The sequence below is a fragment of the Nothobranchius furzeri genome, chromosome 7 (genome assembly GCF_043380555.1).
Source record: "Nothobranchius furzeri strain GRZ-AD chromosome 7, NfurGRZ-RIMD1, whole genome shotgun sequence".
NCBI lineage: Eukaryota > Metazoa > Chordata > Actinopteri > Cyprinodontiformes > Nothobranchiidae > Nothobranchius > Nothobranchius furzeri.
Window position 1 is genome coordinate 5,007,323 of NC_091747.1, and position 71,395 is coordinate 5,078,717.

The following is a 71,395-nucleotide window of genomic DNA, read 5'->3' on the forward strand; positions in this document are numbered from 1 at the left end:
CCAAGCAAGACGCGCCCCGAGGAGCGTCTTGGCACATGTCAACACTGGGTCTTTCTGAGCGCCTCCAGGAGAGAAGCCCAAACAAGACGCGCCCCGAGGAGCGTCTTTCCACATGTCAGCACTTGGTCTGACTGAGCGCCTCCAGGAGAGAGGCCCAAGCAAGACGCGCCCCGAGGAGCGTCTTGCCACATGTCAACAATGGGTCTGACTGAGGGCCTCCAGGAGAGAAGCCCAAGCAACACGCGGCCCGAGGAGCGTCTTGCCACATGTCAGCACTCGGTCTGACTGAGCGCCTCCAGGAGAGAGGCCAAAGCAAGAAGCGCCCGGAGGAGCGTCTTGCCACATGTCAACAATGGGTCTGACTGAGGGCCTCCAGGAGAGAAGCCCAAGCAAGACGCGCCCCGAGGAGCGTCTTGACACATGTCAACACTGGGTCTGACAGAGGGCCTCCAGGAGAGAGGCCCAAGCAAGACTGCGCCCCGAGGAGTGTCTTGCCACATGTCACCACTTGGTCTGACTGAGCGCCTCCAGGAGAGAGGCCCAAGCAACACGCGCCCCGAGGAGCGTCAGGCCACATGTCACTACTCAGTCTGACTGAGCGCCTCCAGGAGAGAGGCCCAAGCAAGACGCACCCCGAGGACCGTCTTGCCACGTGTCAACACTGGGTCTGATTGAGGGCCTTCTGGAGAGAGGCCCAAGCAAGAAGCGCCCCGAGGAGCATCTTGCCACATGTCAACAATGGGTCTTACTGAGGGCCTCCAGGAGAGAAGCCCAAGCAAGACGCGCCCCGAGGAGCTTCTTTCCACATGTCAGCACTCGGTCTGACTGAGCGCCTCCAGAGAGAGGCCAAAGCAAGACGCGCCCCGAGGAGCGTCTTGACACATGTCAACACTGGGTCTGACAGAGGGCCTCCATGAGAGAGGCCCAAGCAAGACGCGCCCCGAGGAGTGTCTTGCCACATGTCAACACTGGGTCTGACAGAGGGCCTCCATGAGAGAGGCCCAAGCAAGACGCGCCCCGAGGAGTGTCTTGCCACATGTCACCACTTGGTCTGACTGAGCGCCTCTAGGAGAGAGGCCCAAGCAACACGCGCCCCGAGGAGCGTCAGGCCACATGTCACTACTCAGTCTGACTGAGCGCCTCCAGGAGAGAGGCCCAAGTAAGACGCGCCCCGAGGAGCGTCTTGCCACGTGTCAACACTGGGTCTTATTGAGGGCCTTCTGGAGAGAGGCCCAAGCAAGACGCGCCCCGAGGAGCGTCTTGCCACATGTCAACAATGGTTCTTACTGAGAGCCTCCAGGAGAGAAGCCCAAGCAAGACGCGCCCCGAGGAGCTTCTTGCCACATGTCAGCAATCGGTCTGACAGAGGGCCTCCATGAGAGAGGCCCAAGCAAGACGCGCCCCGAGGAGTGTCTTGCCAAATGTCAACACTGGGTCTGACTGAGCGCCTCAGGGAGAGAGGTCCAAGCAAGACGTGCCCCGAGGAGCGTCTTGCCACATGTCAACAATGGGTCTGACTGAGGGCCTCCAGGAGAGAAGCCCAAGCAAGACGCGCCCTGAGGAGCGTCTTGACACATGTCACCACTGGGTCTGACTGAGCGCCTCCAGGAGAGAGGCCCAAGCAAGATGCGCCCCGAGGAGCGTCTTGTCACATGTCAACACTGGGTCTTTCTGAGCGCCTCCAGGAGAGAAGCCCAAGCAAGACGCGCCCCGAGGAGCGTCTTTCCACATGTCAGCACTCGGTCTGACTGAGCGCCTCCAGGAGAGAGGCCCAAGCAAGACGCGCCCTGAGGAGCGTCTTGCCACATGTCAACAATGGGTCTGACTGAGGGCCTCCAGGAGAGAAGCCCAAGCAACACGCGGCCGGAGAAGCGTCTTGCCACATGTCAGCAATCGGTCTGACAGAGGGCCTCCATGAGAGAGGCCCAAGCAAGACGCGCCCCGAGGAGTTTCTTGCAAAATATCAACACTGGGTCTGACTGAGCGCCTCAGGGAGAGAGGTCCAAGCAAGACGCGCCCCGAGGAGCGTCTTGCCACATGTCACTACTCGGTCTGACTGAGCGCCTCAGTGAGAGAGTTCCAAGCAAGACGCGCCCCGAGGAGCGTCTTGCCACATGTCAACAATGGGTCTGACTGAGGGCCTCCAGGAGAGAAGCCCAAGCAAGACGAGCCCCGAGGAGCGTCTTGCCACATGTCAACACTGGGTCAGACTGAGCGCCTCCAGGAGAGAGGCCCAAGCAAGACACGCCCCGAGGAGACTCTTGACACATGTCAAAACTGGGTCTGACTGAGGGCCTCCATGAGAGAAGCCCAAGCAAGACGCGCCCCGAGGAGAGTCTTGCCACATGTCAACACTCGGTCTGACAGAGGGCCTCCAGGAGAGAGGCCCAAGCAAGACGCGCCCCGAGGAGTGTCTTGCCACATGTCACCACTGGGTCTGACTGAGCGCCTCCAGGAGAGAGGTCCAAGCAAGACGCGCCCCGAGGAGCGTCTTGGCACATGTCAACACTGGGTCTTTCTGAGCGCATCCAGGAGAGATGCCCAAACAAGACGCGCCCCGAGGAGCGTCTTTCCACATGTCAGCACTCGGTCTGACTGAGCGCCTCCAGGAGAGAGGCCCAAGCAAGACGCGCCCCGAGGAGCGTCTTGCCACATGTCAACAATGGGTCTGACTGAGGGCCTCCAGGAGAGAAGCCCAAGCAACACGCGGCCCGAGGAGCATCTTGCCACATGTCAGCACTCGGTCTGACTGAGCTTCTCCAGGAGAGAGGCCAAAGCAAGAAGCGCCCGAAGGAGCGTCTTGCCACATGTCAACAATGGGTCTGACTGAGGGCCTCCAGGAGAGAAGCCCAAGCAAGATGCGCCCCGAGGAGCGTCTTGACACATGTCAACACTGGGTCTGACAGAGGGCCTCCAGGAGAGAGGCCCAAGCAAGACGCGCCCCGAGGAGTGTCTTGCCACATGTCACCACTTGGTCTGACTGAGCGCCTCCAGGAGAGAGGCCCAAGCAACACGCGCCCCGAGGAGCGTCAGGCCACATGTCACTACTCAGTCTGACTGAGCGCCTCCAGGAGAGAGGCCCAAGCAAGACGCACCCCGAGGACCGTCTTGCCACGTGTCAACACTGGGTCTGATTGAGGGCCTTCTGGAGAGAGGCCCAAGCAAGACGCGCCCCGAGGAGCGTCTTGCCACATGTCAACAATGGGTCTTACTGAGGGCCTCCAGGAGAGAAGCCCAAGCAAGACGCGCCCCGAGGAGCTTCTTGCCACATGTCAGCACTGGGTCTGACTGAGCGCCTCCAGGAGAGAGGCCCAAGCAAGACGCGCCCCGAGGAGCGTCTTGCCACATGTCACTACTCGGTCGGACTGAACGCCTCAAGGAGAGAGGTCCAAGCAACACGCGCCCCGAGGAGCGTCTTTCCACATGTCAACACTGGGTCTGACTGAGTGCCTCCATGAGAGAAGCCCCAGCAAGACGCGCCCCGAGGAGCGTCTTGCCACATGTCACTACTCGGTCTGACTGAGCGCCTCCAGGAGAGAGGCCCAAGCAAGACGTGCCCCGAGGAGCGTCTTGCCACATGTCAACAATGGGTCTGACTGAGGGCCTCCAGGAGAGAAGCCCAAGCAAGAAGCGCCTAGAGGAGCGTCTTGCCACATGTCAACACTGGGTCTGACTGAGCGCCTCCAGGAGAGAGGCCCAAGCAAGACACGCCCCGAGGAGCGTCTTGGCACATGTCAACACTGGGTCTGACTGAGGGCCTCCATGAGAGAAGCCCAAGCAAGACGGGCCCCGAGGAGAGTCTTGCCACATGTCAACACTGGGTCTGACAGAGGGCATCCAGGAGAGAGGCCCAAGCAATACGCGCCCCGAGGAGCGTCTTGCCACATGTCAACAATGGGTCTGACTGAGGGCCTCCAGGAGAGAGGCCCAAGCAAGATGCGCCCCGAGGAGCGTCTTGCGACGTGTCAACACTGGGTCTGACTTAGCGCCTCCAGGAGAGAGGCCCAAGCAAGATGCGCCCCGAGGAGCGTCTTGCCACGTGTCACCACTGGGTCTGACTGAGGTCCTCCAGGAGAGAGGCCCAAGCACGACGCGCCCCGAGGAGCGTCTTGCCACGTGTCACCACTGGGTCTGAGTGAGGGCCTCCAGGAGAGAGGCCCCAGCAAGACGCGCCCCGAGGAGTGTCTTGCCACATGTCAACACTCGGTCTGACAGAGGGCATTCAGGAGAGAGGCCCAAGCAATACTCGCCCCGAGTAGCGTCTTGCCACATGTCACCACTGGGTCTGAATGAGCGCCTCCAGGAGAGAGGCCCAACCAAGACGCGCCCCGAGGAGTGTCTTGCCACATGCCAACACTGGGTCTGACTGAGCGCCTCCAGGAGAGAGGCCCAAGCAAGACGCGCCCCGAGGAGCGTCTTGCCACGTGTCAACACTGGGTCTGACTGAGCGCCTCCAGGAGAGAGGCCCAAGCAAGACGCGCCCCGAGGAGCGTCTTTCCACTTGTCACCACTGGGTCTGACTGAGCGCCTCCAGGAGAGAGGCCCAAGAAAGACGCGCCCCGAGGAGCGTCTTGCCACATGTCAACACTGGGTCTGACTGAGGGCCTCCATGAGAGAAGCCCAAGCAAGACGGGCCCCGAGGAGAGTCTTGCCACATGTCAACACTGGGTCTGACAGAGGGCATCCAGGAGAGAGGCCCAAGCAATACGCGCCCCGAGGAGCGTCTTGCCACATGTCAACAATGGGTCTGACTGAGGGCCTCCAGGAGAGAGGCCCAAGCAAGATGCGCCCCGAGGAGCGTCTTGCGACGTGTCAACACTGGGTCTGACTTAGCGCCTCCAGGAGAGAGGCCCAAGCAAGATGCGCCCCGAGGAGCGTCTTGCCACGTGTCACCACTGGGTCTGACTGAGGTCCTCCAGGAGAGAGGCCCAAGCACGACGCGCCCCGAGGAGCGTCTTGCCACGTGTCACCACTGGGTCTGAGTGAGGGCCTCCAGGAGAGAGGCCCCAGCAAGACGCGCCCCGAGGAGTGTCTTGCCACATGTCAACACTCGGTCTGACAGAGGGCATTCAGGAGAGAGGCCCAAGCAATACTCGCCCCGAGTAGCGTCTTGCCACATGTCACCACTGGGTCTGAATGAGCGCCTCCAGGAGAGAGGCCCAACCAAGACGCGCCCCGAGGAGTGTCTTGCCACATGCCAACACTGGGTCTGACTGAGCGCCTCCAGGAGAGAGGCCCAAGCAAGACGCGCCCCGAGGAGCGTCTTGCCACGTGTCAACACTGGGTCTGACTGAGCGCCTCCAGGAGAGAGGCCCAAGCAAGACGCGCCCCGAGGAGCGTCTTTCCACTTGTCACCACTGGGTCTGACTGAGCGCCTCCAGGAGAGAGGCCCAAGAAAGACGCGCCCCGAGGAGCGTCTTGCCACATGTCAACACTGGGTCTGACTGAGCGCCTCCTGGAGAGAGGCCCAAGCAAGATGCGCCCCGAGGAGCGTCTTGCCACATGTCAACAATGGGTCTGAGTGAGGGCCTCCAGGAGAGAGGCCCAAGCAAGATGCGCCCGGAGGAGCGTCTTGCCACATGTCACCTCTGGTTCTGACTGAGCGCCTCCAGGAGAGAGGCCCAAGCAAGACGCGCCCCGAGGAGCGTCTTGTCTTATGTCAACACTGGGTCTGTCTGAGCGCCTCCAGGAGAGAAGCCCAAGCAAGACGCGCCCCGAGGAGCGTCTTGCCACATGTCAACAATGGGTCTGACTGAGGGCCTCCAGGAGAGAAGCCCAAGCAAGACTGCGCCCCGAGGAGCGTCTTGCCACATGTCAGCACTGGGTCTGACTGAGCGCCTCCAGGAGAGAGGCCCCAGCAAGACGCGCCCCGAGGAGCGTCTTGCCTTATGTCAGCACTCGGTCTGACTGAGCGCCTCCAGGAGAGAGGCCCAAGCAAGACGCGCCCCGAGGAGCGTATTGCCACATGTCAACAATGGGTCTGACTGAGGGCCTCCAGGAGAGAGGCCCAAGCAAGATGCGCCTGGAGGAGCGTCTTGCCACATGTCAACACTGGGTCTGACAGAGGGCCTCCAGGAGAGAGGCCCAAGCAAGACGCGCCCCAAGGAGCGTCTTGCCACATGTCACCTCTGGTTCTGACTGAGCGCCTCCAGGAGAGAGGCCCAAGCAAGACGCGCCCCGAGGAGCGTCTTGCCACATGTCAACAATGGGTCTGACTGAGGACCTCCAGGAGAGAAGCCCAAGCAACACGCGGCCCGAGGAGCGTCTTGCCACATGTCAGCACTCGGTCTGACTGAGCGCCTCCAGGAGAGAGGCCCAAGCAAGACGCGCCCCGAGGAGCGTCTTGCCACATGTCAACAATGGGTCTGACTGAGGGCCTCCAGGAGAGAAGCCCAAGCAAGACTGCGCCCCGAGGAGCGTCCTGACACATGTCAACACTGGGTCAGACAGAGCGCCTCCAGGAGAGAGGCCCAAGCAAGACGCGCCCCGAGGAGCGTCAGGCCACATGTCACTACTCAGTCTGACTGAGCGCCTCCAGGAGAGAGGCCCAAGCAAGACGCGCCCCGAGGAGCGTCTTGCCACATGTCAGCACTGGGTCTGACTGAGCGCCTCCAGGAGAGAGGCCCAAGCAAGACGCGCCCCGAGGAGCGTCTTGCCACATGTCAACACTGGGTCTGATTGAGGGCCTTCTGGAGAGAGGCCCAAGCAAGACGCGCCCCGAGGAGCGTCTTGCCACATGTCACCTCTGGTTTTGACTGAGCGCCTCCAGGAGAGAGGCCCAAGCAAGACGCGCCCCGAGGAGTGTCTTGCCACATGTCAGCACTCGGTCTGACTGAGCGCCTCCAGGAGAGAAGCCCAAGCAAGACGCGCCCCGAGGAGTGTCTTGCCACATGTCAGCACTCGGTCTGACTGAGCGCCTCCAGGAGAGAGGCCCAAGCAAGACGCGCCCCGAGGAGCGTCTTGCCACATGTCAACAATGGGTCTGACTGAGGGCCTCCAGGAGAGAAGCCCAAGCAAGACGCGCCCCGAGGAGCGTCTTGACACATGTCAACACTGGGTCTGACAGAGGGCCTCCAGGAGAGAGGCCCAAGCAAGACGCGCCCTGAGGAGTGTCTTGCCACATGTCACCACTTGGTCTGACTGAGCGCCTCCAGGAGAGAGGCCCAAGCAACACGCGCCCCGAGGAGTGTCAGGCCACATGTCACTACTCAGTCTGACTGAGCGCCTCCAGGAGAGAGGCCCAAGCAAGACGCGCCCCAGGAGCGTCTTGCCACGTGTCAACACTGGGTCTGATTGAGGGCCTTCTGGAGAGAGGCCCAAGAAAGACGCGCCCCGAGGAGCGTCTTGCCACATGTCAACAATGGGTCTTACTGAGGGCCTCCAGGAGAGAAGCCCAAGCAAGACGCGCCCCGAGGAGCTTCTTTCCACATGTCAGCACTCGGTCTGACTGAGCGACTCCAGGAGAGAGGCCAAAGCAAGACGCGCCCCGAGGAGGGTCTTGACACATGTCAACACTGGGTCTGACAGAGGGCATCCATGAGAGAGGCCCAAGCAAGACGCGCCCCGAGGAGTGTCTTGCCACATGTCAACACTGGGTCTGACAGAGGGCCTCCATGAGAGAGGCCCAAGCAAGACGCGCCCCGAGGAGTGTCTTGCCACATGTCACCACTTGGTCTGACTGAGCGCCTCCAGGACAGAGGCCCAAGCAACACGCGCCCCGAGGAGCGTCAGGCCACATGTCACTACTCAGTCTGACTGAGCGCCTCCAGGATAGAGGCCCAAGTAAGACGCGCCCCGAGGAGCGTCTTGCCACGTGTCAACACTGTGTCTGATCGAGGGCCTTCTGGAGAGAGGCCCAAGCAAGACGCGCCCCGAGGAGTGTCTTGCCAAATGTCAACACTGGGTCTGACTGAGCGCCTCAGGGAGAGAGGTCCAAGCAAGACGCGCCCCGAGGAGCGTCTTGCCACATGTCACTACTCGGTCTGACTGAGCGCCTCAGTGAGAGAGGTCCAAGCAAGACGCGCCCCGAGGAGCGTCTTGCCACATGTCAACACTGGGTCTGACTGAGTGCCTCCATGAGAGAAGCCCCAGCAAGACGCGCCCCGAGGAGCGTCTTGCCACATGTCACTACTCGGTCTGTTTGAGCGCCTCCAGGAGAGAGGCCCTAGCAAGACGTGCCCCGAGGAGCGTCTTGCCACATGTCAACAATGGGTCTGACTGAGGGCCTCCAGGAGAGAAGCCCAAGCAAGACGCGCCCCGAGGAGCGTCTTGCCACATGTCAGCACTGGGTCAGACTGAGCGCCTCCAGGAGAGAGGCCCAAGCAAGACACGCCCCGAGGAGCGTCTTGACACATGTCAACACTGGGTCTGACTGAGGGCCTCCATGAGAGAAGCCCAAGCAAGACGCGCCCCGAGGAGAGTCTTGCCACATGTCAACACTCGGTCTGACAGAGGGCCTCCAGGAGAGAGGCCCAAGCAAGACGCGCCCCGAGGAGTGTCTTGCCACATGTCACAACTGGGTCAGACTGAGCGCCTCCAGGAGAGAGGCCCAAGCAAGACGCGCCCCGAGGAGCGTCTTGCCACATGTCAACACTGGGTCTGATTGAGGGCCTTCTGGAGAGAGGCCCAAGCAAGACGCGCCCCGAGGAGCGTCTTGCCACATGTCACCTCTGGTTTTGACTGAGCGCCTCCAGGAGAGAGGCCCAAGCAAGACGCGCCCCGAGGAGTGTCTTGCCACATGTCAGCACTCGGTCTGACTGAGCGCCTCCAGGAGAGAAGCCCAAGCAAGACGCGCCCCGAGGAGTGTCTTGCCACATGTCAGCACTCGGTCTGACTGAGCGCCTCCAGGAGAGAGGCCCAAGCAAGACGCGCCCCGAGGAGCGTCTTGCCACATGTCAACAATGGGTCTGACTGAGGGCCTCCAGGAGAGAAGCCCAAGCAAGACGCGCCCCGAGGAGCGTCTTGACACATGTCAACACTGGGTCTGACAGAGGGCCTCCAGGAGAGAGGCCCAAGCAAGACGCGCCCTGAGGAGTGTCTTGCCACATGTCACCACTTGGTCTGACTGAGCGCCTCCAGGAGAGAGGCCCAAGCAACACGCGCCCCGAGGAGTGTCAGGCCACATGTCACTACTCAGTCTGACTGAGCGCCTCCAGGAGAGAGGCCCAAGCAAGACGCGCCCCAGGAGCGTCTTGCCACGTGTCAACACTGGGTCTGATTGAGGGCCTTCTGGAGAGAGGCCCAAGAAAGACGCGCCCCGAGGAGCGTCTTGCCACATGTCAACAATGGGTCTTACTGAGGGCCTCCAGGAGAGAAGCCCAAGCAAGACGCGCCCCGAGGAGCTTCTTTCCACATGTCAGCACTCGGTCTGACTGAGCGACTCCAGGAGAGAGGCCAAAGCAAGACGCGCCCCGAGGAGGGTCTTGACACATGTCAACACTGGGTCTGACAGAGGGCCTCCATGAGAGAGGCCCAAGCAAGACGCGCCCCGAGGAGTGTCTTGCCACATGTCAACACTGGGTCTGACAGAGGGCCTCCATGAGAGAGGCCCAAGCAAGACGCGCCCCGAGGAGTGTCTTGCCACATGTCACCACTTGGTCTGACTGAGCGCCTCCAGGACAGAGGCCCAAGCAACACGCGCCCCGAGGAGCGTCAGGCCACATGTCACTACTCAGTCTGACTGAGCGCCTCCAGGATAGAGGCCCAAGTAAGACGCGCCCCGAGGAGCGTCTTGCCACGTGTCAACACTGGGTCTGATCGAGGGCCTTCTGGAGAGAGGCCCAAGCAAGACGCGCCCCGAGGAGTGTCTTGCCAAATGTCAACACTGGGTCTGACTGAGCGCCTCAGGGAGAGAGGTCCAAGCAAGACGCGCCCCGAGGAGCGTCTTGCCACATGTCACTACTCGGTCTGACTGAGCGCCTCAGTGAGAGAGGTCCAAGCAAGACGCGCCCCGAGGAGCGTCTTGCCACATGTCAACACTGGGTCTGACTGAGTGCCTCCATGAGAGAAGCCCCAGCAAGACGCGCCCCGAGGAGCGTCTTGCCACATGTCACTACTCGGTCTGTTTGAGCGCCTCCAGGAGAGAGGCCCTAGCAAGACGTGCCCCGAGGAGCGTCTTGCCACATGTCAACAATGGGTCTGACTGAGGGCCTCCAGGAGAGAAGCCCAAGCAAGACGCGCCCCGAGGAGCGTCTTGCCACATGTCAGCACTGGGTCAGACTGAGCGCCTCCAGGAGAGAGGCCCAAGCAAGACACGCCCCGAGGAGCGTCTTGACACATGTCAACACTGGGTCTGACTGAGGGCCTCCATGAGAGAAGCCCAAGCAAGACGCGCCCCGAGGAGAGTCTTGCCACATGTCAACACTCGGTCTGACAGAGGGCCTCCAGGAGAGAGGCCCAAGCAAGACGCGCCCCGAGGAGTGTCTTGCCACATGTCACAACTGGGTCAGACTGAGCGCCTCCAGGAGAGAGGCCCAAGCAAGACGCGCCCCGAGGAGCGTCTTGTCACATGTCAACACTGGGTCTTTCTGAGCGCCTCCAGGAGAGAAGCCCAAGCAAGACGCGCCCCGAGGAGCGTCTTTCCTCATGTCAGCACTCGGTCTGACTGAGCGCCTCCAGGAGAGAAGCCCAAGCAACACGCGGCCCGAGGACCGTCTTGCCACATGTCAGCACTCGGTCTGACTGAGCGCCTCCAGGAGAGAGGCCAAAGCAAGACGCGCCCCGAGGAGCGTCTTGCCACATGTCAACAATGGGTCTGACTGAGGGCCTCCAGGAGAGTAGCCCAAGAAAGACGTGCCCCGAGGAGCGTCTTGTCACACGCGCCCCGAGGAGCGTCTTGCCTTATGTCAGCACTCGGTCTGACTGAGCGCCTCCAGGAGAGAGGCCCAAGCAAGACGCGCCCCGAGGAGCGTCTTGCCACATGTCAACACTGGGTCTGACTGAGGGCCTCCAGGAGAGAGGCCCAAGCAAGACGCGCCCCGAGGAGCGTCTTGCCACATGTCACCTCTGGTTCTGACTGAGCGCCTTCAGGAGAGAGGCCCAAGCAAGACGGGCCCCGAGGAGCGTCTTGTCACATGTCAACACTGGGTCTTTCTGAGCGCCTCCAGGAGAGAAGCCCAAGCAACACGCGGCCCGAGGAGCGTCTTGCCACACGTCAGCACTCGGTCTGACTGAGCGCCTCCAGGAGAGAGGCCAAAGCAAGACGCGCCCCGAGGAGCGTCTTGACACATGTCAACACTGGGTCTGATAGAGGGCCTCCATGAGAGAGGCCCAAGCAAGACGCACCCCGAGGAGTGTCTTGCCACATGTCAACACTGGGTCTGACAGAGGGCCACCAGGAGAGAGGCCCAAGCAAGACGCGCCCCGAGAAGTGTCTTGCCACATGTCACCACTTGGTCTGACTGAGCGCCTCCAGGAGAGAGGCCCAAGCAACACGCGCCCCGAGGAGCGTCAGGCCACATGTCACTACTCATTCTGACTGAGCGCCTCCATGAGAGAGGCCCAAGCAAGACGCACCCCGAGGAGCGTCTTGCCACGTGTCAACACTGGGTCTGATTGAGGGCCTTCTGGAGAGAGGCCCAAGCAAGACGCGCCCCGAGGAGCGTCTTGCCACATGTTAACACTGGGTCTGACTGAGGGCCTCCAGGAGAGAGGCCCAAGCAAGACGTGCCCCGAGGAGCGTCTTGCCACATGTCAGCACTGGGTCTGACTGAGCGCCTCCAGGAGAGAGGCCCCAGCAAGACGCGCCCCGAGGAGCGTCTTGCCTTATGTCAGCACTCGGTCTGACTGAGCGCCTCCAGGAGAGAGGCCCAAGCAAGACGCGCCCCGAGGAGCGTCTTGCCACATGCCAACAATGGGTCTGACTGAGGGCCTCCAGGAGAGAGGCCCAAGCAAGATGCGCCCGGAGGAGCGTCTTGCCACATGTCAACACTGGGTCTTTCTGAGCGCCTCCAGGAGAGAAGCCCAAGCAACACGCGGCCCGAGGAGCGTCTTGCCACAAGTCAGCACTCGGTCTGACTGAGCACCTCCAGGAGAGAGGCCAAAGCAAGACGCGCCCCGAGGAGCGTCTTGACACATGTCAACACCGGGTCTGACAGAGGGCCTCCATGAGAGAGGTCCAAGCAAGACGCGCCCCGCGGAGCGTCTTGCCACATGTCAACACTGGGTCTGACTGAGGGCCTCCAGGAGAGAGGTCCAAATAAGAATCGCCCCGAGGAGCGTCTTGCCACATGTCAACACTGGGTCTGACTGAGGGCCTTCAGGAGAGAAGCCCAAGCAAGATGCGCCCCGAGGAGCGTCTTGCCACATGTCAGCACTCGGTCTGACTGAGCGCCTCCAGGAGAGAGGCCCAAGCAAGACGCGCCCCGAGGAGCGTCTTGCCACATGTCAACACTGGGTCTGACTGAGCGCCTCCAGGAGAGAAGCCCAAGCAAGACGCGCCCCGAGGAGTGTCTTGCCACATGTCAACAATGGGTCTGACTGAGGGCCTCCAGGAGATAAGCCCAAGCAAGACGCGCCCCGAGGAGCGTCTTGACACATGTCAACACTGGGTCTGATAGAGGGCCTCCAGGAGAGAGGCCCAAGCAAGACGCGCCCCGAGGAGTGTCTTGCCACATGTCACCACTGGGTCTGACTGAGCGCCTCCAGGAGAGAGGCCCAAGCAAGACACGCCCCGAGGAGCGTCAGGCCACATGTCACTACTCAGTCTGACTGAGCATCTCCAGGAGAGAGGCCCAAGCAAGACGCGCCCCGAGGAGCGTCTTGCCACATGTCATCACTCGGTCTGACTGAGCGCCTCCAGGAGAGAGGCCCCAGCAAGACGTGCCCCGAGGAGCGTCTTGCCACATGTCATCACTGGGTCTGACTGAGCGCCTCCAGGAGAGAGGCCCAAGCAAGACGCGCCCCGAGGAGCGTCTTGCCATATGTCAATAATGGGTCTGACTGAGGGCCTCCATGAGAGAAGCACAAGCAAGACGCGCCCCGAGGAGTGTCTTGCCACATGTCAACACTGTGTCTGACTGAGCGCCTCCAGGAGAGAGGCCCAAGCAAGACGCGCCCCAAGGAGCGTCTTGCCACGTGTCAACACTGGGTCTGAATTAGCGCCTCCAGGAGAGAGGCCCAAGCAAGATGCGCCCCGAGGAGCGTCTTGCCACGTGTCACCACTGGGTCTGACTGAGCTCCTCCAGGAGAGAGGCCCAAGCAAGACGCGCCCATAGGAGCGTCTTGCCACGTGTCACCACTGGGTCTTATTGAGCACCTCCAGGAGAGAGGCCCCAGCAAGACGCGCCCCGAGGAGCGTCTTGCCTTATGTCAGCACTCGGTCTGACTGAGCGCCTCCAGGAGAGAGGCCCAAGAGAGACGCGCCCCGAGGAGCGTCTTGCCACATGTCACTACTCGGTCTAACTGAGCGCCTCCAGGAGAGAGGTCCAAGCAAGACACGCCCCGAGGAGCGTCTTGCCAAATGTCACTACTCGGTCTGACTGAGCGCCTCCAGGAGGGAGGTCCAAGCAAGACACGCCCCGAGGAGAGTCTTGCCACATGTCACTACTCGGTCTGACTGAGCGCCTCCAGGAGAGAGGCCCAAGCAAGACGTGCCCCTAGGAGCGTCTTGCCACATGTCAACAATGGGTCTGACTGAGGGCCTCCAGGAGAGAAGCCCAAGCAAGATGCGCCCAGAGGAGCGTCTTGCCACATGTCAACACTGGGTCTGACTGAGTGCCTCCAGGAGAGAGGCCCAAGCAAGACACGCCCCGAGGAGAGTCTTGCCACATGTAGACACTCGGTCTGACAGAGGGCATTCAGGAGAGAGGCCCAAGCATTACGCGCCCCGAGGAGCGTCTTGCCACATGTCACCACTGGGTCTGAATGAACGCCTCCAGGAGAGAGGCCCAACCAAGACGCGCCCTGAGGAGTTTCTTGCCACATGCCAACACTGGGTCTGACTGAGCGCCTCCAGGAGTGAGGCCCAAGCAAGACGCGTCCCGAGGAGCGTCTTGCCACATGTCAACACCGGGTCTGACTGAGCACCTCCAGGAGAGAGGCCCAAGCAAGACGCGCCCCGAGGAACGTCTTGCCACATGTCAGCACTGGGTCCGACTGAGCGCCTCCAGGAGAGAGGCCCCAGCAAGACGCGCCCCGAGGAGCGTCTTGCCTTATGTCAGCACTCGGTCTGACTGAGCGCCTCCAGGAGAGAGGCCCAAGCAAGACGCGCCCCGAGGAGCGTCTTGCCACATGTCAACAATGGGTCTGACTGAGGGCCTCCAGGAGAGAGGCCCAAGCAAGATGCGCCCGGAGGAGCGTCTTGCCACATGTCAACACTGGGACTGACAGAGGGCCTCCAGCAGAGAGGCCCAAGCAAGACGCGCTCCGAGGAGCGTCTTGTCACATGTCAACACTGGGTCTGTCTGAGCGCCTCCAGGAGAGAAGCCCAAGCAAGACGCGCCCCGAGGAGTGTCTTGCCACATGTCAACAATGGGTCTGACTGAGGGCCTCCAGGAGAGAAGCCCAAGCAAGACGCGCCCCGAGGAGCGTCTTGACACATGTCAACACTGGGTCTGATAGAGGGCCTCCAGGAGAGAGGCCCAAGCAAGACGCGCCCCGAGGAGTGTCTTGCCACATGTCACCACTGGGTTTGACTGAGCGCCTCCAGGAGAGAGGCCCAAGCAAGACGCGCCCCGAGGAGCGTCAGGCCACATGTCACTACTCAGTCTGACTAAGCATCTCCAGGAGAGAGGCCCAAGCAAGACGCGCCCCGAGGAGCGTCTTGCCACATGTCATCACTGGGTATGACTGAGCGCCTCCAGGAGAGAGGCCCCAGCAAGACGCGCCCCGAGGAGCGTCTTGCCACATGTCACCTCTGGTTCTGACTGAGCGCCTCCAGGAGAGAGGCCCAAGCAAGACGTGCCCCGAGGAAAGTCTTGTCACATGTCAACACTGGGTCTTTCTGAGTGCCTCCAGGAGAGAAGCCCAAGCAAGACGCGCCCCGAGGAGCGTCTTGCCACATGTCAACAATGGGTCTGACTGAGGGCCTCCAGGAGAGAAGCCCAAGCAACACGCGGCCCGAGGAGCGTCTTGCCACATGTCAGCACTCGGTCTGACTGAGCGCCTCCAGGAGAGAGGCCAAAGCAATACGCGCCCTGAGGAGCGTCTTGCCACATGTCAACACTGGGTCTGACAGAGGGCCTCCAGGAGAGAGGCCCAATTAAGACGCGCCCCGAGAAGTGTCTTGCCACATGTCACCACTTGGTCTGACTGAGCGCCTCCAGGAGAAAGGCCCAAGCAACACGCGTCCCGAGGAGCGTCAGGCCACATGTCACTACTCATTCTGACTGAGCGCCTCCAGGAGAGAGGCCCAAGCAAGACGCGCCCCGAGGAGCGTCTTGCCACGTGTCAACACTGGGTCTGATTGAGGGCCTTCTGGAGAGAGGCCCAAGCAAGACGCGCCCCGAGGAGCGTCTTGCCACATGTCACCACTTGGTCTGACTTAGCGCCTCCAGGAGAGAGGCCAAAGCAACACGCGCCCCGAGGAGCGTCAGGCCACATGTCACTACTCAGTCTGACTGAGCGCCTCCAGGAGAGAGGCCCAAGCAAGACGCGCACCGAGGAGTGTCTTGCCACATGTCAACAATGGGTCTTACTGAGGGCCTCCAGGAGAGAAGCCCAAGCAAGACGAGCCCCGAGGATCTACTTGCCACATGTCAGCACTCGGTCTGACTGAGCGCCTCCAGGAGAGAGGCCAAAGCAAGACGCGCCCAGAGGAGCGTCTTGACACATGTCAACACTGGGTCTGACAGAGGGCCTCCATGAGAGAGGCCCAAGCAAGACGCGCCCCGAGGAGTGTCTTGCCACATGTCAACACTGGGTCTGACAGAGGGCCTCCAGGAGAGAGGCCCAAGCAAGACGCGCCCCGAGGAGCGTCTTGCCACATGTCAACACTGGGTCTGACTGAGCGCCTCCAGGAGAGAGGCCCGAGGAGCGTCTTGACACATGTCACCTCTGGGTCTGACTGAGCTTCTCCAGGAGAGAGGCCCAAACAATACGCGCCCCGAGGAGCGTCTTGACACATGTCAACACTGGGTCTGACTGAGGGCCTCCAGGAGAGAAGCCCAAGCAAGATGCGCCCAGAGGAGCGTCTTGCCACATGTCAACACTGGGTCTGACTGAGTGCCTCCAGGAGAGAGGCCCAAGCAAGACACGCCCCGAGGAGAGTCTTGCCACATGTAGACACTCGGTCTGACAGAGTGCATTCAGGAGAGAGGCCCAAGCAATACGCGCCCCGAGGAGCGTCTTGCCACATGTCACCACTGGGTCTGAATGAACGCCTCCAGGAGAGAGGCCCAACCAAGACGCGCCCCGAGGAGTGTCTTGCCACATGCCAACACTGGGTCTGACTGAGCGCCTCCAGGAGAGAGGCCCAAGCAAGACGCGTCCCGAGGAGTGTCTTGCCACATGTCAACACCGGGTCTGACTGAGCACCTCCAGGAGAGAGGCCCAAGCAAGACGGGCCCCGAGGAGCGTCTTGCCACATGTCAGCACTGGGTCTGACTGAGCGCCTCCAGGAGAGAGGCCCCAGCAAGACGCGCCCCGAGGAGCGTCTTGCCTTATGTCAGCACTCGGTCTGACTGAGCGCCTCCAGGAGAGAGGCCCAAGCAAGACGCGCCCCGAGGAGCGTCTTGCCACATGTCAACAATGGGTCTGACTGAGGGCCTCCAGGAGAGAGGCCCAAGCAAGATGCGCCCGGAGGAGCGTCTTGCCACATGTCAACACTGGGACTGACAGAGGGCCTCCAGCAGAGAGGCCCAAGCAAGACGCGCTCCGAGGAGCGTCTTGTCACATGTCAACACTGGGTCTGTCTGAGCGCCTCCAGGAGAGAAGCCCAAGCAAGACGCGCCCCGAGGAGTGTCTTGCCACATGTCAACAATGGGTCTGACTGAGGGCCTCCAGGAGAGAAGCCCAAGCAAGACGCGCCGCGAGGAGCGTCTTGACACATGTCAACACTGGGTCTGATAGAGGGCCTCCAGGAGAGAGGCCCAAGCAAGACGCGCCCCGAGGAGTGTCTTGCCACATGTCACCACTGGGTTTGACTGAGCGCCTCCAGGAGAGAGGCCCAAGCAAGACGCGCCCCGAGGAGCGTCAGGCCACATGTCACTACTCAGTCTGACTAAGCATCTCCAGGAGAGAGGCCCAAGCAAGACGCGCCCCGAGGAGCGTCTTGCCACATGTCACCTCTGGTTCTGACTGAGCACCTCCAGGAGAGAGGCCCAAGCAAGACGTGCCCCAAGGAAAGTCTTGTCACATGTCAACACTGGGTCTTTCTGAGCGCCTCCAGGAGAGAAGCCCAAGCAAGACGCGCCCCGAGGAGCGTCTTGCCACATGTCAACAATGGGTCTGACTGAGGGCCTCCAGGAGAGAAGCCCAAGCAACACGCGGCCCGAGGAGCGTCTTGCCACATGTCAGCACTCGGTCTGACTGAGCGCCTCCAGGAGAGAGGCCAAAGCAATACGCGCCCTGAGGAGCGTCTTGCCACATGTCAACACTGGGTCTGACAGAGGGCCTCCAGGAGAGAGGCCCAATTAAGACGCGCCCCGAGAAGTGTCTTGCCACATGTCACCACTTGGTCTGACTGAGCGCCTCCAGGAGAAAGGCCCAAGCAACACGTGTCCCGAGGAGCGTCAGGCCACATGTCACTACTCATTCTGACTGAGCGCCTCCAGGAGAGAGGCCCAAGCAAGACGCGCCCCGAGGAGCGTCTTGCCACGTGTCAACACTGGGTCTGATTGAGGGCCTTCTGGAGAGAGGCCCAAGCAAGACGCGCCCCGAGGAGCGTCTTGCCACATGTCACCACTTGGTCTGACTGAGCGCCTCCAGGAGAGAGGCCAAAGCAACATGCGCCCCGAGGAGCGTCAGGCCACATGTCACTACTCAGTCTGACTGAGCGCCTCCAGGAGAGAGGCCCAAGCAAGACGCGCACCGAGGAGCGTCTTGCCACATGTCAACAATGGGTCTTACTGAGGGCCTCCAGGAGAGAAGCCCAAGCAAGACGAGCCCCGAGGATCTTCTTGCCACATGTCAGCACTCGGTCTGACTGAGCGCCTCCAGGAGAGAGGCCAAAGCAAGACGCGCCCCGAGGAGCGTCTTGACACATGTCAACACTGGGTCTGACAGAGGGCCTCCATGAGAGAGGCCCAAGCAAGACGCGCCCCGAGGAGTGTCTTGCCACATGTCAACACTGGGTCTGACAGAGGGCCTCCAGGAGAGAGGCCCAAGCAAGACGCGCCCCGAGGAGCGTCTTGCCACATGTCAACACTGGGTCTGACTGAGCGCCTCCAGGAGAGAGGCCCGAGGAGCGTCTTGACACATGTCACCTCTGGGTCTGACTGAGCTTCTCCAGGAGAGAGGCCCAAGCAAGACGCGCCCCGAGGAGCGTCTTGACACATGTCAACACTGGGTCTGGTAGAGGGCCTCCAGGAGAGAGGCCCAAACAAGACGCGCCCTGAGGAGTGTCTTGCCACATGTCACCACTGGGTTTGACTGAGCGCCTCCAGGAGAGAGGCCCAAGCAAGACGCGCCCCGAGGAGCGTCAGGCCACATGTCACTATTCAGTCTGACTAAGCATCTCCAGGAGAGAGGCCCAAGCAAGACGCGCCCCGAGGAGTGTCTTGCAACATGTCACCACTTGGTCTGACTGAGCCCCTCCAGGAGAGAGGCCCAAGCAACACGCGCCCCGAGGAGCGTCAGGCCACATGTCACTACTAAGTCTGACTGAGCGCCTCCAGGAGAGAGGCCCAAGCAAGACGCGCCCCGAGGAGCGTCTTGACACATGTCAACACTGGGTATGACAGAGGGCCTCCATGAGAGAGGCCCAAGCAAGACGCGCCCCAAGGAGTGTCTTGCCACATGTCAACACTGGGTCTGACTGAGCGCCTCCAGGAGAGAGGCCCAAGCAAGACGCGCCCCGAGCGTCTTGCCACGTGTCAACACTGGGTCTGACTGAGCGCCTCCAGGAGAGAGGCCCAAGCAAGATGCGCCCCGAGGAGCTTCTTGCCACGTGTCACCACTGGGTCTGACTGAGCACCTCCAGGAGAGAGGCCCAAGCAAGTGGTCAAATGTATTTATAGGTCACTAGCAGAAACTATGGCACGTGGTCAGACTGTAATCGTAACCACCGTAGCTCTTGTCATAATTTAATATACATAGAAATCAGAAACGGGCATGTCAGGATAGACATCGCGAGTGATAATGCGGCCAGTATCTGTGTGCGCTTGAGAGCACCTTGTTGTTCTACTGTGGTGCCCATGCCGCTGGGTCTGTAAATGTCATCGACCTTCTTTATATACGCATACGCTAAAGACCGTATATTCTCTATGGATTTGAACACGTCCTTTGTTTCGCGTAACGCTTGAGCTGTCTCGAGCGTGATGTTGTGAGTGTACGCCAGTGTTTCACGTGCACCGAGGTCCGAAAGGGCGTGCGCTACAACTATTAACCTTGGTTTGGGAGTGTGGCGAAACGCTCGCTCCGCTGTAATGGGCGGATGCAATGTTATCACCTGGCACGTTTCGTTAGCCGGGTCGTAACACACCGGTCCGTGTCACGGACCGTCACATTGTATGGGGCACAGTAAGGACAACACGCCGCCGACCGTGACTTCGCACTCGACCGCGGTGGTGTTGTCGATTTGCAAAGGATCACATACGCCTCTCCAGTCGCAATGAGGCACATTGTAGTCGACGCGACCGTCGGTCACCATAGCTTTCGTCAGCCAACACACTCGATTGCCCTTCGAAACATCGGCGATGTTACACTCACAACATCACGCTCGAGACAGCTCAAGCGTTACGCAAAACAAAGGACGTGTTCAAATCCATAGAGAATATACGGTCTTTAGCGTATGCATATATAAAGAAGGTCGATGACATTTACAGACCCGGCGGGGTGGGCACCACAGTAGAACAACAAGGTGCTCTCAAGCGCACACAGATACTGGCCGCATTATCACTCGCGATGTCTATCCTGACATGCCCGTTTCTGATTTCTATGTATATTAAATTATGACAAGAGCTACGGTGGTTACGATTACACTCTGACCACGTGCCTTAGTTTCTGCTAGTGACCTATAAATACATTTGCCCACTTGCTCTCACTGCCATTAAAGCGGCTGTACCCACACGTACAACACCTAAGAAAAAAAATGATCTCGCTGTCTGTACTGGGTGTACTCTCAGTAGTCGCAGTTGCTCAGGCCATGGTGGTACGCTCACATAACGCCTCTGAGATACGTCCCATCACACCACCTCCTAGACTACTCGCGAAGGAGTATTCAACACCCCCTTTGTACGAAGACAACCATTACAACGAGCACAGCACAATGCTTGCCGCACGCGAAGACAACATGCAGGAGACAACGCTACCACCTGTCATGAGAAAAACGGATTCGGGTGACAACGATCGCGACTATGACGAGCACATTACAACACCCTCTGTGCACGAAGACCAGGTGCAGGCGTCAACGCTACCACCTGTCGTGAGAAACAAGAGTTTGGTTAACAATGATCATCGTCGTGTCCCATTGTAAACGGGCGCGCCATCGCACACGTTGTACATGTGTGTTAACCCACCTGTATGCGACAGACTTTGTGTGTTGCATGACATCGAGATGTATTGACGTCTGTGTCAATACAGGACTCTCTGTAAGCCGGGAGCTGGACGCTAACGACCCGTGCATGCGCCACGCAAAAGGTATCGTACATGTGTTAACCCACCTGTATGCGACAGACTTTGTGTGTTGCATGACATCGAGATGTATTGACGTCTGTGTCAATACAGGACTCTCTAAGCTGGGAGCTGGACGCTAACGACCCGTGCATGCGCCACACAAAAGGTAACTCGACTAACTACAAAACGCATATTGTGATGTAGAAAGTTGGCTCGACTGTTTGAATCAGCTGCAGCTGCGGTTTACTCACGAAGTGAATCGCACGCTTGTTAGAAGTACATTCGGAGCACTTAACAAATACATCGCTCTCATCGAGTTCCGTCTCAGCGTTCACCGGCTGATGGGCAAGAGCGTGACATGGGATCGCCAGGAACTTACTTAAGGACTATCATCTCATTTGGCATTTACTCACGGACCCAACAAACCAGTTCCGAAAAATGGTCGAGAATTATAACTTGTCTAATAGCAACTGGAAGATATGTTGCGTCATAAGCCTCTGATGGTTCACAAGGTGCACGGTCCACTCGAAATCCTCATGCTGTATTTGTAGTACATACACTAAGTCTTCTCTGTTGATGTCAGACTAGAGTTTTATTAGAGTTTTACTTTGCAACAATGGGATTCGAGCAATTGATGTGTATATTTTTAATAGTGCACAATGCTACTATTCCTAGGCTGAATGTATGACATGGCTCTAATGTATCATTATGTATCGTTTCCATTAAGTACTAATTTAAATAAAGTCCCTCTGTCCTCAGTGCTATGTACTGGGTTTAATACACATTATTATGATCAACCTGTTGAATAGTATAATAACAATATTCCTGTAAAAGTCATTTAGTAATGAACAACCTCAGTTCCGTGAAAGAACATCATGTCTCTGATGTGTACACTGCAGGCCTGACCGGGGTTTGCACGCAAGGGCCTGTGTGTGTGTGTGTGTGTGTGTGTGTGTGTGTGTGTGTGTGTGTGTGTGTGTGTGTGTGTGTGTGTGTGTGTGTGTGTGTGTGTGTGTGTGTGTGTGTGTGTGTGTGTGCACTTGTTTTCATGACATTTGAGGACAATTTTATGATAACACACTCACAAAATGAGGACGCTCGGAAAAATGAGGACATTTTTGAGGTCCTCATTTTTCTGAGCCTTCTAAAGTGTTCTAGAGGCCCCCAACATGCTCCCAAACCAAAAATCTCAAATGTCCTGAAATATCACAATTTTTTGAAAAAGTGTGTTTAAGTGTGTTTAGCGTTTTTGCTCACTTTCAGTTTCGCCGCCTACTGGCCAGTTTTGGAACAAAACACACTTTAAACACACTTTCAGTGACGTCACTCTGCGAGTCCTCATTTTGTATGTGTGTCAGACACAATAACACATTTGACCCAGGTTATACCCTTCTTGGGGCTTAAGCAAGGGTAACAACAATTAATTCAAGCAAATCTTGACAAAAATGAAGATTCAGTTTAGATTCACTTTAGATTCAGTTTTCAGTGCCTTCACATCTTGGGGTTTTTTTTTGTTGTTGACAAAATGTCTCAAAATATAAAGTTTCAACATTTGTCTAATTATATTACTTTTATTTAATGAGTCTTACTTCTCAAGATCAATGCACAAATTGTCTGATCTTCACTATGCAGAATGATGTGTATGCAGATTTTGACCCTTGAAGAGTTTATATTCATCTGCATTAATATAATTGCATCTGCAATCTACACTTGAACTTAGAGATTCCTGCCGCTGTCATGTGATTCAGTATGATCATCAAGCTCAGTCTCGACTCTGTGAATTCCTAGAGAGTATTCTAAAGTGTTCTGTAAATTCATTGGGAAATGGTTTTTTGGGGACCTCTGCTACTACCAGAAGTTGTCTGCACCAGACCAGGGCCTGTGCTGCTAGCATAAACCAACTGAGCCTCACCAGGGCCTGCACTGCTGGCTGGACCCATAGGCATCACATAAGGGCCTGTACTGCTGGCTGGACCCATAGGCACCACACCAGGGCCTGTGCTGCTGGCTGGACCCATAGGCATCACATCAGGGCCTGTACTGCTGGCTGGATCCCTAGGCACCACACCAGGGCCTGTGTTGCTGGCTGGGGCAGTCTGCATCACACCAGGGCCTTTGCTGCCGGCTAAACCAACTGCATCTGTGTTGCTAGTGGAAGACATCAGCACCACACCAAGGCCTGTGTTTCTAGAAAAGCTCATCTGCAATACATCGGGTACTGTGCTGTTGATTGAAGCCGTCTACACCACATTGGTAAATGTGCTAGCAGAAGCCCACTGCTAGCAAGCCACCAGAACCCGAACTTCTGGCTGGAGCCTTACTTGCCATCCTAGGTTTGTGCAGCCTATTTAATTCAGCATCAACAATCATTGTGTGTTTTGGATAATGGCTTTTTTAAATAACTTCACTTTGCTTATTGGCTGTGGGGGGCCTTTGGACACTCAAATTCTCTAAGATGAGAACATTAAACAGTGTCCCCACTCTGCGAGACATGGCAGATCTACATGCGTCACTGCTGCTATACATCCTGTACAATTTCCAATGTATTTGAAACAGGACATTTATTTATCATTTGAACTACAGAAAGATTTACCTCATCTTCAAAACCTTCTTGCTTTGTAAAATTACAAAATTAATTATGAAAAATCCTGCTTTGTTTCAACATTTCACAAGTCAAAATCAATAAGTAATGTTACAAATCATAGACTTCTGATCGTCTTACTACTGCTCTAATCTGGTAATGTACAACCTAACCCAGGCCCTGAGCTGCAATGTAGTCAGACACCATCTGAATTTAAATCCTAAATTGAGCTGAAGATAGTTCATCTTAATGTGCGCAGCTTGTTATCCAAGGTGGATATTATCAACCACTTCTATTTATCATTTACGTAAACAATCTTAGTCTAAATGTGCCAGATGCAAACTTGCACTTCTATGCTGATGATACTGTTATTTACAGCTGTGGTTCAACTCTTGTCCAAGCCATTGACTCCTTGCAGAAAGCCTTTTTTGCTGTCCAGCACTCATTACTTCTGCTTAAACTTGTTCTCAACGCAGACAAAACAAAGCTCATGCTGTTTTCTAAATCAAGGAATTTGGTCCAAATAATCCCATTAGTAACCACTCTTGAAGGTAATAAAACAAGAGATGGTTCACATATATAAATATCTGGGAATCTTAATTGATGACTTGCTCACCTTCAAACCACATGTAGAGAATCTTGTGGAAAAACCTGAAGTTAAAACTGAGATTTTACTTTCAAAATAAGTTGTGTTTCTCAAAGAAGCTGCTTGTTGCTGCAACATTCTTGCCTGTGCTGGATTATGGTGATATTCTATATATGAATGCTTCTGCTCAATGTCTTTGAATGGTTGATTCTGTGTATCATGCTTCTCTGAGGTTCATCACTAACCATAAATTTCAGACTCGCCATTGTGAGTTATACTCTCAGGTAGGATGACCTGCTTTGTTAAGTCGGAGGAACTCTCAATTATACAGTTTTATATATAAGGCAATACTTGGGTTGCTGCCTTCTTATATATGTTCCCTGCTTGCAATGAAACATGCTGGTCGGTATTCTCTTTGTGCGCATGGTTACTTGTTGCGTTCTGCTCTATTTGCCCAAACTGAACTTGGTAAAAAAGCTTTTGTCCATTTAGCACCCTCGGCTTGGAACAAACTGCAGAAGGACTGGAAGATGACTGAATTCATTGCATTTAGTGCTTTTAAATCTAAACTACGAATCATTGAGCCCAAGTCCATAACATGAAACTGTTTCAATTAGATTGACTGTCATTTTAACTGACTTTTTATTTTTTTAATTGAATTTTATTTTATTTGTAGTCTTTCACTTATTGTTGCATGTGTTTGAGTAACCTCTGTAAATGTGAGACAACTGCTGCTGCCTATCTTGGCCAGGTCTCCCTTGAAAAAGAGGTTTTTAACCTCAATGGGATCTTCCTGGTTAAATAAAGGTTAATAAATAAATTGATGAAAAAAGTCAACTCTTCATTAATTATATTTTAAATTCAACTTACCTTATACTTTTTACAATATAGTATAAAATGCATATTGTTTCTTTAAAAACTAATACACTATTAAAACTGCAGAATGCACAATTCCAGCTTCATTTAGTAATTCAATTAGTAGATAAAAGTGAGTAATTAAGTCATTTAATTAACTAAGCAACTGTAAATATCACAGTATGCAGCAGTACAATTCAATTTCAATTCAGTTTTATTTATATAGCGCCAAATAACAAACAAAGTCACCTCAAGGCGCTTAATAGGTACCGAGAAAAACCCAATCATGTGACCACCTATGAGCAAGCACTTTGGCGACAGTGGGAAGGAAAAACTCCCTTTTAACAGGAAGTATATATATACAGGAGCTTTTTTACCTATTACAAATTGTAAACTATATATATATATATATATATATATATATATATATATATATATATATATATATATATATATATATATATATCTGACCAAGGCCTGCTCGCTGTCCCTCGGTCTAGGTGTCGTACCCGTGGGGACCGGGCTTTCTCAGTCCTAGCACCGTCACTCTGGAACCAGTTGCCACCCTCAGTTAGGCTGTCCCCTTCTCTGCCAGTCTTTAAGAATCACCTAAAAACACACCTCCTCCGCTTGGCGTTTCCAGAACATGTTTGATTTTGGCCCTCTTTTATGTTGAATCCATTCCACAGTTTTCATTGGTACACTCAATCCATCCACTCAATCCAAATGTGTTTCACACATTTGTCCTTTACCAGAATGTTTCATCTATCTTGTAATTTCCATTTTGTATTTTGTAATTTGTATTTTGTAATTTGAATTTCTTTTATTGTTGATTTATTCAATATATTTACATACAACTGTACAATGTTCAGCGCTTTGGGCTTCCTGACAGGGTTGTGGAAGGCGCTTTATAAATAAAGCTTTGATTGATTGATTGATATATATATATATATATATATATATATATATATATATATATATATATATATATATATAATAGTAATACAAACTGTATTAAAAAACTGTGTTACATGTGCAAGTATAAAGTATAATAGTAATACAAACTGTATTAAAAACTGTGTTACATGTGCAAGCAAAGTATAATAGTAATACAAACTGTATAAAAACTGTTACATGTGCAAGTATAAAGTATAATAGTAATACATAAAGTATAATAGTAATACAAACTGTATAAAAACTGTGTTACATGTGCAAGTATAAAGTATAATAGTAATACAAACTGTATAAAAAAATGGTTTGTTGCATGTGCAAGCAAAGTATAAAGTACAATAATAGTAATGCAAACAGTATTAAAAAACTGTTACCAGACTGTAATTTATGTTATAAAGATGAATGCTGGTCAGCCGGTTGAACTTCTTGTATACAACTATGTCGCCTTGAGCAGTCTCGATCTGCTGCCAAGTTAAACCAGCGGATAGCATGTTTACATATGTCGTGGTCAGTGGAACTGCGGGAGATGGGATTTTTTTTCTCATAGAATCTGCAATCACAAAAGCAGATTTAAATTTTAATCATCATCCATCACCACAATTTACTATTGTAACAGGACACAATCTCCACTAATATCTTTCTGTAAGCAGAAAATAATTTGTCAACTAAAGCTCTGAATAATATTTCTTCTTTTATTAGACCAGCTTAAGAAGTAGCTCTACAAGTTTATATTGACGCTGTGTAGCGTTTATAAAAAGTGAAACGCTGGAAACAGTACCTCAGTGTGTGAATAGCAAAGGTATGAACTGGCTGGTGGCAAGAGCTGTCGTAGTGGAGCACATATTGTTGACCCAGAAAAATGTGTGAACATTTTAAAATGGGTACTTATGCAGGAGCAGTGTTTTTGATGACATCTGGTTGAAAGACTTCTTCCCATTGACACCTTTCTGAAGCAGAGGCTGCTCACTTTATTTTATCTGGAAGTGACAAGCCTTGTTTAAAGGCCCAATGGATCAATGACTATAAAGGTATGTTATATGTTGTTCCTTATGGCTGCTGCATGAATATTACCGGAGCTGCAACTAATGTTTATTATAATATTTAGTAATATATAACAATTGTTTCAGTTTCCCTGAGGGAACCTCCCAAATTGATCAATAAAGTTATCTATCTAGATTAAAACTGTTTTACATTTCCATGTATTTGAAATTTATTGCAAAATATTTTAATTTTTTTTTATTATTGGTATTTATTGTTTCAACTCATTTGTTGCGTCCATGAACATAAGCATCTAGATAATCCCCTCACAATTAAAACATTTTATGATTGTTTGTTCTGCATGTTTTGTCAGTGGCTGATCAGCTGCAGTAAACCTGATTTGGATTGTATTACTTAACACTACTTATTGAACATCTTGTATTAGGACATGGTGTATTTGCCTCTGAACCAATTGAAAAGGGATCCTTTGTAGTCGAGTACCATGGGGAGCTTATCTCAGAACATGAACGGGACAAGCGGCAGAAAAAGTACACAGAAAAGCAAACTGCTTTCCTATTTGATTTTAAATGGAAAAATAACACATGGTGGTAAGTAAAGGCATATACAATATCAGTTGTTCTTCACAACATTATGTTTTTAGTGAACAAATCATATGTTCTTTTCTTCACTTTTAGCATTGATGCCTCCCGTGAAGACGACTCACTTGGCCGGCTGGTTAATGATGACCACAAGTACCCAAACTGCAAGATGAAACAGCTGGCAGTCCAGTATAAACCTCATCTCTGCTTGTTTGCTATTGACAATATCCAAGCAGAGAGTGAAATCACCTATGACTATGGAGAATCTATGTGGCCACGGCGAGCTCTGGTAAGCAAATCCTCTTTACAGATTGTGCAGTACAAGAAATGTTAAATATTAGTAGATGAAAACATAGATGTTATTCTAGTTATGAAGACCAGAGTAGATCAGTGCTGGGTTTAGAGCTTTTATTAACAAAATTTGACATTTTTGTCCTTTTACACATGTTTTTGTCCATTTAACCTGAAGCTGATCAGTTTACATGATTGGATTTCTGGGGAAATAGATGGCTTTACATCAGTGTTGGGTTTAGAACTTTTATTGACAACAGCAGGAGAAGCTAGAAGTCAGGAACATGAACTCTACATGTGTTCAGTCATCATGTCCTCATATTGTTTCAAGCTGTGAAGGAGATGTGTGTGTTTCAGAATACGTTCTCATATGGTTGGACCAACAACTGTAGTGTGTGTGTTACACTGTCCGCATATTGTTGGGTAGCAGAACTGTACAGTGTTAATAGTTTCTATACAGTCTGATATAAGGAACTCAGATTCTTCTGTGAATAATATTCACTGAAACAAGTATGATCTGTAGTTAATTAACTAGTCAGGATTCATAGTACAGAATGTTTGACATTATATTGTTGTCTTTTGTTTCAGACGCCAAGTGTTGAGACCATGTCCCAACCTCCTACAGACCAAGAAGTGAGTGAAAAATTCATTTCATTCTTCCAACAGGTCACACATTATTTTTTGTATTTGAAATCAAGTATATGAGTCAGTTGGGCCTAGTGCATAAATGAAATGCACTTGGATTGTTTTAAAACAATCAGTTTGAGTGAAAGTTTCCCCAAATCAACATTTGCATTAGGAGAAAGAAATTGTCTATACCATTTGTTAGTCCAAGCTTTCCCTTTAAGCATTTGCTTGATCTTTATTCTGACTAAATTTAATATTTTTGTCCTTTTACACATTTTTGTCCATTTAACCTGAAGCTGATCAGTTAATATGATTGGATTTCTGGGGAAATAGATGGCTTTACATCAGTGTTGGGTTTAGAGCTTTTATTGACAACAGCAGGAGAAGCTAGAAGTCAGGAACATGAACACTACATGTGTTCAGTCGTCATGTCCTCATATTGTTTCAAGCTGTGAAGGAGATGTGTGTGTTTCAGAATACGTCCTCATATGGTTGGACCAACAACTGTAGTGTGGTTGTTACACTGTCCTCATATTGTTGGGTAGCAGAACTGTACAGTGTTAATAGTTTCTATACAGTCTGATATAAGGAACTCAGATTCTTCTGTGAATAATATTCACTGAAACAAGTATGATCTGTAGTTAATGAACTAGTCAGGATTCATAGTACAGAATGTTTCTGACATTATATTGTTGTCTTTTGTTGCAGACACCAAGTGTTGAGACCATGTCCCAAACTCCTACAGACCAAGAAGTGAGTGAAAAATCGGAAGAAAAGTTATGAGCCACCAAAGCTGTTTTTGGAAACCGGCCTTCAAGTGACACCACGCCCGGTGACCTTTGGGACATGGTTTGACCCCCTTAGGAATGTGCTATCATCATGAAACGTTCAGATCACTTACAACTCCATAGATTATACTTTCACGTGATGTTTCAGCCTGATTGGACCTTGTTTTCACACAAATGGACCCAGAAATATGTGAAATTGGGCTTTGTGCGACATAATTCTGGGTGCCATTTAAAAACCAGATCTGAGCTCTCTAGGACATTCAGAAGAAAAGTTATAAGCCCGCAAATGTGTGTTAGGAACCACGCCTTTAAAGAACAAGTGATCCGATGACCTTTGTGACATCATTTGACCCCATTAGGAATGAGCTATCATCATGAACCGTTGGAATCACTTCTAACTCAATAGATTCTACCTTCCTGTGATGTTTCAGCCTGATTGAAGCTTTTTTCAGAGAACTGGACCCAGAAATATGTGAAATTGTGGTTTGTGCGACATAATTCTGGGTGCCATTTAAAACCCATAAGTGGTAATGACTCCATTCCTTCTGTTCCAGATATAGACCATTAATTGGAGTATTTTAAAATCAACCTGACCTCTCTAGGATATTCTGAAGCCAAGTTATAAGCCCACAAAGGTGTAACCGGACACTACCTGACTATATCTACTTGGACATGCGTCCCGAAAGGGCCCTCGAAAAGGTCCAACGGCCGCAATTTCGACGTGTGTCGATGAGATGGTAGCCGGGATGCACCTCAAAAAATTTCGTGCGGCTACGCCTGACTGAATTCAAGCGGCGGCCCGAAAGTGTTAAAATTTAGCTCAGGCTTTGTTTGCGGCCTTCTGCCACTTGAGACCCTTTTCGTCCGCCATTCAGCCCACGTTGGTCCGAGGCACCCGAAAATTCTTCTGGTGCATCCCACCACTAGCCCGAACCACAGATTTTGAATTTGTGCCGGTCGCATCGTGTAAAGCGTCCGTTTGGGGCCGGACGGCAGTGTTCCCTCCTTTTTTGTCATGTGCTCGGCAAAGTGGCATTTCTCAACCGATTTTAACAAAAGAAACATTGATTTGGCATGCCGCCGTCACCCCGAGCTAGCCCAGGCAGTTTGGTAGCCGTAGCTCGTTGTTCCGGTGCTTTTCTGAACCCTAGGTCGCCAGAGGTCACGCTCTTTTTTGGCCACAGCTCCTCAAGCAAACGCCCAATCCGTCCCGTTTTTGGAGAGGTGGTCCCCGTGGTGCCAAGCAATCATAATCCGCTGTCAAAATTGAAAAGAAAAAAAAAGTCGCTTCAGAGTTAGGCCAAAAAATGTCCTCTGAGACGTAACGCCTCAAAGAGGACTTGTGTTTTGCTGTTACAAAGTGGAAAAAAAAAGTTCTGCTGGTGCCAGCGGCGCCATCTTCGGATATGTGGTTCGGGGGCCAAGCACTAGTCCACCCGAGGTGATTTGGTGGCAAAATATTTTGTGGTTCCGGAGATATAGCCCCCCAAAGCGCGCAATTTTTGCAAGTTTGCAATGGCGCAATTCTAGCGCCGTGAGGGCTATCAAAAAGGCGAGTAGATTTTTGCTCTCGTACCGGACTTCCAAACCAGAGAGTGAAATTTTTTTTGACTGCGCCCACTAGTGGCCGAACTCGGTCAGTGAGCGACGTAGCGTGACGCATTTTAGAAATTATGATTTGGCATGTCCTTCTTTACAACATATGTGAATTTCATGTCCCTACGTAGAAATAAACTATTTTTAATTAATTAAAAGCAACGGACAAAACCCTAGGCCCCAAATGAAGCCTGGCCAAGATTTGAGCCCCTTTTTGGCTGCCGTTCGGCCATCGTTGATCCGAGGCTCACGAAAATTTTTTTGTTTTACCCCAGTGCTGGTCCGAACCATAGATTTCAAATTTGTGTCGGTCGCATCGTGTTAAGCGTCCGTTTGGGGCCGGATGGCACTTTTCCCGCCTTTTTTGCCATGTGCTCGGCAAAGTGGCATTTCTCAACCGATTTTAACAAAAGAAACATTGATTTGGCATGCCGCCGTCACCCCGAGCTAGTCGCTTCAGAGTTAGGCCAAAAAATGTCCTCTGAGACGTAACGCCTCAAAGAGGACTTGTGTTTTGCTGTTACAAAGTGGAAAAAAAAAGTTCTGCTGGTGCCAGTGGCATTTCTCAACCGATTTTCACCAAACAAACGTCGATTTGGCACGCCGCCATCACCCCGAGCTAGCCCAGGCAGTTTGGTAGCCGTAGCTCATTGTTCTGGTGCTGTTCTGGGTCAGAGGTCAGAAAAAATGATGGATTTCAGCTGAAAAACAGGGTTCTCTTCAACCTACAGACTTGCAACTGATATGCTCCTTGACCTCACATGTCCAACATATGTTAATTTCAGACAGATTGGAGCTTGTATCACAGATATGCAACCAGAAATATGTGAAATTGTGCTTGGTGCAACATAATTCTGTGTCCCATTTTAAAACCATAAGAGCTAATAGGGGCTGTTAATTGGAGTAATTTAAAACCAAGCTGACCTCTCTAGGACATTCAGAAGCCAAGTTATAAGCCCCCAAAGCTGTTTTTGTAAGCAGGCCTTTAAGGCAGAAGTGATCCGGTGACATTTATGACATCATTTGACCCCATTAGGACTGAGCTATCATCATGAAACGTTGGAATCACTTATAACTCAATAGATTCTGCTTTCCTGTGATTTTTCAGCCTGATTGAAGATTTTTTCAGTGAACTGGACCCAGAATAATGTGAAATTGTGCTTGGGGCTATCATCATGAAACGTTCAGATCACTTACAACTCAATAGATCTTCATTCTTCCAACAGGTCACACATTATTTTTTGTATTTGGAATCAAGTATATGAGTCAGTTGGGCCTAGTGCATGAATGAAATGCACTTTGATTGTATTAAAACAATCAGTTTGAGTGAAAGTTTCCCCAAATCAACAAAAGCATTAAGAGAAAGAAATTGTCTATACCATTTGTTAGTCCAAACTTCCCCTTTAAGCATTTGCTTGATCTTTATTCTGTCTAAATTTAATATTTTTGCCCTTTTACACATGTTTTTGTCCATTTAACCTGAAGCTGATCAGTTTACATGATTGGATTTCTGGGGAAATAGATGGCTTTACATGAGTGTTGGGTTTAGAGCTTTTATTGACAACAGCAGATGTTAGAAGTCAGGAACATGAACTTTACATGTGTTCAGTCGTCATGTCCTCATATTGTTTCAAGCTGTGAAGGAGATGTGTGTGTTTCAGAATACGTCCTCATATGGTTGGACCAACAACTGTAGTGTGTGTGTTACACTGTCCTCATATTGTTGGGTAGCAGAACTGTACAGTGTTAATAGTTTCTATACAGTCTGATATAAGGAACTCAGATTCTTCTGTGAATTATATTCACTGAAATAAGAATGATCTGTAGCTAATGAACTAGTCAGGATTTACATTGTTGTCTTTTGTTTCAGACACCAAGTGTTGAGACCATGTCCCAACCTCCTACAGACCAAGAAGTGAGTGAAAAATTCACTTCATTCTTCCAACAGGTCACACATTAATTTTTGTATTTGAAATAAAGTATATGAGTCAGTTGGGCCTAGTGCATAAATGAAATGCACTTTGATTGTGTTAAAACAATCAGTTTGAGTGAAAGTTTCCCCAAATCAACATTAGCATTAGGAGAAAGAAATTGTCTATACCATTTGTTAGTCCAAACTTTCCCTTTAAGCATTTGCTTGATCTTTATTCTAACTAAATTTAATATTTTTGTCCTTTTACACATGTTTTTGTCCATTTAACCTGAAGCTGATCAGTTAATATGATTGGATTTCTGGGGAAATAGATGGCTTTACATCAGTGTTGGGTTTAGAGCTTTTATTGACAACAGCAGGAGAAGCTAGAAGTCAGGAACATGAACACTACATGTGTTCAGTCGTCATGTCCTCATATTGTTTCAAGCTGTGAAGGAGATGTGTGTGTTTCAGAATACGTCCTCATATGGTTGGACCAACAACTGTAGTGTGTGTGTTACACTGTCCTCATATTGTTGGGTAGCAGAACTGTACAGTGTTAATAGTTTCTATACAGTCTGATATAAGGAACTCAGATTCTTCTGTGAATAATATTCACTGAAACAAGTATGATCTGTAGTTAATGAACTAGTCAGGATTCATAGTACAGAATGTTTCTGACATTATATTGTTGTCTTTTGTTGCAGACACCAAGTGTTGAGACCATGTCCCAAACTCCTACAGACCAAGAAGTGAGTGAAAAATCGGAAGAAAAGTTATGAGCCACCAAAGCTGTTTTTGGAAACCGGCCTTCAAGTGACACCACGCCCGGTGACCTTTGGGACATGGTTTGACCCCCTTAGGAATGTGCTATCATCATGAAACGTTCAGATCACTTACAACTCCATAGATTATACTTTCACGTGATGTTTCAGCCTGATTGGACCTTGTTTTCACACAAATGGACCCAGAAATATGTGAAATTGGGCTTTGTGCGACATAATTCTGGGTGCCATTTAAAAACCAGATCTGAGCTCTCTAGGACATTCAGAAGAAAAGTTATAAGCCCGCAAATGTGTGTTAGGAACCACGCCTTTAAAGAACAAGTGATCCGATGACCTTTGTGACATCATTTGACCCCATTAGGAATGAGCTATCATCATGAACCGTTGGAATCACTTCTAACTCAATAGATTCTACCTTCCTGTGATGTTTCAGCCTGATTGAAGCTTTTTTCAGAGAACTGGACCCAGAAATATGTGAAATTGTGGTTTGTGCGACATAATTCTGGGTGCCATTTAAAACCCATAAGTGGTAATGACTCCATTCCTTCTGTTCCAGATATAGACCATTAATTGGAGTATTTTAAAATCAACCTGACCTCTAGGATATTCTGAAGCCAAGTTATAAGCCCACAAAGGTGTAACCGGACACTACCTGACGATTTCTACTTGGAAATGCGTCCCGAAAGGGCCCTCGAAAAGGTCCGACGGCCGCAATTTCGACGTGTGTCGATGAGATGGTAGCCGGGATGCACCACAAAAAATTTCGTGCGGCTACGCCTGACTGAATTCAAACGGCGGCCCGAAAGTGTTAAAATTTAGCTCAGGCTTTGTTTGCGGCCTTCTGCCACTTGAGACCCTTTTCGTCCGCCATTCAGCCCACGTTGGTCCGAGGCACCCGAAAATTCTTCTGGTGCATCCCACCACTAGCCCGAACCTCAGATTTTGAATTTGTGCCGGTCGCATCGTGTAAAGCGTCCGTTTGGGGCCGGACGGCAGTGTTCCCTCCTTTTTTGTCATGTGCTCGGCAAAGTGGCATTTCTCAACCGATTTTAACAAAACAAACATTGATTTGGCATGCCGCCGTCACCCCGAGCTAGCCCAGGCAGTTTGGTAGCCGTAGCTCGTTGTTCCGGTGCTTTTCTGAACCCTAGGTCGCCAGAGGTCACGCTCTTTTTTGGCCACAGCTCCTCAAGCAAACGCCCAATCCGTCCCGTTTTTGGAGAGGTGGTCCCCGTGGTGCCAAGCAATCATAATCCGCTGTCAAAATTGAAAAGAAAAAAAAGTCGCTTCAGAGTTAGGCCAAAAAATGTCCTCTGAGACGTAACGCCTCAAAGAGGACTTGTGTTTTGCTGTTACAAAGTGGAAAAAAAAAGTTCTGCTGGTGCCAGCGGCGCCATCTTCGGATATGTGGTTCGGGGGCCAAGCACTAGTCCACCCGAGGTGATTTGGTGGCAAAATATTTTGTGGTTCCGGAGATATAGCCCCCCAAAGCGCGCAATTTTTGCAAGTTTGCAATGGTGCAATTCTAGCGCCGTGAGGGCTATCAAAAAGGCGAGTAGATTTTTGCTCTCGTACCGGACTTCCGAACCAGAGAGTGAAATTTTTTTTGACTGCGCCCACTAGTGGCCGAACTCGGTCAGTGAGCGACGTAGCGTGACGCATTTTAGAAATTATGATTTGGCATGTCCTTCTTTACAACATATGTGAATTTCATGTCCCTACGTAGAAATAAACTATTTTTAATTAATTAAAAGCAACGGACAAAACCCTAGGCCCCAAATGAAGCCTGGCCAAGATTTGAGCCCCTTTTTGGCTGCCGTTCGGCCATCGTTGATCCGAGGTTCACGAAAATTTTTTTGTTTTACCCCAGTGCTGGTCCGAACCATAGATTTCAAATTTGTGTCGGTCGCATCGTGTTAAGCGTCCGTTTGGGGCCGGATGGCACTTTTCCCGCCTTTTTTGCCATGTGCTCGGCAAAGTGGCATTTCTCAACCGATTTTCACCAAACAAACGTCGATTTGGCACGCCGCCATCACCCCGAGCTAGCCCAGGCAGTTTGGTAGCCGTAGCTCATTGTTCTGGTGCTGTTCTGGGTCAGAGGTCAGAAAAAATGATGGATTTCAGCTGAAAAACAGGGTTCTCTTCAACTTACAGACTTGCAACTGATATGCTCCTTGACCTCACATGTCCAACATATGTTAATTTCAGACAGATTGGAGCTTGTATCACAGATATGCAACCAAAAATATGTGAAATTGTGCTTGGTGCAACATAATTCTGTGTCCCATTTTAAAACCATAAGAGCTAATAGGGGCTGTTAATTGGAGTAATTTAAAACCAAGCTGACCTCTCTAGGACATTCAGAAGCCAAGTTATAAGCCCCCAAAGCTGTTTTTGTAAGCAGGCCTTTAAGGCAGAAGTGATCCGGTGACATTTATGACATCATTTGACCCCATTAGGACTGAGCTATCATCATGAAACGTTGGAATCACTTATAACTCAATAGATTCTGCTTTCCTGTGATTTTTCAGCCTGATTGAAGATTTTTTCAGTGAACTGGACCCAGAATAATGTGAAATTGTGCTTGGGGCTATCATCATGAAACGTTCAGATCACTTACAACTCAATAGATCTTCATTCTTCCAACAGGTCACACATTATTTTTTGTATTTGGAATCAAGTATATGAGTCAGTTGGGCCTAGTGCATGAATGAAATGCACTTTGATTGTATTAAAACAATCAGTTTGAGTGAAAGTTTCCCCAAATCAACAAAAGCATTAAGAGAAAGAAATTGTCTATACCATTTGTTAGTCCAAACTTCCCCTTTAAGTTTTTGCTTGATCTTTATTCTGTCTAAATTTAATATTTTTGCCCTTTTACACATGTTTTTGTCCATTTAACCTGAAGCTGATCAGTTTACATGATTGGATTTCTGGGGAAATAGATGGCTTTACATGAGTGTTGGGTTTAGAGCTTTAATTGACAACAGCAGATGTTAGAAGTCTGGAACATGAACTTTACATGTGTTCAGTCGTCATGTCCTCATATTGTTTCAAGCTGTGAAGGAGATGTGTGTGTTTCAGAATACGTCCTCATATGGTTGGACCAACAACTGTAGTGTGTGTGTTACACTGTCCTCATATTGTTGGGTAGCAGAACTGTACAGTGTTAATAGTTTCTATACAGTCTGATATAAGGAACTCAGATTCTTCTGTGAATTATATTCACTGAAATAAGAATGATCTGTAGCTAATGAACTAGTCAGGATTTACATTGTTGTCTTTTGTTTCAGACACCAAGTGTTGAGACCATGTCCCAACCTCCTACAGACCAAGAAGTGAGTGAAAAATTCACTTCATTCTTCCAACAGGTCACACATTAATTTTTGTATTTGAAATAAAGTATATGAGTCAGTTGGGCCTAGTGCATAAATGAAATGCACTTTGATTGTGTTAAAACAATCAGTTTGAGTGAAAGTTTCCCCAAATCAACATTAGCATTAGGAGAAAGAAATTGTCTATACCATTTGTTAGTCCAAACTTTCCCTTTAAGCATTTGCTTGATCTTTATTCTAACTAAATTTAATATTTTTGTCCTTTTACACATGTTTTTGTCCATTTAACCTGAAGCTGATCAGTTAATATGATTGGATTTCTGGGGAAATAGATGGCTTTATGTCAGTGTTGGGTTTAGAGCTTTTATTGACAACAGCAGGAGAAGCTAGAAGTCAGGAACATGAACTCTACATGTGTTCAGTTGTCATGTCCTCATAATTATTCAAGCTGTAAAGGAGATGTGTGTGTTTCAGAATACATCCTCATATGGTTGGACCAACAACTGTAGTGTGTGTGTGTTACACTGTCCTCATATTGTTGGGTAGCAGAACTGTACAGTGTTATTAGTTTCTATACAGTCTGATATAAGGAACTCAGATTCTTCTGTGAATAATGTTCACTGAAACAAGTATGATCTGTAGCTAATGAACTAGTCAGGATTTACATTGTTGTCTTTTGTTTCAGACACCAAGTGTTGAGACCATGTCCCAACCTCCTACAGACCAAGAAGTGAGTGAAAAATCCATTTCATTCTTCCAACAGGTCACACATTATTTTTTGTATTTGAAATCAAGTATATGAGTCAGTTGGGCCTAGTGCATAAATGAAATGCACTTTGATTGTTTTAAAACAATCAGTTTGATTGAAAGTTTCCCCAAATCAACATTTGCATTAGGAGAAAGAAATTATCTATACCATTTGTTAGTCCAAACTTTCCCTTTAAGCGTTTGCTTGATCTTTATTCTGACTAAATTTAATATTTTTGTCTTTTTACACATGTTTTTGTCCATTTAACCTGAAGCTGATCAGTTAACATGATTGGATTTCTGGGGAAATAGATGGCTTTACATCAGTGTTGGGTTTAGAGCTTTTATTGACAACAGCAGGAGAAGCTAGAAGTCAGGAACATGAACTCTACATGTGTTCAGTCGTCATGTCCTGATATGGTTTCAAGCTGTGAAGGAGATGTGTGTTTCAGAATACGTCCTCATATGGTTGGACCAACAACTGTAGTGTGTGTGTTACACTGTCCTCATATTGTTGGGTAGCAGAACTGTACAGTGTTAATAGTTTCTATACAGTCTGATATAAGGAACTCAGATTCTTCTGTGAATAATATTCACTGAAACAAGTATTATCTGTAGTTAATGAACTAGTCAGGATTCATAGTACAGAATGTTTCTGACATTATATTGTTGTCTTTTGTTGCAGACACCAAGTGTTGAGACCATGTCCCAAACTCCTACAGACCAAGAAGTGAGTGAAAAATCCACTTCATTCTTCCAACAGGTCACACATTAATTTTTGTGTTTGGAATCAAGTATATGAGTCAGTTGGGCCTAGTGCATAAATGAAATGCACTTTGATTGTATTAAAACAATCAGTTTGATTGAAAGTTTCCCCAAATCAACATTTGCATTAGGAGAAAGAAATTATCTATACCATTTGTTAGTCCAAACTTTCCCTTTAAGCATTTGCTTGATCTTTATTCTGACTAAATTTAATATTTTTGACTTTTTACACATGTTTTTGTCCATTTAACCTGAAGCTGATCAGTTAATATGATTGGATTTTTGGGGAAATAGATGGCTTTACATCAGTGTTGGGTTTAGAGCTTTTATTGACAACAGCAGGAGAAGCTAGAAGTCAGGAACATGAACTCTACATGTGTTCAGTCGTCATGTCCTCATATTGATTCAAGCTGTAAAGGAGATGTGTGTGTTTCAGAATACATCCTCATATGGTTGGACCAACAACTGTAGTGTGTGTGTGTTACACTGTCCTCATATTGTTGGGTAGCAGAACTGTACAGTGTTATTAGTTTCTATACAGTCTGATATAAGGAACTCAGATTCTTCTGTGAATAATGTTCACTGAAACAAGTATGATCTGTAGCTAATGAACTAGTCAGGATTTACATTGTTGTCTTTTGTTTCAGACACCAAGTGTTGAGACCATGTCCCAACCTCCTACAGACCAAGAAGTGAGTGAAAATTCACTTCATTCCTCCAACAGGTCACACATTAGTTTTTGTATTTGAAATCGAGTATATGAGTCAGTTGGGCCTAGTGCATAAATGAAATGCACTTTGATTGTTTTAAAACAATCAGTTTGAGTGAAAGTTTCCCCAAATCAACATTAGCATTAGGAGAAAGAAATTGTCTATACCATTTGTTAGTCCAAACTTTCCCTTTAAGCATTTGCTTGATATTTGTTCTGACTAAGTTTAATATTTTTGTCCTTTTACACATGTTTTTGTCCATTTAACCTGAAGCTTATCAGTTAATATGATTGGATTTCTGGGGAAATAGATGGCTTTACATCAGTGTTGGGTTTAGAGCTTTTATTGACAACAACAGGAGAAGCTAGAAGTCAGGAACATGAACTCTACATGTGTTCAGTCGTCATGTCCTCATATTGTTTCAAGCTGTGAAGGAGATGTGTGTTTCAGAATACGTCCTCATATGGTTGGACCAACAACTGTAGTGTGTGTGTTACACTGTCCTCATATTGTTGGGCAGCAGAACTGTACAGTGTTAATAGTTTCTATACAGTCTGATATGAGGAACTCAGATTCTTCTGTGAATTATATTCACTGAAACAAGTATGATCTGTAGTTAATGAACTAGTCAGGATTTACATTGTTGTCTTTTGTTTCAGACACCAAGTGTTGAGACCATGTCCCAACCTCCTACAGACCAAGAAGTGAGTGAAAAATCCATTTCATTCTTCCAACAGGTCACACATTATTTTTTGTATTTGAAATCAAGTATATGAGTCAGTTGGGCCTAGTGCATAAATGAAATGCACTTTGATTGTTTTAAAACAATCAGTTTGATTGAAAGTTTCCCCAAATCAACATTTGCATTAGGAGAAAGAAATTATCTATACCATTTGTTAGTCCAAACTTTCCCTTTAAGCGTTTGCTTGATCTTTATTCTGACTAAATTTAATATTTTTGTCTTTTTACACATGTTTTTGTCCATTTAACCTGAAGCTGATCAGTTAACATGATTGGATTTCTGGGGAAATAGATGGCTTTACATCAGTGTTGGGTTTAGAGCTTTTATTGACAACAGCAGGAGAAGCTAGAAGTCAGGAACATGAACTCTACATGTGTTCAGTCGTCATGTCCTTATATGGTTTCAAGCTGTGAAGGAGATGTGTGTTTCAGAATACGTCCTCATATGGTTGGACCAACAACTGTAGTGTGTGTGTTACACTGTCCTCATATTGTTGGGTAGCAGAACTGTACAGTGTTAATAGTTTCTATACAGTCTGATATAAGGAACTCAGATTCTTCTGTGAATAATATTCACTGAAACAAGTATTATCTGTAGTTAATGAACTAGTCAGGATTCATAGTACAGAATTTTTCTGACATTATATTGTTGTCTTTTGTTGCAGACACCAAGTGTTGAGACCATGTCCCAAACTCCTACAGACCAAGAAGTGAGTGAAAAATCCACTTCATTCTTCCAACAGGTCACACATTAATTTTTGTGTTTGGAATCAAGTATATGAGTCAGTTGGGCCTAGTGCATAAATGAAATGCACTTTGATTGTATTAAAACAATCAGTTTGATTGAAAGTTTCCCCAAATCAACATTTGCATTAGGAGAAAGAAATTATCTCTACCATTTTTTAGTCCAAACTTTCCCTTTAATCATTTGCTTGATCTTTATTCTGACTAAATTTAATATTTTTGACTTTTTACACATGTTTTTGTCCATTTAACCTGAAGCTGATCAGTTAATATGATTGGATTTTTGGGGAAATAGATGGCTTTACATCAGTGTTGGGTTTAGAGCTTTTATTGACAACAGCAGAAGCTAGAAGTCAGGAACATGAACTCTACATGTGTTCAGTCGTCATGTCCTCATATTGTTTCAAGCTGTGAAGGAGATGTGTGTTTCAGAATACGTCCTTATATGGTTGGACCAACAACTGTAGTGTGTGTGTTACACTGTCCTCATATTGTTGGGTAGCAGAACTGTACAGTGTTAATAGTTTCTATACAGTCTGATATAAGGAACTCAGATTCTTCTGTGAATTATATTCACTGAAACAAGTATGATCTGTAGTTAATGAACTAGTCAGGATTTACATTGTTGTCTTTTGTTTCAGACACCAAGTGTTGAGACCATGTCCCAACCTCCTACAGACCAAGAAGTGAGTGAAAATTCACTCCATTCTTCCAACAGGTCACACATTAGTTTTTGTATTTGAAATCAAGTATATGAGTCAGTTGGGCCTAGTGCATAAATTAAATGCACTTTGATTGTTTTAAAACAATCAGTTTGAGTGAAAGTTTCCCCAAATCAACATTTGCATTAGGAGAAAGAAATTATCTATACCATTTTTTAGTCCAAACTTTCCCTTTAAGCATTTGCTTGATCTTTATTCTGACTAAATTTAATATTTTTTACTTTTTACACATGTTTTTGTCCATTTAACCTGAAGCTGATCAGTTAATATGATTGGATTTCTGGGGAAATAGATGGCTTTACATCAGTGTTGGGATTAGAGCTTTTATTGACAACAGCAGATGTTAGAAGTCATGAACATGAACTTTACATGTGTTCAGTCGTCATGTCCTCATATGGTTTCAAGCTGTGAAGGAGATGTGTGTGTTTCAGAATACGTCCTCATATGGTTGGACCAACAACTGTAGTGTGTGTGTTACACTGTCCTCATATTGTTGGGTAGCAGAACTGTACAGTGTTAATAGTTTCTATACAGTCTGATATGAGGAACTCAGATTCTTCTGTGAATTATATTCACTGAAACAAGTATGATCTGTAGTTAATGAACTAGTCAGGATTTACATTGTTGTCTTTTGTTTCAGACACCAAGTGTTGAGACCATGTCCCAACCTCCTACAGACCAAGAAGTGAGTGAAAAATCCATTTCATTCTTCTAACAGGTCACACATTAATTTTTGTGTTTGAAATCAAGTATATGAGTCAGTTGGGCCTAGTGCATAAATGAAATGCACTTTGATTGTTTTAAAACAATCAGTTTGATTGAAAGTTTCCCCAAATCAACATTAGCATTAGGAGAAAGAAATTATCTATACCATTTGTTAGTCCAAACTTTCCCTTTAAGCGTTTGCTTGATCTTTATTCCGACTAAATTTAATATTTTTGTCTTTTTACACATGTTTTTGTCCATTTAACCTGAAGCTGATCAGTAAATATGATTGGATTTCTGGGGAAATAGATGGCTTTACGTCAGTGTTGGGTTTAGAGCTTTTATTGACAACAGCAGGAGAAGCTAGAAGTAAGGAACATGAACTCTACATGTGTTCAGTCGTCATGTCCTCATATTGTTTCAAGCTGTGAAGGAGATGTGTGTTTCAGAATACGTCCTCATATGATTGGACCAACAACTGTAGTGTGTGTGTTACACTGTCCTCATATTGTTGGGTAGCAGAACTGTACAGTGTTAATAGTTTCTATACAGTCTGATATAAGGAACTCAGATTCTTTTGTGAATTATATTCACTGAAACAAGTATGATCTGTAGTTAATCAACTAGTCAGGATTTACATTGTTGTCTTTTGTTTCAGACACCAAGTGTTGAGACCATGTCCCAAACTCCTACAGACCAAGAAGTGAGTGAAAAAACTACTTCATTCTTCCAACAGGTCACACATTAATTTTTGTGTTTGGAATCAAGTAGATGAGTCAGTTGGGCCTAGTGCATAAATGAAATGCACTTTGATTGTATTAAAACAATCAGTTTGATTGAAAGTTTCCCCAAATCAACATTTGCATTAGGAGAAAGAAATTATCTATACCATTTGTTAGTCCAAACTTTCCCTTTAAGCATTTGCTTGATCTTTATTCTGACTAAATTTAATATTTTTGTCTTTTTACACATGTTTTTGTCCATTTAACCTGAAGCTGATCAGTTAATATGATTGGATTTCTGGGGAAATAGATGGCTTTACATCAGTGTTGGGTTTAGAGCTTTTATTGACAACAGCAGGAGATGTTAGAAGTCAGGAACATGAACTCTACATGTATTCAGTCGTCATGTCCTCATATTGTTTCAAGCTGTGAAGGAGATGTGTGTGTTTCAGAATACGTCCTCATATGGTTGGACCAACAACTGTAGTGTGTGTGTTACACTGTCCTCATATTGTTAGGTAGCAGAACTGTACAGTGTAAATAGTTTCTATACAGTCTGATATAAGGAACTCAGATTCTTCTGTGAATAATATTCACTGAAACAAGTATGATCTGTAGTTAATGACCCTCAACAACACAAAGGTATCTTGACTTGCCCAGTGTGTGTTAATATCTTTAAGTTATGAGACTGGAGACAGTTATTAGGTTCCTGATAGTCATTTTAGATGGGCTTAAGGTACAGCAGTGTATAAAATAGAAAGAATGGTAGACACCATTCATTAATATGGTACTAAGAGATCTAGATACCTTGAAGTCTGGCAAAATGCATAAATAATTAATACAAAGGCAAATATTAAATATAAGGATTAGGAGGTCCACTTCTGTGAGATTAGGCACACAATTTGAGAGGTAGTGCATGCAAGTAATGTGTTTGTAGGGAGATGCCTGAGTATTGATGAGTATTATTAGTAGATTATGTTCACATGTAAAATATTCATATCAAATGTAAAATTACACACTGCCCAATTCTGACTTTGCCTACAATGCAAACAAAAAAGCAAACAAACCTATTGCATGCATTAGTTCTCATATTTCACTGTTACTTTTCAAAGGCTCAAGAACCAAGAAATCTGGGAACCAAAGCCAGACACTTTACTCAGCTTCCCTGGACATTATGGAGGGCACTTCTGCCTCAACCACCCTGGACAATTTGGAGGGCACTTCTGCCTCAACCACCCTGGACAATATGGAAGGCACTTCTGCCTCAACCACCCTGGACCGCAAAAACATCAGCAACACTGCACCAAGAAAGGGCAAAGTTACCCATATACAAAATGTTTTAAGTGAATATACTTGTTATCAATAGATATCTTTATTCTTTTCAGGCATGACACTATTAAGAGCTTTTATCATAATCCGTTTAATCTTCTTTGATTCCCAGCAGAACACAGCACTTCAAATGGTTTATCCCAAGCATCCTTAAAGGAGCATTAAGCAATATCTTTTCACTGCTTTTTTAGGTTTAACTGTGTGCAGTGCTTTGGTCAGCTGACATGCTGTTTTTAAATGCGCTCTATAAATAAAATTGGATTGGATTGGATTGGATTGGATTGCTAGGTGTGCTGTTGTGCACTGCCTCTAAACCAAACCGAAGTCTATGGCTGGAGATCAACACAGAGAGGGGGATTGTGACTTCATGCTGTACTCCAGATGAAATTACATCTCTAATTCTTCACTTAGCCATTTTGTGATGAATTGTGCTTATTGCTCCTTTCAAGTGCTCCATTAGAAACTAAGGTTTAAGAACATTTTGTATTCACATTATAGACTAGAATATTTTCTCTTTTATATTACATTCGCATTAAGATATTTTTTTGTTTCCATTTATGACAGCTGGGAAGGCGAGGTGCAAGTGGACAGATGATGAAGTCAAGGCTGTTGAGCGGCACTTGCTTCATTTCATAACAAGCTGCAAAGTACCTGACAAAAAGGAATGTGACTCCTGCATCCAAGCAGAGCCGGCAGCTCTGAAAGGCAGAGACTGGGTTGCCATAAAGTATTACATCCACAACAGGATCATAACATTAAAACGAAAGATGAATAAATAAAATTATAAAATGCAGGTTCAGGAATGCTGCATCAGTTAAAATTAACTTTATTTTCATTTTATTTTTTTACATTTTTGACTTTGTCTTTTGGGTTACAAATGACCAAGTTACTCAGTCCTTTCTCCTGGTTTTTGCCATCATAAGTTCATGCGGTTTTCAGTTTAAACAAGCAAAGGATATAGTTTGTTACTCTCACAGTTATTTCAGTATTGCAGGTCTCCGCATTGCGTTGTTCTTACTCATAAATCTGTTTATGGGTGCATTTTGTAATAAAAATTAGAGAGGCAGATAATGTTCCATGTTTTTACTCACATAAACATTCACCGCAAAATGAGTTAATGCAATACAATATTAAGACTTAAAAAGTAGACTGACCACATTTTTGAGCTATGTCTCTTTTTAAGTCTCTATACAGCTCAGATTTACTGTGTTGTATTAACCCATGAATGTCTGATATTTCAGTCAGAAGTTACCTGACTGGTCATCGTTACTATTGTACATCTATGCCTATTATATTGTAATTTCAAAAACCTGTAACAAGAGCCAAGCTGAAAATACAGATGCTAGCCTTACCAGGTCCTTATAAGTCATGTATACCTGAAAATTGTGTGTGTAGCCATGGGCTTCACAATTCACCTAAACATGAAATATCAGTGTGTGACCTTATGGTACTCATAAGTCACATAAACCTGACAGTGTCCTCACAAGTAGCATTAAATTCAGGTTTGACCAAAATTTTGCCCTAGCCAAAATCTCAACAGATGGGCGTGTTCCTGGAAGCATGGGTCAAACTTTTTGTGATTCCCATGCCTGTAGGCCCTTCGGAAAGGCACGTTCCCATTTGTCACCTTTTTGTCATAGGTACTGATATGTCATGAAAACACGTATGTGTGTGTGTGTGTGTGTGTGTGTGTGTGAAACAAATAAAGATAAATATAGCTATTGCGGCCACGAGCGGTCGTGCAGGGTAGAGGCTGCGCAAAAACGCCTCTAAAAACAAGCGCGTGGCCACGCCCGATCCGTGGAAGCACGTAGAACTAGCAAACGTACTAGCAGAAATCAACGATCGCACACGGGTCATTGAGTGTGTACAGGGATCGTCTGCGTGTGTGGCATTGGGCAATCTAGCGGCAACCGAGTGGCCTGAAGGCGGAACCGGCCAACCCGTCACCCTCACCATCGTTGCGCTTCGAGATGAACTATTGCTAAAGATGATTGTCCTCATCAACCACGGCGCTACCAGAGTAGCTCGTAACGAAGACCCTCTCCGTGACCTCGCGGCCAGTGTGCGCAGTGTACAGCAAATGACAAACGATGTTGCGAGCGATATATCGGAAAAACTTTGCACTGATGCGACGGTCGCCACTGCAGGTTGTGTGAGTCTCGCGCAAAGTGCCATATCAAACGTGCGCAAGCTAGTGACAAGCAACTTCACCAGATCCGTAGATTCTGCATACGCTCGGATACGAATGAAAGTATCGAGAGATAACACCGACACGAGTTGCGCGACGGCGCTGGCTGCAGTCGCTACAACACTGGATTCATTAATCAACGTAATTGTGATCTTAATGGCGTATCGAGTGTGCACCAGAAACTACAACCAGTACTACAGAAAACTGGCATGAGGGTCACGGTCTAACGTTATGTTGGTGTCTCGCATCGACCGTCGACGGCCGTTTGCCAGCGGCTGAAAATGGCACAGTTGACGAAATGGAAACGCCGACCGTCGATAGTGCACTCTCGCAAGTTCCAACCGCACCATCTCAGGAGACAGACCACAGAGTCATATTAGCGGAGGGTAGATAGAAAATGCGCAAATCGCCGCAACCGCCCATATACATACTATACGAGTTCAACATAGAGTAGATTAAGAAGTTACTACCGATTGTATTTCCAACGTGCAAGCAGCTGGTGTGTGACGCTTTACTTGAGTATCACAGAGGTTGCGATGTCCTGTGTTCCACGAGCGCATGGAAACAAGTGAACGAACTTCTACGGACCGTACTGTTGGGGTATGAGCGAGCTGTAAAATCAATACACGCTAGACACGCGGACTTTGCCGCGTTACTGGACACGCATATCGCCACAACAAAACTGGGTCAAGTGTTCGGGGCATCACCACGCTCGACTATACACGTCTTGGCCTACCACGAGTACATGAGCCCACAGATCCTAAGCGAGGTCGAAGCCGTTGTGTCTACTCAACGCAAATTCAGCACAGCCATGCGCGCTAAGACAAGTCCCTCTACACTGCTGGAAACTTTGGAAACGTGGAAGGCTGGCGTGTACGCGCTTTCTACACATCTCAACGGTATGATCGTGATACTCTCGGCCACACAACAACTAATGGTCATGTGTTCGGAAGGTCTGATCAGGTCTGACATGACCGGTTGTCAATCGACGTCGAGCGTGCACTCACACACGGATATCCTGGCGTACAGTAAAGCGACGGCGACCTCTACGCTCACGTTGATCGCCGATGTTTCGAAGGGCAATCGAGTGTGTTGGCTGACGAAAGCTATGGTGACCGACGGTCACGTCGACTACAATGTGCCTCATTGCGACTGGAGAGGCGTATGTGATCCTTTGCAAATCAACAACACCACCACGGTCGAGTGCGAAGTCACGGTCGGCGGCGTGTTGTCCTTACTGTGCCCCATACAATGTGACGGTCCGTGTCACGGACCGGTGTGTTACGACCCGACTAACGAAACGTACCAGGTGATAACATTGCATCTGCCCATTACAGCGGAGCGAGCGTTTGGCCACACTCCCAAACCAAGGTTAATAGTTGTAGCGCACGCCCTTTCGGACCTCGGTGCACGCGAAACACTGGCGTACACTCACAACATCACGCTCGAGACAGCTAAAGCGTTACGCAAAACAAAGGACATGTTCAAATCCATAGAGAATATACGGTCTTTAGCGTATGCGTATATAAAGAAGGTCGATGACATTTACAGACCCGGCGGCGTGGGCACCACAGTAGAACAACAAGGTGCTCTCAAGCGCACACAGATACTGGCCGCATTATCACTCGCGATGTCTATCCTGACATGCCCGTTTCTGATTTCTATGTATATTAAATTATGACAAGAGCTACAGTGGTTACGATTACACTCTGACCACGTGCCTTAGTTTCTGCTAGTGACCTATTAATACATTTGACCACTTGCTCTCACTGCCATTAAAGCGGCTGTACCCACACGTACAACACCCAAGAAAAAAAATGATCTCGCTGTCTGTACTGGGTGTACTCTTAGTAGTCGCAGTTGCTCAGGCCATGGTGGTACACTCACATAACGCCTCTGAGATACGTCCCATCACACCACCTCCTAGACTACTCGCGAAGGAGTATTCAACACCCCCTTTGTACGACGACAACCATTATAACGAGCACAGCACAACGCTTGCCGCACGCAAAGACAACATGCAGGAGACAACGCTACCACCTGTCGTGAGAACAACGGATTCGAGTGACAACGATTGCGACTATGACGAGCACATTACAACACCCTCTGTGCACGAAGACCAGGTGCAGGAGACAACGCTACCACCTGTCGTGAGAAACAAGAGTTTGGTTAACAATGATCATCGTCGTGTCCCATTGTAAACGGGCGCGCCATTGCACACATCATACATGTGTGTTAACCCACCTGTATGCGACAGACTTTGTGTGTTGCATGACATCGAGATGTATTGACGTCTGTGTCAATACAGGACTCTCTATAAGCCGGGAGCTGGACGCTAACGACCCGTGCATGCGCCACACAAAAGGTAACTCGACTAACTACAAAAAGCATATTGTGATGTAGAAAGTTGGCTCGACTGTTTGAATCAGCTGCAGCTGCGGTTTACTCACGAAGTGAATCGCACGCTTGTTAGAAGTACATTCAGAGCACTTAAAAAATACATCGCTCTCATCGAGTTCCGTCTCAGCGTTCACCGGCTGATGGGCAAGAGCGTGACATGGGATCGCCAGGAACTTACTTAAGGACTATCATCTCATTTGGCATTTACTCACGGACCCAAGAAACCAGTTCCGAAAAATCGTCGAGAATTATAACTTGTCTAATAGCAACTGGAAGATATGTTGCGTCATAAGCCTCTGATGGTTCACAAGGTGCACGGTCCACTCGAAATCCTAATGCTGTATTTGTAGTACATACACTAAGTCTTCTCTGTTGATGTCAGACTGGAGTTTTATTAGAGTTTTACTTTGCAACAATGGGATTCGAGCAATTGATGTGTATATTTTTAATAGTGCACAATGCTACTATTCCTAGGCTGAATGTATGACATGGCTCTTATGTATCATTATGTATCGTTTCCATTAAGTACTAATTTAAATAAAGTCCCTCTGTCCTCAGTGCTAGGTTGTGGGTTTAATACACATTATTATGATCAACCTGTTGAATAGTATAATAACAATATTCCTGTAAAAGTCATTTAGTAATGAACAACCTCAGTTCTGTGAAAGAACATCATGTCTCTGATGTGTACACTGCAGGCCTGACCGGGGTTTGCACGCAAGGGCCTGTGTGTGTGTGTGTGTGTGTGTGTGTGTGTGTGTGTGTGTGTGTGTGTGTGTGTGTGTGTGTGTGTGTGTGTGTGTGTGTGAAACAAATAAAGATAAATATAGCTAGTGCGGCCACGAGCGGTCGTGCAGGACAGAGGCTGCGCGAAAACGCCTCTAAAACAAGCGCGTGCCCGCGCCCAATCCGGCGTCTACTTGTTCGACGAACTCAGCAGGTTCTCCAACAATAGGGTCGGCGTGATCGTGTCCTTACCACATGTCAACACTGGGTCTGACAGAGGGCCTCCAGGAGAGAGACCCAAGCAAGACGTGCCCCGAGGAGCGTCTTGCCACATGTCACCTCTGGGTCTGACTGAGCGCCTCCAGGAGAGAGGCCCAAGCAAGACGCGCCCCGAGGAGCGTCTTGTCACATGTCAACACTGGGTCTGACTGAGCGCCTCCAGGAGAGAAGCCCCAGCAAGACGTGCCCCGAGGAGCGTCTTGCCACATGTCAGCACTCGGTCTGACTGAGCGCCTCCAGGAGAGAGGCCCAAGCAAGATCCGCCCCGAGGAGCGTCTTGCCACATGTCAACAATGGGTCTGACTGAGGGCATCCAGGAGAGAAGCCCAAGCAAGACGCGCCCCAAGGAGCATCTTGCCACATGTCAGCACTCGGTCTGACTGAGCGCCTCCAGGAGAGATGCCCAAGCAAGACGTGCCCCGAGGAGCGTCTTGCCACATGTCAACACTGGGTCTGACTGAGCTTCTCCAGGAGAGAGGCCCAAGCAAAACGCGCCCCGAGGAGCGTCTTGCCGTATGTCACCTCTGGGTCTGACTGAGCACCTCCAGGAGAGAGGCCCAAGCAAGACGAGCCCCGAGGAGCGTCTTGTCACATGTCAACACTGGGTCTGACTGAGCGCCTCCAGGAGAGAGGCCCAAGCAAGAAACGCCCGAGGAGCGTCTTGACACATGTCAACACTGGGTCTGACTGATCGCCTCCCCAGGAGAGAGGCCCAAGCAAGACGCGCCCTGAGGAGCGTCTTGCCACATGTCAACACTGGGTCTGACTGAGTGCCTCAAGGGGAGAGGCCCAAGCAAGATGCGCCCCGAGGAGCATCTTGCCACATATCAACAATGGGTCTGACTGAGGGCCTCCAGGAGAGAGGCCCAAGCAAGACACGCCTGGAGGAGCGTTTTGCCACATGTCAACACTGGGTCTGACAGAGGGCCTCAAGGGGAGAGGCCCAAGCAAGATGCGCCCCGAGGAGCATCTTGCCACATATCAACAATGGGTCTGACTGAGGGCCTCCAGGAGAGAAGACCAAGCAAGACGCGCCCCGAGGAGCGTCTTGCCACATGTCAGCACTCGGTCTTACTGAGCGCCTCCAGGAGAGAGGCCCAAACGAGACGCGCCCCGAGGAGCGTCTTGCCACATGTCAGCACTCGGTCTGACTGAGCGCCTCCAGGAGAGAGGCCCAAGCAAGACGTGCCCCGAGGAGCGTCTTGCCACATGTCAACACTGGGTCTGACTGAGCGCCTCCAGGAGAGAGGCCCAAGCAAGACGCGCCCCGAGGAGCGTCTTGCCACTTGTCAGCACTCGGTCTGACTGAGCGCCTCCAGGAGAGAGGCGCAAGCAAGACGCGCTTCGAGGAGCGTCTTGCCACATGTCAACACTGGGTCTGACTGAGTGCCTCCAGGAGAGAGGCCCAAGCAAGACGCGCCCCGAGGAGCATCTTGACACATGTCTCCTCTGGGTCTGACTGAGCGCCTCCAGGAGAGAGGCCCAAGCAAGACGTGCCCCGAGGAGCGTCTTGCCACATGTCAACACTGGGTCTGACTGAGTGCCTCCATTAGAGAAGCCCCAGCAAGACGCGCCCCGAGGAGCATCTTGCCACATGTCAACACTGGGTCTGACTGAGAACCTCCAGGAGAGAGACCCAAGCAAGACGCGCCCCGAGGAGCGTCTTGCCACATGTCAACACTGGGTCTGACTGAGCGCCTCCAGGATTGAGGCCCAAGCAAGACGCGCCCCGAGGAGCGTCTTGTCACATGTCACTACTCGGTCTGACTGACCGCCTCCAGGAGAGAGGCCCAAGCAAGACGTGCCATGAGGAGCGTCTTGCCACATGTCAACTAAGGGTCTGACTGAGGGCCTCCAGGAGAGAAGCCCAAGCAAGAAGCGCCCCCAGGAGTGTCTTGCCACATGTCAACACTGGGTCTGACTGAGCGCCTCCAGGAGAGAGGCCCAAGCAGGACACGCCCCGAGGAGCGTCTTGACACATGTCAACACTGGGTCTGACTGAGGGCCTCCATGAGAGAAGCCCAAGCAAGACGTGCCCCGAGGAGAGTCTTGCCACATGATAAAACACTGGGTCTGACAGAGGGCATCCAGGAGAGAGGCCCAAGCAATAAGCGCCCCGAGGAGCGACTTGCCACATGTCACCACTGGGTCTGACTGAGCGCCTCCAGGAGAGAGGCCCAAGCAAGAAGCGCCCCGAGGAGCGTCTTGCCACGTGTCAACACTGGGTCTAATTGAGGGCCTTCTGGAGAGAGGCCAAAGCAAGACGCGCCCCGAGGAGCGTCTTGCCACATGTCAACACTGGGTCTGACTGAGCGCCTCCAGGAGAGAGGCCCAAGCAAGACGCGCCCGGAGGAGCGTCTTGCCACATGTCAGCACTCGGTCTGACTGAGCGCCTCCAGGAGAGAGGCCCAAGCAAGACGCGCCCCGAGGAGCATCTTGACACATGTCTCCTCTGGGTCTGACTGAGCGCCTCCAGGAGAGAGGCCCAAGCAAGACGTGCCCCGAGGAGCGTCTTGCCACATGTCAACACTGGGTCTGACTGAGTGCCTCCATGAGAGAAGCCCCAGCAAGACGTGCCCCGAGGAGCATCTTGCCACATGTCAACACTCGGTCTGACTGAGCGCCTCCAGGAGAGAGGCCCAAGCAAGACGTGCCCCGAGGAGCGTCTTGCCACATGTGAACACTGGGTCTGACTGAGCGCCTCCAGGAGAGAGGCCCAAGCAAGACGCGCCCGGAGGAGCGTCTTGCCACATGTCAGCACTCGGTCTGACTGAGCGCCTCCAGGAGAGAGGCCCAAGCAAGACGCGCCCCGAGGAGCATCTTGACACATGTCTCCTCTGGGTCTGACTGAGCGCCTCCAGGAGAGAGGCCCAAGCAAGACGTGCCCCGAGGAGCGTCTTGCCACATGTCAACACTGGGTCTGACTGAGAACCTCCAGGAGAGAGGCCCAAGCAAGACGCGCCCCGAGGAGCGTCTTGTCACATGTCACTACTCGGTCTGACTGAGCGCCTCCAGGAGAGAGGCCCAAGCAAGACGTGCCCCGAGGAGCGTCTTGCCACATGTCAACAATGGGTCTGACTCAGCGCCTCCAGGAGAGAGGCCCAAGCAAGACACGCCCCGAGGAGCGTCTTGACACATGTCAACACTGGGTCTGACTGAGGGCCTCCATGAGAGAAGCCCAAGCAAGACGCGCCCCGAGGAGAGTCTTGCCACATGTCAACACTGGGTCTGAGAGAGGGCATCCAGGAGAGAGGCCCAAGCAATACGCGCCCCGAGGAACGTCTTGCCACATGTCACTTCTGGGTCTGACTGAGCGCCTCCAGGAGAGAGGCCCAAGCAAGAAGCGCCCCGAGGAGCGTCTTGCCACATGTCAGCACTCGGTCTGACTGAGCGCCTCCAGGAGAGAGGCCCAAGCAAGACGTGCCCCGAGGAGCGTCTTGCCACATGTCAACACTGGGTCTGACTGAGCGCCTCCAGGAGAGAGGCCCAAGCAAGACGCGTCCCGAGGAGCGTCTTGCCACATGTGAACACTGGGTCTGACTGAGCGTCTCCAGGAGAGAGGCCCAAGCAAGACGCGCCCGGAGGAGCGTCTTGCCACATGTCAGCACTCGGTCTGACTGAGCGCCTCCAGGAGAGAGGCCCAAGCAAGACGCGCCCCGAGGAGCATCTTGACACATGTCTCCTCTGGGTCTGACTGAGCGCCTCCAGGAGAGAGGCCCAAGCAAGACGTGCCCCGAGGAGCGTCTTGCCACATGTCAACACTGGGTCTGACTGAGTGCCTCCATGAGAGAAGCCCCAGCAAGACGCGCCCCGAGGAGCATCTTGCCACATGTCAACACTGGGTCTGACTGAGAACCTCCAGGAGAGAGGCCCAAGCAAGACACGCCCCGAGGAGCGTCTTGCCACATGTCAACACTGGGTCTGACTGAGCGCCTCCAGGAGAGAGGCCCAAGCAAGACGCGCCCCGAGGAGCGTCTTGTCACATGTCACTACTCGGTCTGACTGAGTGCCTCCAAGAGAGAGGCCCAAGCAAGACGTGCCCCGAGGAGCGTCTTGCCACATGTCAACAATGGGTCTGACTGAGGGCCTCCAGGAGAGAAGCCCAAGCAAGAAGCGCCCCGAGGAGCGTCTTGCCACATGTCAACACTGGGTCTGACTGAGCGCCTCCAGGAGAGAGGCCCAAGCAAGACACGCCCCGAGGAGCGTCTTGACACATGTCAACACTGGGTCTGACTGAGGGCCTCCATGAGAGAAGCCCAAGCAAGACGCGCCCCGAGGAGAGTCTTGCCACATGTCAACACTGGGTCTGACAGAGGGCATCCAGGAGAGAGGCCCAAGCAATACGCGCCCCGAGGAGCGTCTTGCCACATGTCACCACTGGGTCTGACTGAGCGCCTCCAGGAGAGAGGCCCAAGCAAGAAGCGCCCCGAGGAGCGTCTTGCCACGTGTCAACACGGGTCTGTTTGAGGGCCTTCTTGAGAGAGGCCCAAGCAAGACGCGCCCCGTGGAGCGTCTTGCCACATGTCAACAATGGGTCTGACTGAGGGCCTCCAGGAGAGAAGCCCAAGCAAGACGCGCCCCGAGGAGCTTCTTGCCACATGTCAGCACTCGGTCTGACTGAGCGCCTCCAGGAGAGAGGCCCAAGCAAGACGCGCCCCGAGGAGTGTCTTGCCACATGTCAACACTGGGTCTGACTGAGCGCCTCCAGGAGAGAGGCCCAAGCAGGACGCGCCCCGAGGAGCGTCTTGCCACGTTTCAACACTGGGTCTGACTGAGCTCCTCCAGGAGAGAGGCCCAAGCAAGACGCGCCCCGAGGAGCGTCTTGCCACGTGTCACCACTGGGTCTGATTGAGCACCTCCAGGAGAGAGGCCCCAGCAAGACGCGCCCCGAGGAGTGTCTTGCCTTATGTCATCACTCGGTCTGACTGAGCGCCTCCAGGAGAGAGGCCCAAGCAAGACGTGCCCCGAGGAGCGTCTTGCCACATGTCAACAATGGGTCTGACTGAGGGCCTCCAGGAGAGAAGCCCAAGGAAGAAGCGCCCCGAGGAACGTCTTGCCACATGTCAACACTGGGTCTGACTGAGCGCCTCCAGGAGAGAGGCCCAAGCAAGACACGCCCCGAGGAGCGTCTTGACACATGTCAACAATGGGTCTGACTGAGGGCCTCCAGGAGAGAAGCCCAAGGAAGACGCGCCCCGAGGAGCTTCTTGCCACATGTCAGCACTCGGTCTGAATGAGCGCCTCCAGGAGAGAGGCCAAAGCAAGATGCGCCCCGAGGAGCGTCTTGACACATGTCAACACTGGGTCTGACAGAGGGCCTCCATGAGAGAGGCCCAAGCAAGACGCGCCCCGAGGAGTGTCTTGCCACATGTCAACACTGGGTCTGACTGAGCGCCTCCAGGAGAGAGGCCCAAGCAAGACGCACCCCGAGGAGCGTCTTGCCACGTGTCAACACTGGGTCTGACATAGCGCCTCCAGGAGAGAGGCCCAAGCAAGATGCGCCCCGAGGAGCGTCTTGCCACGTGTCACCACTGGGTCTGAATGAGCTCCTCCAGGAGAGAGGCCCCTAGCAAGACGCGCCGCGAGGAGCATCTTGCCTTATGTCAGCACTCGGTCTGACTGAGCGCCTCCAGGAGAGAGGCCCAAGCAAAATCCGCCCCAAGGAGCGTCTTGCCACATGTCACTACTCGGTCTAACTGAGCGCCTCCAGGAGAGAGGTCCAAGCAAGATACGCCCCGAGGAGCGTCTTGCCACATGTCACTACTTGGTCTGACTGAGCGCCTCCAGGAGGGAGGTCCAAGCAAGATGCGCCCCGAGGAGCGTCTTGCCACATGTCACTACTCGGTCTGACTGAGCGCCTCCAGGAGAGAGGCCCAAGCAAGACGTGCCAGGAGGAGCGTCTTGCCACATGTCAACAATGGGTCTGACTGAGGGCCTCCAGGAGAGAAGCCCAAGCAAGACGCGCCCCGAGGAGCGTCTTGCCACATGTCAACACTGGGTCTGACTGAGGGCCCCCAGGAGAGAGGCCCAAATAAGACGCGCCCCGAGGAGCGTCTTGCCACATGTCAACACTGGGTCTGACAGAGGGCATCCAGGAGAGAGGCCCAAGCAATACGCGCACCGAGGAGCGTCTTGCCACATGTCAACAATGGGTCTGACTGAGGGCCTCCAGGAGAGAAGCCCAAGGAAGACGCGCCCCGAGGAGCTTCTTGCCACATGTCAGCACTCGGTCTGACTGAGCGCCTCCAGGAGAGAGGCCAAAGCAAGATGCGCCCCGAGGAGCGTCTTGACACATGTCAACACTGGGTCTGAACGAGGGCCTCCATGAGAGAGGCCCAAGCAAGACGCACCCCAAGGAGTGTCTTGCCACATGTCAACACTGGGTCTGACTGAGCGCCTCCAGGAGAGAGGCCCAAGCAAGACGCGCCCCGAGGAGCGTCTTGCCACGTGTCAACACTGGGTCTGACTTAGCACCTCCAGGAGAGAGGCCCAAGCAAGATGCGCCCCGAGGAGCGTCTTGCCACATGTCACTACTCGGTCTGACTGAGCGCCTCCAGGAGAGAGGCCCAAGCAAGACGTGCCCCGAGGAGCGTCTTGCCACATGTCAACAATGGGTCTGACTGAGGGCCTCCAGGAGAGAAGCCCAAGGAAGACGCGCCCCGAGGAGCGTCTTGCCACATGTCAACACTGGGTCTGACTGAGGGCCCCCAGGAGAGAGGCCCAAATAAGACGCGCCCCGAGGAGCCTCTTGCCACATGTCAACACTGGGTCTGACTGAGGGCCTCCAGGAGAGAAGCCCAAACAAGATGCGCCCCGAGGATCGTCTTGCCACATGTCAGCACTCGGTCTGACTGAGCACCTCCAGGAGAGAGGCCCAAGCAAGACGCGCCCGGAGGAGCGTATTGCCACATGTCAGCACTCTGTCTGACTGAGCGCCTCCAGGAGAGAGGCCCAAGCAAGACGCGCCCCGAGGAGCGTCTTGACACATGTCTCCTCTGGGTCTGACTGAGCGCCTTAGGAGAGAGGCCCAAGCAAGACGTGCCCCGAGGAGCATCTTGCCACATGTCAACACTCGGTCTGACTGAGCGCCTCCAGGAGAGAGGCCCAAGCAAGACGCGCACCGAGGAGCGTCTTGTCACATGTCAGCACTCGGTCTGACTGAGCGCCTCCCCAGGAGAGAGGCCCAAGCAAGACGCGCCCTGAGGAGCGTCTTGCCACATGTCAGCACTCGGTCTGACTGAGCGCCTCCCCAGGAGAGAGGCCCAAGCAAGACGCGCCCTGAGGAGCGTCTTGCCACATGTCAGCACTCGGTCTGACTGAGCGCCTCCCCAGGAGAGAGGCCCAAGCAAGACGCGCCCTGATGAGCGTCTTGCCACATGTCAGCACTCGGTCTGACTGAGCGCCTCCAGGAGAGAGGCCCAAGCAAGACGCGCCCCGAGGAGCATCTTGACACATGTCTCCTCTGGGTCTGACTGAGCGCCTCCAGGAGAGAGGCCCAAGCAAGACGTGCCCCGAGGAGCGTCTTGCCACATGTCAACACTGGGTCTGACTGAGTGCCTCCATGAGAGAAGCCCCAGCAAGACGTGCCCCGAGGAGCATCTTGCCACATGTCAACACTCGGTCTGACTGAGCGCCTCCAGGAGAGAGGCCCAAGCAAGACGTGCCCCGAGGAGCGTCTTGCCACATGTGAACACTGGGTCTGACTGAGCGCCTCCAGGAGAGAGGCCCAAGCAAGACGCCCCCGGAGGAGCGTCTTGCCACATGTCAGCACTCGGTCTGACTGAGCGCCTCCAGGAGAGAGGCCCAAGCAAGACGCGCCCCGAGGAGCATCTTGACACATGTCTCCTCTGGGTCTGACTGAGCGCCTCCAGGAGAGAAGCCCAAGCAAGACGTGCCCCGAGGAGCGTCTTGCCACATGTCAACACTGGGTCTGACTGAGAACCTCCAGGAGAGAGGCCCAAGCAAGACGCGCCCCGAGGAGCGTCTTGTCACATGTCACTACTCGGTCTGACTGAGCGCCTCCAGGAGAGAGGCCCAAGCAAGACGTGCCCCGAGGAGCGTCTTGCCACATGTCAACAATGGGTCTGACTCAGCGCCTCCAGGAGAGAGGCCCAAGCAAGACACGCCCCGAGGAGCGTCTTGACACATGTCAACACTGGGTCTGACTGAGGGCCTCCATGAGAGAAGCCCAAGCAAGACGCGCCCCGAGGAGAGTCTTGCCACATGTCAACACTGGGTCTGAGAGAGGGCATCCAGGAGAGAGGCCCAAGCAATACGCTCCCCGAGGAACGTCTTGCCACATGTCACCACTGGGTCTGACTGAGCGCCTCCAGGAGAGAGGCCCAAGCAAGAAGCGCCCCGAGGAGCGTCTTGCCACATGTCAGCACTCGGTCTGACTGAGCGCCTCCAGGAGAGAGGCCCAAGCAAGACGTGCCCCGAGGAGCGTCTTGCCACATGTCAACACTGGGTCTGACTGAGCGCCTCCAGGAGAGAGGCCCAAGCAAGACGCGTCCCGAGGAGCGTCTTGCCACATGTGAACACTGTGTCTGACTGAGCGTCTCCAGGAGAGAGGCCCAAGCAAGACGCGCCCGGAGGAGCGTCTTGCCACATGTCAGCACTCGGTCTGACTGAGCGCCTCCAGGAGAGAGGCCCAAGCAAGACGCGCCCCGAGGAGCATCTTGACACATGTCTCCTCTGGGTCTGACTGAGCGCCTCCAGGAGAGAGGCCCAAGCAAGACGTGCCCCGAGGAGCGTCTTGCCACATGTCAACACTGGGTCTGACTGAGTGCCTCCATGAGAGAAGCCCCAGCAAGACGCGCCCCGAGGAGCATCTTGCCACATGTCAACACTGGGTCTGACTGAGAACCTCCAGGAGAGAGGCCCAAGCAAGACACGCCCCGAGGAGCGTCTTGCCACATGTCAACACTGGTTCTGACTGAGCGCCTCCAGGAGAGAGGCCCAAGCAAGACGCGCCCCGAGGAGCGTCTTGACACATGTCAACACTGGGTCTGACTGAGGGCCTCCATGAGAGAAGCCCAAGCAAGACGCGCCCTGAGGAGCGTCTTGCCACATGTCAGCACTCGGTCTGACTGAGCGCCTCCCCAGGAGAGAGGCCCAAGCAAGACGCGCCCTGAGGAGCGTCTTGCCACATGTCAGCACTCGGTCTGACTGAGCGCCTCCCCAGGAGAGAGGCCCAAGCAAGACGCGCCCTGAGGAGCGTCTTGCCACATGTCAGCACTCGGTCTGACTGAGCGCCTCCAGGAGAGAGGCCCAAGCAAGACGTGCCCCTAGGAGCGTCTTGCCACATGTCAACACTGGGTCTGACTGAGTGCCTCCAGGAGAGAGGCCCAAGCAAGACACGCCCCGAGGAGCGTCTTGACACATGTCAACACTGGGTCGGATTGAGGGCCTCCATGAGAGAAGCCCAAGCAAGACGCGCCCCGAGGAGAGTCTTGCCACATGTCAAAACTGGGTCTGACTGAGCGCCTCAAGGAGAGAGGCCCAAGCAAGAGGCGCCCCGAGGAGCGTCTTGACACATGTCACTACTCGGTCTGACTGAGCGCCTCCAGGAGAGAGGCCCAAGCAAGACGTGCCCCGAGGAGCGTCTTGCCACATGTCAACACTGGGTCTGACTGAGAACCTCCAGGAGAGAGGCCCAAGCAAGACGCGCCCCAAGGAGCGTCTTGCTACATGTCAGCACTGGGTATGACTGAGCGCCTCCAGGAGAGAGGCCCGAGGAGCGTCTTGCCACATGTCACCTCTGGGTCTGACTGAGCGCCTCCAGGAGAGAGGCGCAAGCAAGAAACGCCCGAGGAGCGTCTTGACACATGTACACTGGGTCTGACTGAGCGCCTCCAGGAGAGAGGCCCCAGCAAGAAGCGCCCCGAGGAGCGTCTTGCCACATGTCAACAATGGGTCTGACTGAGGGCCTCCAGGAGAGAAGCCCTAGCAAGACGCGCCCCGAGGAGCGTCTTGCCACATGTCAACACTGGGTCTAATTGAGCGCCTCCAGGAGAGAGGCCCAAGCAAGACGCGCCCCGAGGAGCGTCTTGCCACATGTCACTACTCGGTCTGACTGAGCGCCTCCAGGAGAGAGGTCCAAGCAACACGCGCCCCGAGGAGCGTCTTGCCACATGTCACTACTCTGTCTAACTGAGCGCCTCCAGGAGAGAGGCCCAAGCAAGACGCGCCCAGAGGAGCGTCTTGCCACGTGTCACCACTGGGTCTGATTGAGGGCCTCCATGAAAGAAGCCCAAGCAAGACGCGCCCCGAGGAGAGTCTTGCCACATGTCAACACTGGGTCTGACAGAGGGCATCCAGGAGAGAGGCCCAAGCAATACGCGCCCCGAGGAGCGTCTTGCCACATGTCAACAATGGGTCTGACTGAGGGCCTCCAGGAGAGAAGCCAAAGCAAGACGCGCCCCGAGGAGCTTCTTTCCACATGTCAACAATGGGTCTTACTGAGGGCCTCCATGAGAGAAGCCCAAGCAAGACGCGCCCCGAGGAGTGTCTTGCCACATGTCAACACTGTGTCTGCCTGAGTGCCTCCAGGAGAGAGGCCCAAGCAATACGCGCCCCGAGGAGCGTCTTGCCACATGTCACTACTCGGTCTGACTGAGCGCCTCCAGGAGAGAGGCCCAAGCAAGACGTGCCCCTAGGAGCGTCTTGCCACATGTCAACACTGGGTCTGACTGAGCGCCTCCAGGAGAGAGGCCCAAGAAAGACACGCCCCGAGGAGCGTCTTGACACATGTCAACACTGGGTCGGACTGAGGGCCTCCATGAGAGAAGCCCAAGCAAGACGCGCCCCGAGGAGAGTCTTGCCACATGTCAACACTCGGTCTGACAGAGGGCATTCAGGAGAGAGGCCCAAGCAAAACGCGCCCCGAGGAGCGTCTTGCCACATGTCACCACTGGGTCTGAATGAGCGCCTCCAGGAGAGAGGCCCAACCAAGACGCGCCTCGAGGAGTGTCTTGCCACATGCCAACACTGGGTCTGACTGAGCGCCTCCAGGAGAGAGGCCCAAGCAAGACGCGCCCCGAGGAGCGTCTTGCCACGTGTCAACACTGGGTCTGACTGAAAGCCTCCAGGAGAGAGGCCCAAGCAAGACGCGCCCCGAGGAGCGTCTTTCCACGTGTCACCACTGGGTCTGACTGAGCGCCTCCAGGAGAGAGGCCCAAGCAAGACACGCCCCGAGGAGTGTCTTGCCACATGTCAACACTGGGTCTGACTGAGCGCCTCCAGGAGAGAGGCCCAAGCAAGACGCGCCCCGATGAGTGTCTTGCCACATGTCAACACTGGGTCTGACTGAGCGCCTCCAGGAGAGAGGCCCCAGCAAGAAGCGCCCCGAGGAGCGTCTTGCCACATGTCAACAATGGGTCTGACTGAGGGCCTCCAGGAGAGAAGCCCTAGCAAGACGCGCCCCGAGGAGCGTCTTGCCACATGTCAACACTGGGTCTAATTGAGCGCCTCCAGGAGAGAGGCCCAAGCAAGACGCGCCCCGAGGAGCGTCTTGCCACATGTCACTACTCGGTCTGACTGAGCGCCTCCAGGAGAGAGGTCCAAGCAACACGCGCCCCGAGGAGCGTCTTGCCACATGTCACTACTCTGTCTAACTGAGCGCCTCCAGGAGAGAGGCCCAAGCAAGACGCGCCCAGAGGAGCGTCTTGCCACGTGTCACCACTGGGTCTGATTGAGGGCCTCCATGAAAGAAGCCCAAGCAAGACGCGCCCCGAGGAGAGTCTTGCCACATGTCAACACTGGGTCTGACAGAGGGCATCCAGGAGAGAGGCCCAAGCAATACGCGCCCCGAGGAGCGTCTTGCCACATGTCAACAATGGGTCTGACTGAGGGCCTCCAGGAGAGAAGCCAAAGCAAGACGCGCCCCGAGGAGCTTCTTTCCACATGTCAACAATGGGTCTTACTGAGGGCCTCCATGAGAGAAGCCCAAGCAAGACGCGCCCCGAGGAGTGTCTTGCCACATGTCAACACTGTGTCTGCCTGAGTGCCTCCAGGAGAGAGGCCCAAGCAATACGCGCCCCGAGGAGCGTCTTGCCACATGTCACTACTCGGTCTGACTGAGCGCCTCCAGGAGAGAGGCCCAAGCAAGACGTGCCCCTAGGAGCGTCTTGCCACATGTCAACACTGGGTCTGACTGAGCGCCTCCAGGAGAGAGGCCCAAGAAAGACACGCCCCGAGGAGCGTCTTGACACATGTCAACACTGGGTCGGACTGAGGGCCTCCATGAGAGAAGCCCAAGCAAGACGCGCCCCGAGGAGAGTCTTGCAACATGTCAACACTCGGTCTGACAGAGGGCATTCAGGAGAGAGGCCCAAGCAAAACGCGCCCCGAGGAGCGTCTTGCCACATGTCACCACTGGGTCTGAATGAGCGCCTCCAGGAGAGAGGCCCAACCAAGACGCGCCTCGAGGAGTGTCTTGCCACATGCCAACACTGGGTCTGACTGAGCGCCTCCAGGAGAGAGGCCCAAGCAAGACGCGCCCCGAGGAGCGTCTTGCCACGTGTCAACACTGGGTCTGACTGAAAGCCTCCAGGAGAGAGGCCCAAGCAAGACGCGCCCCGAGGAGCGTCTTTCCACGTGTCACCACTGGGTCTGACTGAGCGCCTCCAGGAGAGAGGCCCAAGCAAGACACGCCCCGAGGAGTGTCTTGCCACATGTCAACACTGGGTCTGACTGAGCGCCTCCAGGAGAGAGGCCCAAGCAAGACGCGCCCCGATGAGTGTCTTGCCACATGTCAACACTGGGTCTTACTGAGCGCCTCCAGGAGAGAGGCCCAAGCAAGATGCGCCCCGAGGAGTGTCTTGCCACAGTTCAGCACTGGGTCTGACTGAGCGCCTCCAGGAGAGAGGCACCAGCAAGACGCGCCCCGAGGAGCGTCTTGCCTTATGTCAGCACTCGGTCTGACTGAGCGCAACCAGGAGAGAGGCCCAAGCAAGACGCGCCCCGAGGAGCATCTTTTGCCACATGTCAACAATGGGTCGGACTGAGGGCCTCCAGGAGAGAGGCCCAAGCAAGATGTGCCCGTAGGAGCGTCTTGCCACATGTCAACACTGGGTCTAACAGAGGGCCTCCAGAAGAGAGGCCCAAGCAAGACGCGCCCCGAGGAGCGTCTTGCCACATATCACCTCTGGTTCTGACTGAGCGCCTCCAGGAGAGAGGCCCAAGCAAGACGCGCCCCGAGGAGCGTCTTGTCACATGTCAACACTTGGTCTGACAGAGGGCCTCCACGAGAGAGGCCCAAGCAAGACGCGCCCCGAGGAGCGTCTTGCCACATGTCACTACTCGGTCTGACTGAGCGCCTCCAGGAGAGAGGCCCAAGCAAGACGTGCCCCTAGGATCGTCTTGCCACATGTCAACACTGGGTCTGACTGAGCGCCTCCAGGAGAGAGGCCCAAGAAAGACACGCCCCGAGGAGCGTCTTGACACATGTCAACACTGGGTCGGACTGAGGGCCTCCATGAGAGAAGCCCAAGCAAGACGCGCCCCGAGGAGAGTCTTGCCACATGTCAACACTCGGTCTGACAGAGGGCATTCAGGAGAGAGGCCCAAGCAAAACGCGCCCCGAGGAGCGTCTTGCCACATGTCACCACTGGGTCTGAATGAGCGCCTCCAAGAGAGAGGCCCAACCAAGACGCGCCTCGAGGAGTGTCTTGCCACATGCCAACACTGGGTCTGACTGAGCGCCTCCAGGAGAGAGGCCCAAGCAAGACGCGCCCCGAGGAGCGTCTTGCCACGTGTCAACACTGGGTCTGACTGAGCGCCTCCAGGAGAGAGGCCCAAGCAAGACGCGCCCCGAGGAGCGTCTTTCCACGTGTCACCACTGGGTCTGACTGAGCGCCTCCAGGAGAGAGGCCCAAGCAAGACACGCCCCGAGGAGTGTCTTGCCACATGTCAACACTGGGTCTGACTGAGCGCCTCCAGGAGAGAGGCCCAAGCAAGACGCGCCCCGATGAGTGTCTTGCCACATGTCAACACTGGGTCTTACTGAGCGCCTCCAGGAGAGAGGCCCAAGCAAGACGCGCCCCGAGGAGTGTCTTGCCACAGTTCAGCACTGGGTCTGACTGATCGCCTCCAGGAGAGAGGCCCCAGCAAGACGCGCCCCGAGGAGCGTCTTGCCTTATGTCAGCACTCGGTCTGACTGAGCGCCACCAGGAGAGGCCCAAGCAAGACGCGCCCCGAGGAGCATCTTTTGCCACATGTCAACAATGGGTCTGACTGAGGGCCTCCAGGAGAGAGGCCCAAGCAAGATGCGCCCGGAGGAGCGTCTTGCCACATGTCAACACTGGGTCTAACAGAGGGCCTCCAGGAGAGAGGCCCAAGCAAGACGCGCCCCGAGGAGCGTCTAGCCACATATCACCTCTGGTTCTGACTGAGCGCCTCCAGGAGAGAGGCCCAAGCAAGACGCGCCCCGAGGAGCGTCTTGTCACATGTCAACACTTGGTCTGACAGAGGGCCTCCACGAGAGAGGCCCAAGCAAGACGCGCCCCGAGGAGTGTCTTGCCACATGTCACCACTGGGTCTGACTGAGCGCTTCCAGGAGAGAGGCCAAAGCAAGACGTGCCCCGAGGAGCGTCAGGCCACATGTCACTACTCAGTCTGACTGAGCGCCTCCAGGAGAGAGGCCCAAGCAAGACGCGCCCCGAGGAGCATCTTGCCACATGTCAGCACTGGGTCTGACTGAGCGCCTCCAGGAGAGAGGCCCAAGCAAGACGCGCCCCGATGAGCGTCTTGCCACATGTCAACACTGGGTCTTACTGAGCGCCTCCAGGAGAGAGGCCCAAGCAAGACGCGCCCCGAGGAGCGTCTTGCCACAGTTCAGCACTGGGTCTGACTGAGCGCCTCCAGGAGAGAGGCCCCAGCAAGACGCGCCCCGAGGAGCGTCTTGCCACAGTTCAGCACTGGGTCTGACTGAGCGCCTCCAGGAGAGAGGCCCCAGCAAGACGCACCCCGAGGAGCGTCTTGCCTTATGTCAGCACTCGGTCTGACTGAGCGCCACCAGGAGAGAGGCCCAAGCAAGACGCGCCCCGAGGAGCATCTTTTGCCACATGTCAACAATGGGTCTGACTGAGGGCCTCCAGGAGAGAGGCCCAAGCAAGATGCGCCCGGAGGAGCGTCTTGCCACATGTGAACACTGTGTCTGACTGAGCGTCTCCAGGAGAGAGGCCCAAGCAAGACGCGCCCGGAGGAGCGTCTTGCCACATGTCAGCACTCGGTCTGACTGAGCGCCTCCAGGAGAGAGGCCCAAGCAAGACGCGCCCCGAGGAGCATCTTGACACATGTCTCCTCTGGGTCTGACTGAGCGCCTCCAGGAGAGAGGCCCAAGCAAGACGTGCCCCGAGGAGCGTCTTGCCACATGTCAACACTGGGTCTGACTGAGTGCCTCCATGAGAGAAGCCCCAGCAAGACGCGCCCCGAGGAGCATCTTGCCACATGTCAACACTGGGTCTGACTGAGAACCTCCAGGAGAGAGGCCCAAGCAAGACACGCCCCGAGGAGCGTCTTGCCACATGTCAACACTGGTTCTGACTGAGCGCCTCCAGGAGAGAGGCCCAAGCAAGACGCGCCCCGAGGAGCGTCTTGACACATGTCAACACTGGGTCTGACTGAGGGCCTCCATGAGAGAAGCCCAAGCAAGACGCGCCCTGAGGAGCGTCTTGCCACATGTCAGCACTCGGTCTGACTGAGCGCCTCCCCAGGAGAGAGGCCCAAGCAAGACGCGCCCTGAGGAGCGTCTTGCCACATGTCAGCACTCGGTCTGACTGAGCGCCTCCCCAGGAGAGAGGCCCAAGCAAGACGCGCCCTGAGGAGCGTCTTGCCACATGTCAACACTGGGTCTGACTGAGTGCCTCCAGGAGAGAGGCCCAAGCAAGACACGCCCCGAGGAGCGTCTTGACACATGTCAACACTGGGTCGGATTGAGGGCCTCCATGAGAGAAGCCCAAGCAAGACGCGCCCCGAGGAGAGTCTTGCCACATGTCAAAACTGGGTCTGACTGAGCGCCTCAAGGAGAGAGGCCCAAGCAAGAGGCGCCCCGAGGAGCGTCTTGACACATGTCACTACTCGGTCTGACTGAGCGCCTCCAGGAGAGAGGCCCAAGCAAGACGTGCCCCGAGGAGCGTCTTGCCACATGTCAACACTGGGTCTGACTGAGAACCTCCAGGAGAGAGGCCCAAGCAAGACGCGCCCCAAGGAGCGTCTTGCTACATGTCAGCACTGGGTATGACTGAGCGCCTCCAGGAGAGAGGCCCGAGGAGCGTCTTGCCACATGTCACCTCTGGGTCTGACTGAGCGCCTCCAGGAGAGAGGCGCAAGCAAGAAACGCCCGAGGAGCGTCTTGACACATGTACACTGGGTCTGACTGAGCGCCTCCAGGAGAGAGGCCCCAGCAAGAAGCGCCCCGAGGAGCGTCTTGCCACATGTCAACAATGGGTCTGACTGAGGGCCTCCAGGAGAGAAGCCCTAGCAAGACGCGCCCCGAGGAGCGTCTTGCCACATGTCAACACTGGGTCTAATTGAGCGCCTCCAGGAGAGAGGCCCAAGCAAGACGCGCCCCGAGGAGCGTCTTGCCACATGTCACTACTCGGTCTGACTGAGCGCCTCCAGGAGAGAGGTCCAAGCAACACGCGCCCCGAGGAGCGTCTTGCCACATGTCACTACTCTGTCTAACTGAGCGCCTCCAGGAGAGAGGCCCAAGCAAGACGCGCCCAGAGGAGCGTCTTGCCACGTGTCACCACTGGGTCTGATTGAGGGCCTCCATGAAAGAAGCCCAAGCAAGACGCGCCCCGAGGAGAGTCTTGCCACATGTCAACACTGGGTCTGACAGAGGGCATCCAGGAGAGAGGCCCAAGCAATACGCGCCCCGAGGAGCGTCTTGCCACATGTCAACAATGGGTCTGACTGAGGGCCTCCAGGAGAGAAGCCAAAGCAAGACGCGCCCCGAGGAGCTTCTTTCCACATGTCAACAATGGGTCTTACTGAGGGCCTCCATGAGAGAAACCCAAGCAAGACGCGCCCCGAGGAGTGTCTTGCCACATGTCAACACTGTGTCTGCCTGAGTGCCTCCAGGAGAGAGGCCCAAGCAATACGCGCCCCGAGGAGCGTCTTGCCACATGTCACTACTCGGTCTGACTGAGCGCCTCCAGGAGAGAGGCCCAAGCAAGACGTGCCCCTAGGAGCGTCTTGCCACATGTCAACACTGGGTCTGACTGAGCGCCTCCAGGAGAGAGGCCCAAGAAAGACACGCCCCGAGGAGCGTCTTGACACATGTCAACACTGGGTCGGACTGAGGGCCTCCATGAGAGAAGCCCAAGCAAGACGCGCCCCGAGGAGAGTCTTGCCACATGTCAACACTCGGTCTGACAGAGGGCATTCAGGAGAGAGGCCCAAGCAAAACGCGCCCCGAGGAGCGTCTTGCCACATGTCACCACTGGGTCTGAATGAGCGCCTCCAGGAGAGAGGCCCAACCAAGACGCGCCTCGAGGAGTGTCTTGCCACATGCCAACACTGGGTCTGACTGAGCGCCTCCAGGAGAGAGGCCCAAGCAAGACGCGCCCCGAGGAGCGTCTTGCCACGTGTCAACACTGGGTCTGACTGAAAGCCTCCAGGAGAGAGGCCCAAGCAAGACGCGCCCCGAGGAGCGTCTTTCCACGTGTCACCACTGGGTCTGACTGAGCGCCTCCAGGAGAGAGGCCCAAGCAAGACACGCCCCGAGGAGTGTCTTGCCACATGTCAACACTGGGTCTGACTGAGCGCCTCCAGGAGAGAGGCCCAAGCAAGACGCGCCCCGATGAGTGTCTTGCCACATGTCAACACTGGGTCTTACTGAGCGCCTCCAGGAGAGAGGCCCAAGCAAGATGCGCCCCGAGGAGTGTCTTGCCACAGTTCAGCACTGGGTCTGACTGAGCGCCTCCAGGAGAGAGGCACCAGCAAGACGCGCCCCGAGGAGCGTCTTGCCTTATGTCAGCACTCGGTCTGACTGAGCACAACCAGGAGAGAGGCCCAAGCAAGACGCGCCCCGAGGAGCATCTTTTGCCACATGTCAACAATGGGTCGGACTGAGGGCCTCCAGGAGAGAGGCCCAAGCAAGATGTGCCCGTAGGAGCGTCTTGCCACATGTCAACACTGGGTCTAACAGAGGGCCTCCAGAAGAGAGGCCCAAGCAAGACGCGCCCCGAGGAGCGTCTTGCCACATATCACCTCTGGTTCTGACTGAGCGCCTCCAGGAGAGAGGCCCAAGCAAGACGCGCCCCGAGGAGCGTCTTGTCACATGTCAACACTTGGTCTGACAGAGGGCCTCCACGAGAGAGGCCCAAGCAAGACGCGCCCCGAGGAGCGTCTTGCCACATGTCACTACTCGGTCTGACTGAGCGCCTCCAGGAGAGAGGCCCAAGCAAGACGTGCCCCTAGGATCGTCTTGCCACATGTCAACACTGGGTCTGACTGAGCGCCTCCAGGAGAGAGGCCCAAGAAAGACACGCCCCGAGGAGCGTCTTGACACATGTCAACACTGGGTCGGACTGAGGGCCTCCATGAGAGAAGCCCAAGCAAGACGCGCCCCGAGGAGAGTCTTGCCACATGTCAACACTCGGTCTGACAGAGGGCATTCAGGAGAGAGGCCCAAGCAAAACGCGCCCCGAGGAGCGTCTTGCCACATGTCACCACTGGGTCTGAATGAGCGCCTCCAAGAGAGAGGCCCAACCAAGACGCGCCTCGAGGAGTGTCTTGCCACATGCCAACACTGGGTCTGACTGAGCGCCTCCAGGAGAGAGGCCCAAGCAAGACGCGCCCCGAGGAGCGTCTTGCCACGTGTCAACACTGGGTCTGACTGAGCGCCTCCAGGAGAGAGGCCCAAGCAAGACGCGTCCCGAGGAGCGTCTTTCCACGTGTCACCACTGGGTCTGACTGAGCGCCTCCAGGAGAGAGGCCCAAGCAAGACACGCCCCGAGGAGTGTCTTGCCACATGTCAACACTGGGTCTGACTGAGCGCCTCCAGGAGAGAGGCCCAAGCAAGACGCGCCCCGATGAGTGTCTTGCCACATGTCAACACTGGGTCTTACTGAGCGCCTCCAGGAGAGAGGCCCAAGCAAGACGCGCCCCGAGGAGTGTCTTGCCACAGTTCAGCACTGGGTCTGACTGAGCGCCTCCAGGAGAGAGGCCCCAGCAAGACGCGCCCCGAGGAGCGTCTTGCCTTATGTCAGCACTCGGTCTGACTGAGCGCCACCAGGAGAGGCCCAAGCAAGACGCGCCCCGAGGAGCATCTTTTGCCACATGTCAACAATGGGTCTGACTGAGGGCCTCCAGGAGAGAGGCCCAAGCAAGATGCGCCCGGAGGAGCGTCTTGCCACATGTCAACACTGGGTCTAACAGAGGGCCTCCAGGAGAGAGGCCCAAGCAAGACGCGCCCCGAGGAGCGTCTAGCCACATATCACCTCTGGTTCTGAATGAGCGCCTCCAGGAGAGAGGCCCAAGCAAGACGCGCCCCGAGGAGCGTCTTGTCACATGTCAACACTTGGTCTGACAGAGGGCCTCCACGAGAGAGGCCCAAGCAAGACGCGCCCCGAGGAGTGTCTTGCCACATGTCACCACTGGGTCTGACTGAGCGCTTCCAGGAGAGAGGCCCAAGCAAGACGTGCCCCGAGGAGCGTCAGGCCACATGTCACTACTCAGTCTGACTGAGCGCCTCCAGGAGAGAGGCCCAAGCAAGACGCGCCCCGAGGAGCATCTTGCCACATGTCAGCACTGGGTCTGACTGAGCGCCTCCAGGAGAGAGGCCCAAGCAAGACGCGCCCCGATGAGCGTCTTGCCACATGTCAACACTGGGTCTTACTGAGCGCCTCCAGGAGAGAGGCCCAAGCAAGACGCGCCCCGAGGAGCGTCTTGCCACAGTTCAGCACTGGGTCTGACTGAGCGCCTCCAGGAGAGAGGCCCCAGCAAGACGCGCCCCGAGGAGCGTCTTGCCACAGTTCAGCACTGGGTCTGACTGAGCGCCTCCAGGAGAGAGGCCCCAGCAAGACGCACCCCGAGGAGCGTCTTGCCTTATGTCAGCACTCGGTCTGACTGAGCGCCACCAGGAGAGAGGCCCAAGCAAGACGCGCCCCGAGGAGCATCTTTTGCCACATGTCAACAATGGGTCTGACTGAGGGCCTCCAGGAGAGAGGCCCAAGCAAGATGCGCCCGGAGGAGCGTCTTGCCACATGTCAACACTGGGTCTGACAGAGGGCCTCCAGGAGAGAGGCCCAAGCAAGACGCGCCCCGAGGAGCGTCTTGCCACATGTCACCTCTGGTTCTGACTGAGCGCCTCAAGGAGAGAGGCCCAAGCAAGACGCGCCCCGAGGAGCGTCTTGTCAAATGTCAACACTGGGTCTGTCTGAGCGCCTCCAGGAGAGAAGCCCAAGCAAGACGCGCCCCGAGGAGCCTCTTGCCACATGTCAACAATGGGTCTGACTGAGGGCCTCCAGGAGAGAAGCCCAAGCAAGACGCGCCCCGAGGAGTGTCTTGCCACATGTCACCATTGGGTCTGACTGACCGCCTCCAGGAGAGAGGCCCAAGCAAGACGTGCCCCGAGGAGCGTCAGGCCACATGTCACTACTCAGTCTGACTGAGCGCCTCCAGGAGAGAGGCCCAAGCAAGACGCACCCCGAGGAGCGTCTTGCCACATGTCAGCACTGGGTCTGACTGAGCGCCTCCAGGAGAGAGGCCCAAGCAAGACGCGCCCCGAGGAGCGTCTTGTCACATGTCAACACTGGGTCTTTTTGAGCGCCTCCAGGAGAGAAGCCCAAGCAAGACGCGCCCCGAGGAGCGTCTTGCCACATGTCAGCACTCGGTCTGACTGAGCGCCTCCAGGAGAGAGGCCCAAGCAACACGCGCCCCGAGGAGCGTCAGGCCACATGTCACTACTCAGTCTGACTGAGCGCCTCCAGGAGAGAGGCCCAAGAAAGACGCGCCGCGAGGAGCGTCTTGCCACATGTCAACAATGGGTCTTACTGAGGGCCTCCAGGAGAGAAGCCCAAGCAAGACGCGCCCCGAGGAGCTTCTTGCCACATGTCAGCACTCGGTCTGACTGAGCGCCTCCAGGAGCGAGGCCAAAGCAAGACGCGCCCCGAGGAGCGTCTTGACACATGTCAACACTGGGTCTGACAGAGGGCCTCCAGGAGAGAGGCCAAAGCAAGACGCGCCCAGAGGATTGTCTTGCCACATGTCACTACTCAGTCTGACTGAGCACCTCCAGGAGAGAGGCCCAAGCAAGACGCGCCCCGAGGAGCGTCTTGCCACGTGTCAACACTGGGTCTGATTGAGGGCCTTCTGGAGAGAGGCCCAAGCAAGACGTGCCCCGAGGAGTATCTTGCCAAATGTCAACACTGGGTCTGACTGAGCGCCTCAGGGAGAGAGGTCCAAGCAAGACGCGCCCCGAGGAGCGTCTTGCCACATGTCACTACTCGGTCTGACTGAGCGCCTCAGGGAGAGAGGTCCAAGCAAGACGCACCCCGAGGAGCGTCTTGCCACATGTCAACACTGGGTCTGACTGAGTGCCTCCATGAGAGAAGTCTCAGCAAGACGCGCCCCGAGGAGCGTCTTGCCACATGTCACTACTCGGTCTGTTTGAGCGCCTCCAGGAGAGAGGCCCAAGCAAGACAAGCCCCGAGGAGCGTCTTGCCACATGTCAACAATGGGTCTGACTGAGGGCCTCCAGGAGAGAAGCCCAAGCAAGACGCGCCCAGAGGAGCGTCTTGCCACATGTCAACAATGGGTCTGACTGAGGGCCTCCAGGAGAGAAGCCCAAGCAAGAAGCGCCCCGAGGAGCATCAACACTGGGTCTGACTGAGGGCCTCCATGTGAGAAGCCCAAGCAAGACGCGCCCCAAGGAGAGTCTTGCCACATGTCAACACTGGGTCTGACAGAGGGCATCCAGGAGAGAGGCCCAAGCAATACGCGCCCCGAGGAGCGTCTTGCCACATGTCAACAATGGGTCTGACTGAGGGCCTCCAGGAGAGAAGCCCAA

At 52.5% G+C, this 71,395-nt stretch overlaps 1 protein-coding gene across 1 annotated transcript; it reads left to right on the forward strand.

The window, feature by feature from the left end:
- Positions 1-25,770: 25,770 nt before the first annotated feature.
- On the forward strand, positions 25,771-35,301 carry LOC129158893 (histone-lysine N-methyltransferase set-1-like). The gene is made up of 3 exons (XM_070553264.1): positions 25,771-27,551; positions 28,142-28,186; positions 28,889-35,301. Exons 1-3 carry the CDS (start codon positions 27,315-27,317, stop codon positions 28,961-28,963), a joined length of 357 nt encoding a protein of 118 aa, XP_070409365.1. The 5' UTR covers positions 25,771-27,314; the 3' UTR covers positions 28,964-35,301.
- The last annotated feature ends 36,094 nt before the right edge of the window (positions 35,302-71,395 follow it).

Coding starts and splice junctions, on each gene's coding strand:
- LOC129158893 (XM_070553264.1), top strand. CDS start 27,315: ATGTTTTTAGTGAACAAATCATATGTTCTTTTCTTCACTTTTAGCATT. Junction 27,552..28,141: donor TGTGGCCACGGCGAGCTCTG/GTAAGCAAATCC, acceptor CTTTTGTTTCAG/ACGCCAAGTGTTGAGACCAT. Junction 28,187..28,888: donor AACCTCCTACAGACCAAGAA/GTGAGTGAAAAA, acceptor CTTTTGTTGCAG/ACACCAAGTGTTGAGACCAT.